The sequence below is a fragment of the Athene noctua genome, chromosome 7, assembly GCF_965140245.1.
Source record: "Athene noctua chromosome 7, bAthNoc1.hap1.1, whole genome shotgun sequence".
Classification (NCBI taxonomy): domain Eukaryota; kingdom Metazoa; phylum Chordata; class Aves; order Strigiformes; family Strigidae; genus Athene; species Athene noctua.
Window position 1 is genome coordinate 23,223,800 of NC_134043.1, and position 72,089 is coordinate 23,295,888.

General features: G+C 36.3%; 2 protein-coding genes across 6 annotated transcripts in view; one reads left to right on the forward strand and one right to left on the reverse strand.

Annotated features, from left to right (window-relative positions):
* Nucleotides 1-7,236: 7,236 nt before the first annotated feature.
* On the forward strand, nt 7,237-37,184 carry DYNC1I2 (dynein cytoplasmic 1 intermediate chain 2). Of its 4 annotated transcripts, none has more exons than XM_074911344.1 (17): nt 7,237-7,626; nt 9,179-9,296; nt 10,802-10,916; nt 14,211-14,355; nt 18,759-18,818; nt 20,049-20,164; nt 29,077-29,166; nt 29,411-29,573; nt 29,661-29,760; nt 30,286-30,411; nt 31,334-31,480; nt 31,827-31,940; nt 32,317-32,450; nt 33,464-33,608; nt 34,449-34,589; nt 35,578-35,703; nt 36,395-37,184. In XM_074911344.1, the coding sequence occupies exons 2-17, from the start codon at nt 9,189-9,191 to the stop codon at nt 36,506-36,508; spliced, it is 1,944 nt and encodes a 647-aa protein (XP_074767445.1). In that variant the 5' UTR covers nt 7,237-7,626; nt 9,179-9,188; the 3' UTR covers nt 36,509-37,184. The 4 variants fall into 4 exon arrangements, with proteins under 4 accessions (XP_074767445.1, XP_074767447.1, XP_074767446.1 ...); XM_074911345.1 differs by having other exon boundaries at nt 7,238-7,626; nt 14,265-14,355; XM_074911346.1 differs by lacking the exon at nt 18,759-18,818.
* A 2,109-nt stretch (nt 37,185-39,293) lies between these two features.
* Nucleotides 39,294-72,089, reverse strand: part of SLC25A12 (solute carrier family 25 member 12) — a 50,009-nt gene continuing 17,213 nt past the window's right edge. For both annotated transcript variants that reach the window (XM_074911349.1, XM_074911348.1), the window contains exons 5-18: nt 68,737-68,876; nt 66,483-66,629; nt 65,328-65,466; nt 63,900-63,993; nt 63,181-63,265; nt 57,504-57,588; nt 56,889-57,047; nt 53,577-53,629; nt 53,310-53,390; nt 44,825-44,965; nt 43,136-43,274; nt 40,699-40,857; nt 40,423-40,513; nt 39,294-39,898 (exon numbers count right to left, since the gene is read on the reverse strand). In XM_074911349.1, coding sequence (XP_074767450.1) covers nt 39,703-39,898; nt 40,423-40,513; nt 40,699-40,857; nt 43,136-43,274; nt 44,825-44,965; nt 53,310-53,390; nt 53,577-53,629; nt 56,889-57,047; nt 57,504-57,588; nt 63,181-63,265; nt 63,900-63,993; nt 65,328-65,466; nt 66,483-66,629; nt 68,737-68,876 — 1,709 coding nt within the window. In that variant the 3' untranslated portion in view covers nt 39,294-39,702. The remainder of the gene's footprint in view (nt 39,899-40,422; nt 40,514-40,698; nt 40,858-43,135; nt 43,275-44,824; nt 44,966-53,309; nt 53,391-53,576; nt 53,630-56,888; nt 57,048-57,503; nt 57,589-63,180; nt 63,266-63,899; nt 63,994-65,327; nt 65,467-66,482; nt 66,630-68,736; nt 68,877-72,089) is intronic.

Genomic DNA, 72,089 nt, shown 5'->3' on the forward strand with positions numbered 1-72,089 from the left:
GTTGATTATGGAACTAGAAGATGGAAGGGCAATTTTTAACTGTCACTTGAATATCTGTGACTGATTTGGAGTTAACCCCTGTAGGACCATGGATAATATTTGTCACCCTTACGTTATACCTATGTCATGAGGGTAACTGTCAGCTTATGAATGTGGCAGGAGGGAAAGCTCAGAAATCATGCAAGTATGATTCAGTTGTTGATTTCTTTATTAGTAAAGAAGTTATGATCTACGCCATGCAGATATGATTTTAACACTCAAAATTATATATGGTGCCTTCCATTCAAAAAGCTTACTTTCAAATATCAATTCACATAGCTTTAGCTGTAAGAAATATTATTATTGAAATAAATATGGTTAACACATTGAGAAACTGAGACTAAGAGAAAATAAAGGTATGTCTGTAACCTAGGAACCAGTGGCAAGAACTAGTGGCGGCAGTGTAGTTTTCCTCCTTTGATATCAAGGTTAAAAATACGTGACTTAAGTGACTTGCTCCCACAATTCCAGAGCAAGGACAAGAGCTGGGAAAATGGTTCCTTTTAAGATGAATTGTTCTGTGTACTAGCCACAAGCTTCTTTCTCTCAGAGAAATTCTACAAAATGCTTATCAGTAAACATAAAAATGATAAACATAAAATTATAAAACCCAATGGATCTGTATTTTTTACTTCACCTTGAACTCTAAATGGCTATTGTAAATTTATCACAACAATTAGTCAGTAACTGTCTGTGGACATATACAATGAATTAAGCAAGCATCTATAGTGGACTTTTTCCTCACTCCTGAAATGCAGTCACCTTTAGGGTAATGAATAGCAAGAAAATATAAAATTCTTTATAGCTACAGCAAAGTGAAAAATAATTTCCCCAATAAATGAGATTACTGCTTAAATATCACATACCTCCACTAACTTTAAAAACAGCTGTAAGTACATTTTGCTCCTACATACATATCTGCAAATATTTGTTGGAGCTTGCTAGCATTACTAGCATACAAAATACTAACAAAAATAATGATGCTTAATTTTTGTCATATTGCTATAAAAAATTAGATTTAATGAGTTAGACCCTCCTTTGCCTATGTAATGCAGAACAAAAACTGCCAAATCATACATGTAGACTCTTTTCAAGAATATCTGAATGTGTTCTATTTCGTGTAAAAATAAATGCAAGTTCCCAGCTATAAACATATATTTAATATTTTATTCTAATTAAATTAAATTTAAATTTTATTAAAATATTTTTCTGCAAGTATAATGTAGTTGAAGAATTGATTTTTTTCAAATTGTTTATTTTTTGCAGAGAAGCAGAGTTTGATTGTAAACTACTAAAGCCACATAAGATTCCAGATTACTGTTTCACAAGAAGGTGTTGCATGAGAAGAATTATATCAGTTGTGGGGTTTTTAGTTCCTGTACTCACAGCACAGGGAATAGACTTTGAAAGAGGAACACAGACTTGGAAAGGACATCCAGAGATCTAGTCCAACCTCCTTTAGCAGAATCAGTGTACTTTAACATATAACAGCTCTCTAATCTCCTGTTCAAAATATCCAGAAAAGATTCCAGTAGCAAATTTAACAAAACAAAAACTCAAACTGCTTTCTCTGAGACAAACACCCTCCTATCTTATAAAACTTTTTGTGACAGAAATGACAGATTTGACTCCACAGAAAACTGAACACTGACAGACATCAAGACCTGTGGTGATGACACCTATGGTTAAAATCATTCATTGGATAAAAATTTGCCAGCAGTAGAGTATCCACTTATGCACATGCATACCAGCAAAATATACCTTATTTGCAGGAAATTGTATACATCTCTCAGTCTTTAAAAAACTGAGAGCAGCAGATGTTCAAATTTCTAACATTATATAATGTGTGTATTTCATTGTCTTATGGCTTTCTTGAGTCTTAAAACCATGTATCATGGGAAAGATGTACCTTTACTTAAGTATATACAAGTTCACACATATATATTCCATTTACAAGCCTTACAGAAGGCCTTTTGCAGTTTTTTCCCTTGTTCTGTCTTAATACAACTGCACTAATGTAATCAAGGGCATTGAATGATGTACCGCTCAAACCTTCACAGACTACTTTTCTTCAAAATGTTTTTTTTTTCTAAACAAACTACTTGCACAGATCAGACTGTTTCACAAGAAAACATAATCCAAAACATTTGTCAAATAGATTAAATAACAGGATATTAATGAGGTCAAATTTTGTTCAAGCAAAGTAGAAAGACCAAATTTATCCTGGTTTTAAAAACTTCAACAGTTTAAGACAATTGGATATGTTTGTCTAGAAAACCAATTTATAAATAAAACAAAGAAAATCCTGTTTGTTTGGAGTATACAGCATTAAACTAACATTAGCCCTGAACAAGCATGTAGATGGTTTTAGCTATCCAAATCATATTTACTAACATTATATGTGGTTTGAATTTAAAACTTTTTTCTATTTTTTTTTCACAGGAATGCACACAAATTTTTCAGATTCTCAGTGACTTATTTTAACATTTTTGAAATGCAACAGAAATCTGAATCAAATTCAAACACGGTTTAGAGGTAACAGTCTTCATTGACAGCCAATCAGATTTTAAAAATACAAGTTTTCTTGCAGAAAAAAAATCTTGCAAGATCCACAGGAAATACTCTTAAAAACATTCCAAATGATACAAGGCTTGAACACCACTGTTGGAACATTAGCTCGTGAACAAGGAGGATGAAGTTCTATCATACTCTGGTGAATATTCAGCCAGAGAAAGGCTGCTTCCAGTTTGGACCAAGCCTCTATAGATTTGTTGGAACATGGAAGACATCCCTGTTATCTTGTCCCTTCTCACTGCATTTGCTCTGCCACTTGTGATATGCTCCAGCAGGGTGTATACTATAAACCAGTAATTGTTACAGGTTTACTACACCATCTCCTTTCTGCTCAGGTGCTTTACGAATATGGCCTGGGAGCTTGGGTTCTGCTAGTAATAAGTACATTTCCAACTGTCTACTTGCAACTTAGGTTAAAAGTAAAGATTTATTTAAGTTAAAAGGAGGAGATATTCTGAGAAAAAATTTATATTAAAACCTGCTGTTTATGTGTTTGCTCTGTAGTTTAATCCCATGTAATTTTTCAGACCTTCTTCCAACACATTAGTAAGTTTCTTATTAAAGACCCAAAAAAGGAACAAATTCCATCTTTACTTACATTGCTGTTAGCAGTAAAATGACTCCATGGCACAAGTCTATTGAACAGAATTGACTGATGCTGTGAGTCAGTGACTCAACTAATTCTCAAAAGAATGTGAAAACATGAAAAACTATCTGTCACAGTTAACAGTTACAGAAGAATAAATATTACTTTGTGGTAAGAATAGAAGACCAGAATGTAGGAATCCTAAATTCTAATCCCTGTGGTTTTATCCCTTTTTAATTCTCTTATTTAATCTGTAAATAATTATGAAGTACTTGATATGGGTAATTATTTAACATTTCTAGAATGAGATAATTTGATGTCACTGGATGCAAAGTGCATTCATTTTTAGTAAAAATTAATATTTTAGTGTGCCTTTGTTCCTATTAATTCTAGTCTAAAATACACTTCAGGATTATATAAGCTACCTCTTTTACTTACATACAGAAAAAGAATTTAATTCTCAATGAAAAGGTAAATAAAGCCCCTGGAAAAAAGTGAACACTTCCTCTCACCTTACTTATCCTATTATCTTTTGGCAAATAACGCTAACATAATACAGACAAAAGCAACTCTGTTATCATCTTAACCAATATTCTAACACAGTCTCTCTTTGATGAATACACAAAACTTCCATAAAGGTTAATGGGAGATAGGTGCACAAACTGAGGGTAGAATATAGCCTGGCATATCTGAAAATAGTTCCTTTTGGCTGATCTCTTGGCAGTTTCCATACTCTCTCTTAAAACCATTAGAACTAGTGCAGGTTTTGGTGCATTACAGGATCCCTTAAGAAGCTCCCATTATCTCCTCTCTTCTTAACCACATAATAGGAAAAAATGAGAGTACCGTACACAGACCACACAGAGGAAGGAGAACTTGCCTTGGAATTTTTCAACTGGTAAACCTATTTTCTATAATGCTTAGTAGTGAATCACTCTTAAGTGCTGGACCATTCACTAGTGTATGTGTTTTGTGCCAAAGGTTACCAGATTGCAAAAGTGTTCTCATCTCAGAAAGGACCCATCATTCACCATCACCTTATTTTGACACAACAGAAGAAAAATACATCCACCTAGCAGAAATAGGAAAGGGGGAAGAAGGACAGAGAGAAACCTAGATTAGCAATGCAGCAAATTTTTTAAATGAAAAGCACAGACGATTAAATGATACTAGAAAAATTACATCTTTACATTATGGGATGAGATCTTCCTGATTATTTCAGTTCTAGCAAGTCTGTAAGATGGACTTTTAACTTCCCTGAAATACGAGAAAAAAAAAAAATAAAGTGGAGCCTTATTGGAGAAAGGTAAGCCAGCGGCCTTTTCCCGGTCTCGGACTGCTAGAGAGGACAGTGCAGCAGGGCAGTTACTTGAGGAGGGAACTACCTTCTCCAGCACAGATCTCTGGCCCATGCTCCAGAGCAAGTCACTGTTCTCCAGCAGTACAATGAGATGACAAAGCAAGGTGAGGGCCAGTTGCCTTTGCTATCTGCCCTTCTTCTGATTCAGGCAGCACACAAGTCTAATGTTTTCCAAAAGACAAGTCTGGATCCCATCTGCAGCAGAGACCTGATTTATCTTTATCATTCTTTTACATGTCTCAAAATTACTTCTCAGTAATACATAAATTCTGTTTTGTGGGCACAATCACTGCTAAAGCTGGTGTTCACATCTTAACCAAGCTGTGTTCATCTTAGACCCAATGCATAGGATGGGTGCATGAAATTCCCTACAAGCTGTTTTCCTGGTCCTAGATACAGAAAGGGTCCACCTCACTATATAACCGCCACATTCTTAGAGATGATTATAAAAATGGGGTTGACTATACCAAAAAATACTGTCACCAAGAAGCTGAGGCTAGATGAAAACACTTGTAAACATCTACAACCAGTATGCTTTCTGAAATCTGTCCTCCCACCATATACCTCATGAGCCTTCCAGCTGATGAAAAATGTATCATTTAAACTACTATTACCTGTGACATCAATCACAAAATCACAAATGTATTTGTATTTGCATTCTGTCAGTATTTGTGTCATTGCTAAACTGACCCAGATAAAGCTACTTGAAAACTATAGCTATCATTGACAAAGAAAAAAGGGGATGTCAGTGTTGCAAAAATTAGCTATTGTAGTTACTGTGTTCTAAAATGAAAGACTAATGTAAAAAATAATAACATGACCTTAGGCAAATACATGCAGGTTCAGGACCAAGAAATAACACATCAGCGTTGAAGATCAATTACCGAAAATCAACTGGCTAAATTCATTACAAATGTGAAATATCTGGCTCCTACATTCATAATTTTAAACATAAACTTGAAAAATATTATTGGAAAGCTTCAAATATGAAATTAATATTTTATGGCCAAACAAGAAGCTTATGTGAAATACAGAAATAAAACACATATTCCTGTTCTCAGGGGCACACATTATTGTGATATTAAAAAATCCTGGCAAATAAATTCAAATAAGACAGCTGTTTGTGGAAGTTCATTACTATCATCTTCATATCTCCATCTCTGAAGAAAAATTCACCCCCTTCTCTTGCACATCATACAATTTTCTTTGACAGTTTCACTTACAGCTTTTCTGAACAGTAACACCCACACTCTTATGAAATGCATGAGGGTTATTCAATGATCAGAAGCCAACTAGACAACAGACAGTTTTTCTAATTTTTCTTAAGGTACAGTAGGAACCCTGACTCACATGCAAGACTACAGAGGAGTAAATAATCAACGCTGATTCTTGCAGCAATTTAAGTTCTCCTGGGAGCTATCCTGGCAAAGTACCAACCAACCTGTTCAGTTTATTATACATAACAGAATTGCAGCCTGACAGAGCTTGACTGCAAATGCAATCTTTTTCCAGTGCTTGTCAGCAGGAGTTCAGAGGATATACTCACCAGACATAAATGTTTGTAGATCCAATGATTTAAAATAAATTATTCCAATTTGTAATAGCAGAAAATTTAACCCTTTCTGAAGCTGATAGTTATTGCCTCTAAAAAAGTCATTTCATATAGTGTTGTGAACACATGCACCGCTTGAACTATGCAAGTTGTCCGTATTAATTCTGATTTGGTAGCCCAGTTTTGGAAGATCATCAGTCTGCAGAATTAAGCACTTCATTGAGATAGTAGTCAGTAGCACTAGCTCTGCAGTTCGGAAGAAGAAGCAGAAAAACTTGATATATGTTTCCACAGGATACAAGTGGCAATATTAATTTAGAATGACTGGGGAACAGCAGTCACTTACTACAGGTCGGTACTTGTATCAAAATGAACTGTGTAACTTCATTCCCACATGATGCTCATTGAGGCAGCTTGGGTTTGGCACAGCTTTACCCCATTCAGCACACACAATCACAGAATCATTCTGGTTGGAAAAGACCCTTGGGATCATCGAGTCCAAGCATCAGCTCTACTCTAGAAAGTTCTCCCCTACACCATATCCCACAACATCTCATCTAAACCACCCTTAAACACATCCAGGGATGGTGACTCCACCACCTCCCTGGGCAGCCTATTCCATGTGGTCTGCTAATGTATAATGATGTCTCATCAACCTGACAACCTAACTCCACTTGCTGACATCCATGCAAAGCCGACTTAGTGTGGGTAATTTTGTCCCAGGCCTGACACCCACAGCAAATAAGGCTTCCATGTATTTTTTCCTCAGGTCACTGAAGCGATCACGGCTACCCGCCAGTCTAGCCTATAACTGCAATCATACAGTGACCGCACCGGGCTGACTCGTTTACTGCTGGCACGGCAGTGCCTAGCGCGGGTCCTGACTCCCCGGGAAGCCAAACCGCCGGAGAAGGCGAAGCCCCGCACAGGCGGGGCCCGGCCGGGGCCTGCTCTCCTCAGGGCCGCCGCTGCCTCGGGGCGGGGCGCCCCGCGAGGCCCTGGCGCGCGGTGCCGCCCGCCTCCCGGGCCCCGCGGCCGCCGCCGGTGTGTGCCGAAAGACTACAGCTCCCATCGTGCAACGCGCGGCCGCGCCACCCCCGTGCCGTCGGGCGCCGGGGACGGGGCCCGCCCAGCGCGGCGCCTTGCATGTTGGGCGTCGTTGTTCTCAAAGCCGCTTCGTCCCCGCTTCCCGGGAGGGGTTCGGCCTCTGAACCAGCCTGTCCCCGCGTCGCCTCGTGCTCCTTCCCTGTGCGAATTCCTTCCAGATCGCTGCCCCCGACGGTGCGAACGAGGGGGGCGTTGGCGGCCGAGCGTACCGCGGGCCCCTGCGAGGCTTCGTGTCCTTCCGCAGTGCCTGCGAGTTCCGGCCATCCCGCAACGCGTTCGGAGCTGGTTTGATCCTGGGCGCCCGCCGTAGCCTGCTGCCTGTCAGCTGCCGGCGCCTTTGTGGAGCGGCGGAAGCGGGGCGGGGCGCTGGGCGAGGGCGGTCGGAGCCGGAGGAGGTCCCGCTGCCAGGTGCGCGAGGGTCCCGCGGCGGCCGCGCTCGACTCGGCGCCGCCGCCTCCCGGCGGGGACCCGCCGCCTTTCGGCCTCGCCCTGTCGAGTGAGGGGCGCGGCAGCGGGGTGGGGCTGGGGGGGTTTGGTAGTGCTGCCTTCTCCTGGGCCTCAGGGTGTGGTAGGGCCCTGTCAGGGCGGGGATGCTGCCAGGCTCCCTCCCCGGCACGACCCGTGTGGGGTCTGGGTGGGAACTGGCGGCAGGCGGCTCGTAGCGCTGTCATCCCGAGGTGGGGCGGGGTGGGCGCTCCGCTCCTCGGGCTGGCTCGGTTTGTGCCGCTTTGCTCTCCTGGCTCGGCATTAGAAAGTTGGGTGGGGGCGGGAAGTCGTGGTGTGGTGACAAAGCGCCTTCCTAATATATTTTAAAGCGACACGGGAATGCCATTTGAAAATGCCGACAGTAGATTTTTTCATTTATTTATTAGCACTTAAATGCTTGCAGGCAACATGGAGGAATACATACATTTACCCCAGTATACATACTACTGAGTATACTGGGGTAGATACATGAGGATTGCATCACTGTGAATCCTTTTGTGTGCTTAGATGTGCTATGCAAACACTTGCAGGTGTTAATTTTGCATTACTGAATAGTTATATTACTTGATGCTTAATCTAATATTTTTGTTATCAAACAGTGTGAAAGCATTTATCGATCCCTCACCTGTTGTAGAACCACTTTTGCACTTTTTTAGTGACTTGGATTTGCTTAAAAACAGTAAAATTGAGCCTTTATTCACTTAGCCCATTCACAGTTTTTTCATACCTGTGTTCTAAATCTCTGTTCTGAATAGGATTTTGTTTTCAACTTTTAATTATTGTAGACATTCTTGTCTGTATTTAGTTATGTAGCAAAACTTTTTGTCTTTAAAAGATCTACCAATTTCTTAGCAGTGTACGAAATGTTTGGGAAAAAATTGATAATGCATGTATTTTACAAGGTTTTTTGACCATCACAAGTTGTACTTACTTTGCCTTGCAGTTTAGAGTAGTCCTATTAAATATTTTAATAAGTCTGTATTTTGAATCCTACAACTGTATGTAGAAGGATAGCTTACATGCTGCTGAGTTATAGCATGCAAATATTTGAACTGTTGAACTCTAAATGATAGATCTTGTGTTGGTACCCTCCTTGCTGTTCCCTGTCTCATGGTTGGCTCTGTAGCTGTGCGGAATCCTATGGCAAGGTCAAATAGCTCTATCTTCAATGCTTAATGTTGCTTTCAAAGCATTTCCTTCAAACAGCATGAGACTACTTTATGAATGGGTGCTGTCTGTTTTAAATCAATCACTTTAGTATTGAGAATGTGTTAAGTGAAAGAAATGTGGCGATAAGAATGTGATTTTTTAAAAAAATTTTTTTTTTTAATTATCATGTTAAGACTTTTCACAGTTCTGGTTTTAGTAAGCTAATGTAGTTCCTTTAATGATAGCTTATTTAAAAGAAAGCTGCTATCTTAAAAACAAAAACAGAAAACCAAAACCAAACAGTGGTATGATTTCTGTTGATCAGTGTTACAGCCATGTCTGACAAAAGTGAACTGAAGGCAGAGTTGGAGCGCAAGAAGCAACGATTAGCTCAAATCAGAGAGGAGAAGAAAAGAAAGGAGGAGGAAAGAAAGAAAAAAGAAGTAAGAAATATTTTTTTTCTATGAAATTTGACTGTTTGCATATGTAACTTGTCCAAAATTAAAGGTAGGTTCACTTAGACATTTGCTACGTGTTACTCAAGGTGCATCTATTTCATGATTGGTTGCTGATGCAAAAGTAGCAGTTCTGTTTTCTGGTAAGAGCAAACACCTTCTGTTTTTTTTTTTTAGATTATCCATATGGTAAATTAGATTTTGATTTTACATTTTTAAGTCCTACACTTGCATAAAGCTTGGATTTCTAAAACTACTTGTGTGCATGGGACATCATTAATCACATCACTGAAGTATTGCACAAAAGCTCTGCTTTGTGAGTTGTTATGGTGTTATTTAGAGAACTCATTTCTGAAGTGCAGTTCGGAGGATGTCCATATGAATTGTCCAACTGTCAGTATTATTATTGTATAAATAATGTGCTACGTTCTTCTGCTTTTTGACTCATCTTTAGCCTGAATTTTAAAATCAGAGTAATGCTCAGGATGTATGTGCTACTTGTATGTCAGACTTAGTTAACAGTCTTCTGGATTTCTCTTTGCTAAAGTATGTGTCAGTGATTTATTCCTATGTTTCTTCTGAATGTAGATTATACCTCATAAATTAAACTTTTGATGGAATGTTTTGGGGTACTTTTTCAAGACTTACCTGTGTTTTGGTTATGATCTTGTAGGTGTTCTAAATTACCATATGACTGAAGACTGGGCAGCTGCCCTGTAATTTTTGTTCTTTTGTGTGTGTGTGAAATCTAGCAGATAATAACACAATTTAATGCTACTTAAATGATCCATAAACTTGAAGTTACTGCAAAGGTTTTTTTAAGACTTCCTATTTTTTTTTTGTGAAACCTGAGGTCTAAAAGAAAGCTTTCTCACTGAACAGCTTTTTGATCTTTTTGTTTTTTAAAAAAAAAGCTTAAAATGCACATATAGACAATCATCACTTTACATCTTACACATATTTTCTTAATTGCTACACAGTTTATCATGTGCTCTATCTAGCCAAGTGTCCTAATACTTTCTTGACCCGAGAGGGGTGTGTCTTCCAGTCATTCTAACTGTATAGGGTTTTCTTTGACAAATTTATTGTAATTTCAAAATCGGAATGAGATGACTGTGTCTTTAAAATACTTTTGTACACAGGTACATGATACATTTTTTTTTTTTCAGTATTTGTATTTTACAGTGCTTAGCATTGTTGTGAAAAAGGTATTCGTGATCTTATGAAGTGCCAGTCATTTTGACAAGTGAGAAGACACTTTTTGCACGTTATATATGTCTTCTAAAGACTGTACCAAAGCTACAAAATTTTATGATTACTGTCTGCTATTTATTTTATCTACAGAAAGGATCATCAGAATTACTAGAGTCAAATATCTAACCTATATGATGATAGGTTTCCGTAGCATAAAAGAATTTAGGACATCTCAAAAAATAAATGGAAGTTTCCAGTACCTGTTAAATGCTGTAAATTAATTATGGAATTATTTTTAGACTGATCAGAAGAAAGAAGTTCTTCCTGTACAAGAAGAATCTGATCTTGAAAAGAAGAGGAGAGAAGCTGAAGCGTTACTACAGAGCATGGGGTTGACACCTGAGTCTCCTGTTGGTAGGAATGTTAACAGTAGTTTGAGATAAATGTGGGGGAGGTGGTTTGGTTTTGGTTTTGGGGAGGGATAGGGTGTTACTTTTTGTTAGGATTGTGGTATTCATATAACTAGCGTGAAAATACTCTGGCTGCTGTTTTTTGGGCTGTACATGTCTGGGTTTTATACTATTTTTGTCCTGCATGATCTCTGTTACAAATGTTAAGCAACGTGCTTCAGTACACATTGCTAGTACTCTTTTGTAAAAGATACATTTTACACTTTGTGGATTATTTGGAGTATTTTAGTTAAAAATATATATATGTCTTTGGGGTTTTTTTGTGTTTTGTTTTTTTTTTCTATTTTTCCTGCACATTATTATCCTGTATTTTTTCCTTTTTTTCATAATGCTAAATTTTAATTTTTATCTTTTTGTGCAAAATTAGCTTGTTTCCTTTCTGCATCTTTACCTCCTAATCTTCCTAATCTCAAATATCTGACTGACTAGCAAGGCTAACTAGAACATTTAACTGTCAGAGACGATAATTAATATCTGTGCCACTCCTGGATGGGTTAGAATATTGGTTGTTGCTTTTTGCCTTTACGTAGCCATATCTCTCTGGAAGACGAAAGTAAGGAGGGTGATAATTCAACTCCACTTTTTGTCTCTAGCTCTGAAGTCTAAGGGGTTTAAAACTTAGTTTTCAGTTTGGCTCAGTGGTGAGGGTCTATTTCAACCGTATTTGCAAATTAATAATGATTTATTATGGATATAGTATATCTGTGACTATAGAGCCACAATAGTTTTTGCATAGTCCTCCAGTGTTCAAAAGTGAACATGAAATAAATAAACACCATTATAGCTACTCCCATTCTGATGGCTACTGCAGTAATTTTTAGTAGTTTGAACTGCTCCCAGAGTTTGAAGACTGCATTTGGGCTACATTAGCACTAGTGTACAGCATTTTATGTAATTGGTTCTTACCTACTATAGATTTTGTTTGGCAGACAAATACTGAACACTTTCTTGTGTGAGGTTTTGCTAAGGCAACTGATGAGACTCTTGCAGAAATTCTTATGGTGGTGGTAGTTGTTTGAATCTGTGAGAGAATCTAAAAATGACTGGATAGTCAGTCCTCAAAGCAAATCATTGCATAGACTTAGACCAGCAGTTTGTGAAAAGCCCTTTAAGGTGCTAGTGTGTAAGAGAGGGGCACACCTCTGTGAGTGTTGTGTTTAATTCCATGGAGCATCTGCTTAACCACAACCTTCAACATACACAGATCCACAGGGAACTCATTCTGTTCCCATTCGAGATACCCGGATCTGATCTGGATCAAGCTAAAATGTCCTATTCACTACCTCGAAGTACCATGCCTGAGGCACAGGCTTGGTCTGCTGTCTGGATAATGGCAAAGTACCATAGTACAATGATTGTGTGCCTGAACTGAAGGTAACTTACAGCTGGCCAGCTTTGTGTGCAGATAGCTCGAGCTTGCTTTGTTGGTGTAGGTGGATAGTTTGAGATTAGACACCTTCATAGAAAATTGTATTAAAAATTCCTAAGGCAATTACTGTCCTGTTAACTGCTAGAGAGAGGTAGCTCTCTCGTGGGAGAAGGGACCCTAACAATGTAAGTATGCTTTTGATCTCTACCATTCTCATTATATAAGAGTCATAAGTTAGTGAACCAAAATATCTTTCAGGAAGGTATTATAGTCTCATCCTCTGTTGGGGTAGGTGGAATTTTGCTTGGTCTTTTCAGAAGACTGCTGGTGTTTAAATAGGTTTCACCTCACGAATGGGAAGACTTTCTTAAAAGCAGTTTGTCCCACACGAGGGCACTGCAGCATCAAAGCTGTCACTGGATGCTTCTGGCCATGCCTACCTGACTGGCTTTTGTAAATGGGAACAAGATATGTTTCTAATATCACCCCTTCCATTCCAACCCTTCCAGGCTGACATTAAAATGTCATTGTTTCTGATAATGCACAAAAATAATGTAGGAATATAAAGGCTTACAGGCATTTACTTTAGGATAAGTTACTCAGTAGATGATGATGATGATGAGTTGAATATATACACACTTTTATGTGTGTGCATATACATCCATATTTCTATAGATATATGTATAAAGTGTCTGTGTTTTGAATTTATGAAGTATAACTCTAGATCTATATAAAAGTCCCTTCTGTAGGAAGAATGAATTTTTAATAAAGTATTCACTGTGATTTTTGTAAATTTAGGGTAGCATTTTTGTCAACCATGGTCGCATCTCTGTTTTGGGATGGGATGGACATTCTTCAGAATTCACAATATACTTGTGATTTCAAGAAATTCTCTAGAAGTGTTTGTTGCAGATCTAAATTCAGAATTCTCTCTTGCCTGACCACTAACAGAGTGGATACGAATTTATTTACATAACTTGTGTTCAGCTGGTTAAAGGTTCTTTTTAAGGGTTGTTGAGTGAATATGTTCTATGAATGTTTTGCATATTGCTGAAAAATGAAACATAGAAGGACCTTCAACACACGCCTTGATTCTTAAGCGTAAACTGAAGTTTCATTAAAAAATGAGTTTCACTATTTCTAAAAAGAAAAGTTGAAAGAAATACTGAAATAGCTTTGTGTTTGTCAGATTGCATGATTCACTATTATGTATCAGTTCCAAAAAACATGTTGCTTTTTAAATGGCAATTGCAATCTTCATCTTCATGCTGAAAATTAACTGACTTTTAAGAAGTTTCAATATAACAGTACTAGACTGTTTGTCCAGTAAAAGGAAAACAAAAATCCCCCAAAACCCAATGCTAGCAACTTCGCTGTAATACACAGGATTTTTGTTGATTTGATTCAAACTAGAACAAAAATAACAGCATGCTGTATGACAAAGCCACTTTTTTTTGTCCACACTTCGGTGATTATATATTTTGAAACAAAAATTAGACACTGCATGTATTTAACTGGTACTTTTAAGAAAAACTGATGTCAAAGCTGTATTAACAACTGTCTTCCTTTTGTTTAAGCAACATGATTTATTGGAAATCACCCTTTCAAAATTAATGCCATCATTTGTCAGAAGTTCAGTTTAAAAATATATTTTCAATTCATTTTCTCTTAAATGTCTTTCCCTCCATGTCTTTTTTTTTGTATGCTCCAGATGCATAAATGCCAAACAACTGCATGAAAGTCCAGCATGAATTGTTAACATTGTCTTTTCCCCTCTCTTTTTACTGTTCATTTTCATCCATGTATTTTTTGTTTGCCATCACTTTTTTTTTAATACTTCATGTTAAATTAATTTGAAAACATCCTAAGCTGTGCAACCTCTGCGAGTAGTAACAGCGGATACCTGTCTGTTTCACTATTTAGTCCCTCCTCCTACCTCCCCGTCTTCCAAATCTGTGAGTACGCCAAGTGAGGCTGGAAGCCAGGACTCTGGTGATGGCGCTGTTGGATCTAGGTATGATGCTTTCCTTGTCATATTCCTTTGCGTAATACTTATATTCTGAACAATTAAGCTTTAGAAGAAATCAAGGTTAATTGCTTGATTGTAGTGTAATATGAGGTTATGGTGTTATTGAATCTGTGAATAGTGACTGTTTTACAGAAGTACTTTATTTTAGAATTTGAAATGGAACTACACTTTCTAATTTGAAATTGCCAGCATTAATGTGGAGTTGTTTAAACTTGCAAGTTTAAAGTAAAATGAGCCTGAATGTCTTGTGGTAATGTTCTTGTAAGCATTAATGTCTCAGGACAATAGAAAACTGGCAAAGTCCAACTTCTGGGCTCTTCCCAGCTTTTTCTAAAGCAAGCTGTGTATGGATGATAGGCAGTTTCTTTTTCCCTCTATTCTAGTTGGTCCAATAAAAGATACTGTCTACAAACTTTGCCTTGTTTCTGTTTTGTTTTTTTTTTTTTCCCCCCCCCCAACTCAGACAGTATTTCTTGTTATTTCACTTTGCAGCCATTGCTGCAACATACCTATATCATTCACACTCTCATTTGGCCAAAACATAGCACCACATTAGTACAGCCACAGTTTTTTTTTCAGTTCCAGAACTTGCCACATCTATTTGACCATTTTTTTGTGCATGGCGGTTTGAGAAATGCTGCTTTAAAGAGAGTTGTATAAATATTTCTGTTAAACTAGGAATCAGAGTGGCAATATATGGGTGCCAAGATGGGAAATGATACTTCCATAGGGTATTTCTACTGTTTTCCATGTACAATCTGCAAATAAGAGCAGTATTTGCCTAATTCATTTTGGTAACATATTTTTTCAGCAAATTAAATTCATGTACTTAAAATTTACTGAGTATGTATTGTGAATGAAGTTTAGTTAAAGTACAGTTACTAAAGCAGTTATCAGTTATATGAGTAGCTGTTTTGGAGAAAGAGTGAATACTTACAGCACTTTGAATAATCTTTTAAAAAGACTGCAGTAATGTCTTCTATGTGTGTGGATTATGCAGGCATAACTATATGCAATCTTAGTCTGAAAGTATTCAAGATTTTAATGACCTAAACAAAGGTTACAAGGTGCCTATTTCTAAGTAGCAACCATTAAGTTAAAACAGGGAATACATCAAGCAGCAGATATGAACCCTATGAACCCAGATTTTTTTTTTAACAGTGCCAGCTGTGATCTTGCACATAACTTATTTGCTATGCAATTGAAATTCACCTGTCATGTTAATAAAGAATTAATATAATTGTTCCTTAACTGAGTAACAAGCAAATTTTAAATTATTTGAAATCTGTGATTATTACTTACTGAATTGTCATTTTATATTTAAATTCACTGTCTAGAAGAAAAAACAAGAATCATACGATCATTAATATTTAAAAAAATATTTTCTTTCTATTCATACATAATTTAAATTTGGTATGAAGCAATATGTATAGGCCACATATCTGTAGTTGCATGCAATGTTGTGTACTGAATTTATCTCCACCTCGTAGGTGTACTGTGTCCTCCGTATGTTCCTCAGACATAGTAACATAATGTTGGATGCATACATTTTCTTACGCAGCCTTGAGAAAATTAGTATACTAAGCCTCCATAGCTTCATGCATTTGCAAACTTTAAACCTAAATCTGTCTTTTGACAATTTCCCAAATGTGGAAGCATAGAAAGATTGTGGTCTTGAAGGTGTGGAGGTATGAAAGTGTAGCTAAATTGAGTCTCCTTGCTTATTCTCTGACCAATGGGTAACATTATTTCCTTCCCCCAGTGAACAGTTGTCTATATCCTATTAGTACAAGTTTGTACAGCATTCCTAATGTACACATACACTTGAACCTGAAAGTTAACGGGAAAAGTTGGACTGTGTGATATCCCTTAGTGTTACATCTATCATTTCACAGGTGACTTTCATATCAATATGAGATGTACTAGGAAGCCTGAGTTGTTCCACTGTGCTTGATAATCTTAAAAAAAATCCTTTCATATTAGTGTATTATTTCAGTTCTTTTTTTTAATTTTGGCCATTTGTTCTCTGGTCATGCTGCAGCTATACTTTACAAAGATGATCTACTTTTAGTTTAGTATTTTCTCCTCTATGATGCTGAATCTTGTCAGTAACTTTACTTATTTAGTAATTAGTAGAGCAGCATTCAGACTGTGTTCCTGCTGTTACTTCCATGTGTCTTGCTTTATTTTCATCAGTACAGAGTTCTGGTTCCCAGTTTGATACTGCTCTTTCTTTCTTTTCCTCACTTAAGAGTATTAATTCAAGACTGGAAATTAATACAGTTGGTTTACTTTTATGTTAGGTAGGTGTTTCATAGAATTACTTTAAATGCAGAAAATACTTTTTGGAGGTATGGAAAGCATTAGGAATATGTCTTGATACAGAGAAGTTCAGGAACATGTGGAAGAATAGGAACTTTGTTCACTGAAGCTTGTAGGTAAATTCATTTAACATAAGGCATAACAAACATCTGGAAAGCAAAACAAACAGTATTTTACATCCTTCTGGTACACATATAGTAGGTGAATTTTATCTTGGAATGTTACCTTTATTTTAAAAGAATATTTCTGAGAAAGATTTAACTGTATATCCTATCCTGCTTGTTGACTTGAGCTATTTTAAAAGGCAGACTATCCCTGGTACCACTGAAACAACTGTTGAAAGTTAAGATTGCTTTGAAAACAGGAAAGTAACCACAGTAAGGGCCAGGTCTTAAGCAGGCACAAAAGTGGGAGCTTTTTAAATTTTTAACCATTTCCCAAAGATCCTCTCAAGTGAGATTGAAAAAATTGAGAAATGTTTGACAAGTATTGTGGTAAGGCAGCATTTGGATCGGTAGGTAAGTCATCCTTTGCAGAAGCAACATATGAAGGTTGGGGGGGTGGTTTGACTTTGCTTTATTTGCCTTTTTTTTTTCCTTTTTTTTTTTTTTTTCTTAATGCATGATTGAACAATATCCATCTTGAAATCTCAGGCACCAAATTAAACTCCAAGCTTAAATCTGTTTGGTCAAGAAAAACAGCAGACACCTAAAGAATAAGTATACTTAAAGTAATTAACTTTATGGTAAAATGGTATTTTTTTCTGGTGCACAAGATATGGAAAGCTTTTAGAGATTTAGGTATTTTAAGATATGGAAAGGTTTTAGAGATATAGGTATTCTGTGGATGCAATAGCAGTTATGTAGAATGATTTGCTAAATATGAAGACAGTGGATTTGTAATTCTTAAGTAAACTAGAAGTAATTATTCTTCTAATCATACCTTCTACAAGAACAAGGTAGTGCATGACACACCCATATTTATGAGTGTTTTTGGCATTGACTGTACATTTTTTGAGATCTTTAGGAATTCTGCACCTGGCTTATAAGAACATTACCATGTATGGGATTGAAATGGAAAATTACCCTTTATTACCTTTATCATAGCAAAATATTACATATTCTTTATATTTTTTTATAAAATATAATTTTTTAAAAAATAGAATAGCATCTACGAACTTCAGGAAAACCATGCATGTTCATGTGTTAATCTCTTATAAGCTTGTTTTAAAATTCTGCCTAAGCCTGATAGCAGGCAGTAGACTAAATGAAAATTTGTGGAGAAGGAATGAAGACTAAAAATGAAGGGAGAGGGAAGATCTATTTCCTCTTTCATATTTTGTCTCATACAAAAGTGACTTGAAATGGCTCTATTCTGTTCGTTATTCCACATTACTTTGAAATGTGTTATTCATATAAAGCCACTGTTTCGAAGAGATTTAAATATCTTAAATGGAGTTGGCTCTAAATTAGATGACACTTATAAGCCCAAGGCAGTGCTTAACCTATAATTACTGCAGTGTCACATCTTGGAAACTCTAGCAGTTGTCTATCCCAGTGGAAATGCATTTTTGCCCCTTTACCAAAAGGCTTATGTGTTGACTCATTTCCTTTACCAGTATGACAGTTTCCTCCACATATTTACTGCTCTGGGCAAGACTGCATTACCTTAACAAATCTGTCTTCATATGACACAAACAAATCTGAACGGATTTTAAAAGGACTTTGAAGTTTTTAATGGTTCTTGCCAGTATTTAAAATATTTTTTTTGCCTCTCATAAAGGCTACGTTTGTTTGCAGTTCTTTAACTTTCAATCTTTAAAATAATTTCTTTTCTAATAGCTCTGAATTCCATGTTTGCTTTTTAACTTTTGTATTTACTGCATGTATTATTGCACTGAATGTTTGCTGAATTTCCCTTAACTGATGTTACATTGCTTAATTTCTTGTGAACAATGAAATAACTGTAAGCTTACTGTAACTCTAGCATTTCATAGTGTGTATTTGCTTCACTAATCTCTGGCCTTTTTTGCTAATGCTGCATGATTGTTCAACCTGGGGTATCAGGACGCTGCATTGGGATACTGATCCATCAGTTCTTCAGCTCCACTCTGATTCCGATCTGGGGTATTGCATAGATTTCTTATATTCCCTCTTTCATGTACTTATGGATAATAAGTATGAGAGCTTATTTCTTCTTTAAGACTTCAAGTTGTTAAGAGACTGTTCTGTAAGTAACAGAAATTCCTTCTCCCTAGACTTAATTCAATTTGCTTGCAATAGGAAATTTTTATAGTATTTAATATACATAAGATGCTTATTTCTGATAGCAAAACTTCCTTATTCATGTTTTTCTTTGAGTCTTTCTTTAGCAAAATGTAAACATTAAAAAGTCATTTCTTTAAAATAAAAAGCTTAGAATAACTATTTAAAAACAGAGTAGCTCCCATCTTTTCTTATAAATATGTTTACGAAAGTTGTAGCTCATTATAAGCACTAACTAAAACCCATATTGTGCTATAAGAATTAGGATTCAGCCCACCAAAACCTTTCAAAAGGGGTCACTCTTTTTCTTTTGCCTTTACCTTTTGAGAGGGGTGGATAATAAGAAACTAAATTTGATATAGGTAAACTGTTGTTGGATCATTACAGTATTGCTACAATGCATACTGAAATTAGCTTTTATAGGAAGTTACAATGACTGAATTAATGTTGTGTGGTTTTTGGAAGTACATTATGCATTGTAGTTTGATACTAGCTATATCTGCATTGATGGGATCTTCCATAAGCTAAAGTCAGAAAGCTCAGAGGTTTTCAGTATCGTATTATGATGTATTATGGATAAATCACTTGTCAGTGTGTTTCAGATTTGACTTGCAGTTCTGCATTCTAAATAGTATCTTGGAGGTAGACAAAAAAGGGCAGCAAAGTTAAAAGGACTAGGAAATGCTTTTTCTTTCAGAATAACTAAGCTGTTTTTTAAACTTTAAAATCCCAGAACCATTGCTGTAGAAATCTGACTCCTGAACAGATCTCTTCACTAAAAATAGGGATATGTCGTATATGTAGCAGTGCCTTAGTCAACCACAAAGACCAAAACTTTAAAGTCATATCCTATAATCCATATATATGTTTGCAAATCTTTCTTTGTGTTGTAGATATATAAATATCTGATGATTTAAAATAATAATTATAGTAAAATATTAGTCATAATCATGTGACTCCTTCATATTTAAATTCCACTGGATTTAAGTTTGACTAAACAGTGCAATGGCATGATGACTTGGGTATTATTCTAGGCAAAATGTGAACTAATTCATAAAGTTAAATATTTTTTCTGATTTCTCTATTATTTAGACGTGGACCTGTTAAACTTGGAATGGCCAAAATTACACAAGTTGACTTTCCTCCTCGAGAAATTGTTACATATACAAAGGAGACGCAAACACCTGTTATGACTCAGCCAAAGGAAGGTGAATGGTTAACTTGTTACTACCTAAAATAAAAACAACTTATTATGATAATGACTGACTGAATTAGAACCAGCACTTGTGATCTTAAAACTTAATAAGGTAGAATGAAGGTTTGTCTGTGAGATAATTGATATAACTATTTTTAAATTCATTTAGGTCTTGCTTAAGAGTGTTACTGTCATTCTGCATCTTGTCTAACATTACTCTTATTACTAATACATAGTATTTACTCACTCCTAGTAAATGTTCAGATTAGACATGAAGCTGCTTAATTAGCTGGCAACTGATAAATAAAAGTGGGCTATATCTTGCTTTAAGAATCCACACACATCTTACTTGAAGGCTTTGTATCCTTACAACAAACTTAGCAAGTAAACACCCCAACTTTTTAAGAATTTAAATTTTTATACCTGGAGCTTATACACTGAGTTTTAAAAGAAGGAACTAATTTCTTTATTAACTCATACAGTTTCTGTTCTTGGCAATTGAGCATATGCTTTCTTTCAGTCATGACTTGTTGGCTTTTCAGAAAATAAATCTTTCTGAAGAAAACATAGTTGGCTAATAAATTTGCTTTTCAGTGTTGAAACACTTTAATTTATCTGCAAATGAAAATACTGATCTTGACCTAGTTCGTATGTAGTTCCACAACAAAGTCTTAGTTGTTTAATATGGCTGACTTTGAGCATGTGTCTTCAATTAGCAATTTTAGCACCTAATTCTACGTTCATAACTTTGCGTTTTTCTGCTCTTTGGTATATGAACTTTTGGGTGTTTATGCAAGACGATAAAAGCACTTCTTAAAACCTGAAGAGAATACTCAACTGAAATCTTATGCTGGTGTCTCCAGAAACTGTATAATTTACCTGAAAGTGTAATACAGATTATGTAAAGTGCAGTATAAGTGATGCAGAGTTGTTGTTGTTGCTCCAGTTTAATCAATATGCTGCTCTTGTCTAGAGTGTGTCTTGAAAGTCACTTTGGCAAGTTTAACTAGATGCAGATGACACTGTGAGTTTAAGTGTGGAAGAAAGGGGAGGGCAAAGAAAGGAAGAAATTGCAACAATACTTAGCGTTGAAAAGTTTCTTCCCTTCTTATTTCTGGATATCCAGTGTAAGGGATAGATGTGTCTGCAGAACACAAACCAGATCTTTCAAACTTCATTATTCAGTGAGCCAGAGTAACAGAGGATATGCTTTTTCTGACTGCATTTCTTTTCCATTCTTCATTTTATCTGTATCCCTGCACAGACCGGTGTTTGGGATTTTCCTGCTTTCATTTCTCCTACGGTCTTACCTTTTCCTTTCTCTAATCTCTTAAGTTTTTTTCCTCCCCTCTGTCAGGTTCATGGTATCTGAAGACTTAGTTCATGGTTTCTGTGCTTGAAGAGTTTACTTCTGCTTGCTGTCAGTAGAAATTGCCTGGGATTGTATGATCTTAGTTTCACAGTCAGTAGATAGGCTGCAGTTGAGGTTTACTGTAGCAAAGCTGGAAAGACGGGTCATCAGTATTTCTGCGTTTATCAGAAAGAGCTCTCAAAACAGGTGTTGTCTCCTGATCTATTCCACTGTAAAAATAATACTGGTTTTTTGAGGGTCATCATTATTATTTTATGTATGTGTACTTCACAAAAGTAACTTACAGATGCTTTGTCATCATTTTGAGTTGGGGATCTCTTTAAGGTCCTAAGACTGCCTAAATACATTCATAAATAAGCTCTGTTCAAAATTTATGCTGACATCTGAAATAGGACATGTTTTTTTAAAAAAAAAAACAAAACACAAAAACACACTGCCTTAAAAAAGGGAGTCACTAGGTGAGAGATTTTGATTATGGGAAGAAAAATTTGAAGTCTAAAACAATTGACAAAAGCAATATGCTGAATTTTCAGAATGCAGTTAGATACATTCCATCTAATTTTAATTTCTCAATGCTTCTTATTTATTCACACTACCTTGAGTTTTTGTGGTTTACTCAGTGAGTATACTGTAAATCAAAAATAATCTTACAAAGTACACTTGAAAGTTGAGCTTGCAACTGAATTTATACATGCTAGTAATCTTCAGTAGTTCCTTTGTACAGCAACAAGTTGCATCTCATCTAGGTTACATCCAGTGTTCACACTCTCTTATAAAATGGACTGAACTTTTCATATCTTCAGATTTTAAAATGCTGCTAGAACTGTGCTTTTGAACAAAGGAAAATAGTAGCAGTTTTATTAGATATGCTGTGCAGTCATTCTGCAGGTTTAGGTCCAATTGTGCTGTAGGTTGAATTGTGCTAACACTGATTTTGAGGAGAAAAAGAAAGAAAAAAAAAAAACAAACAAACATAAAAACCCCACAGTCGTCTTTGTTCTGCTTGTGTGCGCCACAATTGTTATGCAGTTATATTGTAACCTGAATTGGGAAACAATCAAGTTTACAGCTGATCTGTCTGGTGGGACAGATAGGAAGTAGGAAAAAACTAGTTTTAATCCAAAACAGTTCCTAATTGTCACAAAAATATTTATGGCAAGACAAACAAAATGAGAGTTACATGGGGAAGATTTGTGTCCTCAACTTCAAGTTGGCCTTTGGAGATGCCTATTTTGTATTCAGTGTAATAAACAGTTCAATTTAAATAATGAGTATCTTTTACCTGAACAGTTCTGGTTTTAAAATATGAAGGTCGCTTGTCTCAGAAGTTGATAGAAAAGACTATTCAGTAGTTGAGAAATCCAAAACAAGAAAATTCCATAGATAGAAAGGGAGGTAGATTAAGTTTATGTGTTCATGCTTCTGTGTAGTGCAGACATGTAGCACTTTCCTAGATGATATTCAGATATGAAGTAACTCCCCCCCACTATCTTGTAGATGTGAGGCTTCTTGGCTGCAACAGTTCTAAGCCAGTGATCCTCTCTCTTTGTAATGAAAGTATGATCAGTTTGCATGCAGCCCTAGATGCTAGAGTTAGAATATGACCTCAGTGGTAGTGGCACTATAGCTTCTTTGTGCTAAGACAAAAAGTATCGCTGCTGGAATTATGACTCTTCCACATTTATTCACCCCCACTCCTTTGAAGTGTTGTATCCAAAATAGTAGAGAGCCTCGTCTTTCTCTTATACGGTGCCCAGCTCTTAATTTTGAAATGTGCCAGCTTCCTTAGGATGTGTAGACATTGAGTGTGCTAACAGTTCTCACAACTTCCATTATTTTATTGCAGTACTAATATGTTTTTTATTTATGACCTTGAAGTATTTCAGAAACTGCCTGTCTTAGGAGGCTTGATTCTTTTTATAATCTTGTAAAACAGTAAAATCAGGATATCTTCTAGAAATCAGTTTCACTCTGATAAAAGACTGAATCATCTTTAGAGCACTGAGCCATTCACTGTATTCTAAGCAGTAGGGAATATTAAATTTCCCCATTGACTGAAATTAATAAGCATGTTTGTGTAGGAAGATGCCCACATCCAAAGTAGACTTGGTAAATCTGCAATACTTGTTTTATGGGCTTTTCATATGATAGGTATAACCCACAGCTGCTCTTTCCTCCAGGTCCCCCTATATACAAGCAACTAAGGATGTAGACAAAGAGAAACACAGTAAGAAATGGTGTCTGGAGTGGCAGTCTTGGTGCTTTTCAACTTCTTGCTTTGATGAAGTATACATCTTCAGTACTTCCCCCCCCTGAATTTTCAATAGCCGTAGTCTTCTAACTCTACTGTTTCTGTAGCAGTTGTATTTATTATGTAAAAGAGATGAAATGAAATCACAAAATGGTTCATTGTTCTGAGGAACAGAGCAGAAAAAAATGCTCATTTTTTTCCTTGTTCTCTTGGCACCTCCTGTTTCTGTGTTCTGGGGTTTTGTTATTCTGTGATACAGTAAGGATCTTTTTTGTTTAAAGACCAAATAAATTTATTTTGGCTTGATAAGTGTTGTGCCATACTCAGTGCTGTTCTCCCTTAATTCATAAATAATAAGCCTAAATATCTATTTCTCTATGCCATTACTAGACTTCAGTAACTTTTGTCATCATCATAATATGAACATCCTGTGTTTAGGCTGCTCCATTCCCCCAGCATCCTTGTTCTGCCATTCCCTTTTCTACTATCTAAATCCATTTCTCACTTCCCATGATGCTGTGTATAACACTGGTGCCTGCTTCCCTCATTGTCCAATTTTGGTGGACATGTTTTTTAGCTAGTATGGTCAACTGGTTATTAGGGCTGTCATTTAGCCTCTATTTGGCATGCTTTTTCAGGCAGCAGATTTTCAGATCTACTCTCTGAAAATACATTTGAAACTGTGTTCTCCTCATACGCTCATTTCCTTCTAGCAGGCAGCAGAAGCAGTTTCAGCAACAGAGATGTAATTCAGATGTGAACTCTGGTATATGTCTTAATGTTCTGCAGGCTCCATGTTGGCCACCACGCAGAGTACTGTAATCATTGGTGCTACATTTTTTTCTTATCTGTACTTCTTGCTACACTGCTCTCTGTTACACTGTTTGATCTCTTCCTTTGTGATTTGCTAACGTACTGCTCAAATTTGCATGGAAAGAAATTAGTCACCAATACACCAATAAAGATGTGTTATGAGTTCTGGAAGTAGTTAATCCAAAGAAAGATAGGCATATAGGGGAATATGATTCTGCTTAGCTGTCATAGTTAAAGCTTTTTCTGGGCTAATGGGATACTTGTTATTTAGTGCTGCTGTACAATATAGTGCATGTGCAATAACAATTAACTGTAGACAGGATTATTGCATTAGCTCCACTCTTTGAGGAATTACTGTGTGGTAAAGTCTCTAAGACACAGGCTGCTTAAGTCAGAATTGGACAAAAATGCTTAATATTTTCAGAGTAGTAACAATTTGGTGTATAGGATTGGCTTCTTGGATGCTGTTACTGTGAATGTAACATTTTACATTTTAATATTTTAGAAATAATGGACCCTTATATATTCATGTATTATCCTGTACATGCCTTAAATGCACAGTGAAATATAGATGGGAAAACTTGATATGAAGACATTCAGCTTAACAAAAGCCACCCATTTCACAGATGATTTAACTTTGATTAACCTACTCTGCAGCAACAGATTACTCAGACAACTGGAACTTCACTCTATAGTGTTACTGCTAGGTGCAGCCTAATTTACAGCACTGCTTTTCTTTCTGTCTTGCCAAAATACATCACAATTTTTATGTTGACTCAAAGTAAAAATTCAGTGGTTCATTAAACCTGTTTTTAGCATTCATTGACAAGAAATTTGTGGCTATTAAAGTAGTTGCTATTTTTATGCAATCTTTACTGCTCAGTTTGTAACCTTAGCTTCCCTGTTTGCCTGTCAGAAATAACATAGAGTTAAAGCCTTAGCATATTATAATGAATATTCATCAATATGTTGATCTGACATAGAGTCTGCTTTCCTGTCTTAACGGCCCTATGACTCTTCTAAGTCTTAGCAGCCTTTTTTAAAAGGTGAAATTGTATTTGGTATATTGACAGTTGAAGTGGCATAAAATGCCAGTAGGTACAGTCAATAATGAATAAGGAGGATGAAGTTAGGCAGTGCCTTTTTGGGATTTCCAAGTGATGTAGCTGACTTGAAATAAATGCAGTACACCACTGTATAATGGTTCTTGACTTACTAGATGTGGAACTTTTTCGGAAATAATATGTCCAGTCTTTCAGTGTTTGCTGGGTAGTATCTTACTGTTACGCTCATTCCTTGAAAATACCAGCACCTGGCCTGTTATTAAATAAATTCAAGATAAAGGAGAGACAGGAAAAGTAATGGGGGAAAAAAAAAAAATCTTGTATTTGTTTGTCTAACAGCTTCATGCTCCCCTTTTTGATTGTAGACTTCTGCAAGAAAGCATCCTAGTTTAGTTTTGGATAAGAAAGCATCCTAGTTTAGTTTTGGATAAGAAAGCATCCTAGTTTAGTTTTGGATAAGAAAGCATCCTAGTTTAGTTTTGGATAAGAAAGCATCCTAGTTTAGTTTTGGATAAGAAAGCATCCTAGTTTAGTTTTGGATAAGAAAGCATCCTAGTTTAGTTTTGGATAAGAAAGCATCCTAGTTTAGTTTTGGATAAGAAAGCATCCTAGTTTAGTTTTGGATAAGAAAGCATCCTAGTTTAGTTTTGGATAAGAAAGCCAAGAACTTGGGGGGGGGGGGGGGCTTTTTTGTTTTGCATTGGGGTTTTTTTCCTCCAGATCCCATAATGAGAAAGTTTGCATATGACTTTTCTTCAGAGAGGTTTTAGATTTACGTAGTTACAGATAAATCACAGTGAGATGACATGTTCAATTTCAAGTCTGATACTTTGAGAATATTAAAATAAGTGCTGTATCCTGCATTTAAATGCACTAATATCAGCTGGCTGTATGTAGTGAAAGTACTGTGGAGGAATTTAGATCTCTGTATAATATATGCCATTTATGTTTCAAACATTAAAAGGCAAGAGCAATCAACTATATGATCTTTTGAATAAAATATGTAGATTAGAAGGTCACTTAGCACTAAGGGGTTGACCATCTGCATTTGACAAGAATTTGACTCCTGTCACTGAAAATGGTACTTAGAATCAGTGTAGTATGACTAATGGGGGGTTGGGCCGCAATTTCTAATTTGGGACTTTCAAAGCTAGAATAATGTATCCAGGGTGACCCAAAACCAAATTTTTAAATTTGAAGGCATCATTTAAATCCACAAGATTGATTGGCAGGATGAACAAGAAGGGGATTTTTATCCAAGTGGCTGTAATGTGAATATGTCATCCTGTATTTGTTGTTCTCAAAATCATGTGTGTTAACTCATATTGCATTTTTTAATTAATAAGTGTTCACACCTATAGTGATTTGACATTAAGAATTCCATCCCTTAGAATTGCTACAAGTTATACAGTTTTCAGATTACTAGTCCGCTGTACGTGTGAATCCATCTAAAAAGGAGCAGTGTCTTTCTGTTTCTCTGCGTGATTATTTTGCCCAAAAAAGCTTTCATTTTTTTTAAGTAGCACAAAAGCTGTAATTGGCATGCTTTGTAAGGAAGTGTCAATGTGCAAGAGAGTGGAGATCACCAAGAATTCTTTTACGCGTTCTTTCCCCTTTGCACCACCGCCTCCTCAGCAGGGTCACTGAGATCACTAGCTTTTCTTGAAATGGCCATTTTCACTGGCAGGTGCATTATACCCTGTATTTTCAGATTGTTTTTCCATTCTGAATGTTTGGCAGGTTGATTGCTCTGGCTGCATTGACGGAGAAAGGGCTGACAAATGCGGTTGGGCTGGCTGAAAAGACAGTGATTACTGTTTTCCTTTGTGGCTGATTGAGGCCCTTGAAAGGAAAGATTTTAACCTTCACCATTTGGTTCAAAAGTATGAGCATATATTGAAATCATTCATGCCATTTATCCTAGTTCTGTAAACTTGTCAGAACGTAAAAATCGCTCAATTTCAAGTAATGTAGGATTGGCATACGTCATTATCATTTTGATTAAGTTGGAGTTTGTATTATTGTGTGCATTATACAGTGTCATTTAAAGCTTTCTTTCCTGCAGGTACAGTTATATTTTTATTGCCTATACTATGGAGTTAGAAAGATTTTCAGACCTCTTTAAACCTATCACTATGTGTGTGGTTTGGCAGCTGGTATGGCCTACAAGCTGTATTTTGTTTGCAGGGTAAAGGCTTGTCTGTAGACCTCCTGGAGTGCTGGTAATTGCACAGGCTTGCCATTGGGGAAAGACATGATTGGAAGCAGTCAGGCAGAAAAATGTTGTGCCATCCCATTGCCACCTCATAGCAGAGAGACAATCCTAGCAGTGCCATCTGGTTGTTGCTATCTAGTCAGCTGGCCTAGCTGCTGGGACCATGGCTTGGCAGCTGGTTCCCATGCCTTGACCACACTTACTTTTTGTGTGTGTGTGTGCATGCATGTGGACTGGTTTTTTTACTCTTTTTTTTTTTTTTTAGGTAACTTGGAACATGGGTCAGGGAGATGGCTGCAACAAACAAGCCTAGTCCCTGTTGAATACTGTCTCATTACTTGTGATGAGGCATGCAGCAGACTCCTGCTGCCATTCCCTTATAAACAAATGACATAGCTGTTTAACCAATAAAAATAGTCTTTTCAGAAGCTTATCCTAGAAGGTGGATGAAGAAAAAATAGAAAATGCATATTCCACAACACTAAGTAATTCAAAGTTATTTTCTGCTTTACAGTATTCAAAGAATAAATTGTAGAAATGCAGAAAGTGCTGTAAACCTTGTCAGTATACCTGAACATTAACATTTTATGTTATTCATTGCAATTAGGGAAAACACATTTTGCTGTAAAGTTCTCATTGCCAAACATGATACGGATAATGAGACTTGCATTTAGAATGACAGAAAAAATGTAATCTCCCTGCCATTATCTTTAGCAAAATTTGCCTCTCAGAATAGCAACCTGAAAGCTAATGTAAGCCATCTTCATGCCATGCGAAGACCCATTAGACTCTGATGGTTTCAGATCACAAGTAAGCAGCTGCTCTGTAGACTATTTTAGACATTTGATTTTTCTTTATTCTGCAGCATTAATGTGTCAGCATGTTACACAGAACATGCATCCACCACATGGTTTTGTGTGGAATCATAAATGTTTGTAAGAGAGATTTCCACTTCGGATTCTTCTCAATTTCTTATGTGTCTTATTTCAGTTTATAAAACCACATCATTTAGTGCAACTAAAATCCAGGTGTAGACAGTGTTCCAGTGATCTTTTGGTTTGAGATAATGTTATCCTGGGGACTGCATTTTACAAATATAACCATTTTAGACTAAATGATACCATTTTTATCAGCTCATTTGAGATTCGTATGGAATGTTACTGTTCCTCTTTAAAAACATTGATAGTCTCACCATAATGTTTCTCCATAGATGAGGAAGATGAAGATGATGTGGTTGCACCAAAACCATTAGTTGAACCTGAGGAAGAAAAAACATTTAAAAAAGCAGAGGAGGAAGAAGGTACTATTCACCTCATTCTGAATGTGTTGTAAAGAAAGGCACCAATAAATTTTAAATTTCTTTAAGTTGAAATTAATTTGATTTACATTTCAGCTAGCAAAATATAAAATTCAAAAATGTTTTCAAAACCTATGGATGTTAGGAAACAAATTTTCCAACACCGCGATAAATACTCTGTTTTTCTTTCTTGGAAAGCATTGGTGAAATTATGCAGTCCAGGACTGTATGTATACTTCTTTTCCAGCTGCCCCTCATGAACTTACAGAAGAGGAAAAACAACAAATTTTGCATTCTGAAGAATTTTTAAGTTTCTTTGACCATTCCACAAGGATTGTCGAAAGAGCACTTTCTGAGCAAATCAACATTTTCTTTGACTACAGTGGAAGAGACTTAGAAGACAAAGAAGGGTAACATGAATGTTGAACACTGTGCATGTGCAGTATTTGTAATTGAAAATGTGATATAAGATTAATATCTGCTAATTGCCTTTATAGAGAGATTCAAGCAGGAGCAAAACTGTCCTTAAACAGGCAGTTTTTTGATGAACGTTGGTCAAAGCATCGTGTTGTCAGTTGTTTGGACTGGTCATCTCAGGTAAAAAATAATGCTTATGTTAAGCAGTTATCTTTGTAAATTCTTTTAGTTCTGTGCATTTGACCCTTTTGTAAGTTCAGTTGATACAAGCTGTATTTCTAAATGCATTACTTACATTCTTCATAGTTTTCAAAAACTAAACAGAGCTGTTAATCTTCTGTGAAAAGTAGCCAAAGGTTTGTATTATGAAGAAAGGTTTTGGCATACTTGTTCCTGGTTTATGGCCTACTCTGTAGAGGTAACTGTTAGTTTCACTTACAAGTACTGTTTTTTTACATTTAAAAGCAAGTTATGATGAAAACCAGAGCAAGACTCTAATGTGTTAATGCTGTTTTATGAGCATTATAAATTTGAAACAATTAAAGTTTTGACAATTTCTCATATATAACATAAGGTGGCTTTTGGTGTTTGGTGTGGGGTTTTTTTAACCCTATTTTGTTGAGAAAAAACCCAAAGATTCTAGGATTGTCTGGACCTTTAGCTAGTCATCTTGCTTACTTTGAGTCTTTTTCACTTACTGTACAGTACCCAGAATTACTTGTAGCCTCTTATAACAACAATGAGGATGCACCTCATGAGCCTGATGGTGTGGCCCTTGTATGGAATATGAAGTACAAGAAAACTACTCCAGAGTACGTCTTTCACTGTCAGGTATGATTCTGTCTTGGGAGCCTAAAGATTTTACGTTGATGAACTTGGACAAGTAGCTTCTTTATGCTTGTCAACATAATGATTTCATTGGGCTGGCATTCACTTTAACCACATATATTTGCAAACAGATGTTGATAGCTAGAGATTTCAGTTTAGAAACATTCTGTTTTAGAATTTCTGACATAATTCAGAATTCAGTCTTGTTCAAAAACTCATTTTCTTATTTTATTTAAAACCTTGTGTAATGGTTGAACCACAAAGAAGGTTTGTATGTAAGAGGATTGAGTGGGATCATATACTACTAGAGCTTAGTTTACTGAAAAATGAAGATGGCCTGAGGAGATGGAGCAAGGATGAAAACTAGAAATATATGGGTCAAGAAAAAGGCAGATGGAGGTTTTCTGGTAGTTTTCTGAAAGATGAAAACATGCAAATCTCTTCCATTATGCCAAGACTGGGATAGCCGCTTTATTTTCAAAATGCCGTAATTCTGAAAAATTACGTAGTTGGGTTCAAAATTTAATCTCACATTGTCAGATTACTTCAAAACCCAGATCACAAATGTAACTTTATTGTACCAAAACAGATTTGTACATTCTCCTAAGAAAATTACCTGAGAATTTGGCAAAACATTATTAAAATCTTGAGCATTACTGAGCCTTTTCTTGCTAACAAACTATGCTAGGAGGAATACAAATGTATACATATGAAAGAAAAGAGGACTTTAATTTTATTAATACAGATTAAAACTAAAAGACTTGAGGGTTCACAAAGGGTTTGTGAATCCTTAGGAACTGGACAATGATCTAGGCAAAGAACTTACTCTGATATTTGGTCCCATTTTCTTTAGTTTTAGACATAGCATTGTTGAATTATAGGTCTTTGTGTATTTTGCTGTTTTTCTGTTTTTTTTTCCTTTCAGTCAGCAGTGATGTCAGCTACATTTGCAAAATTTCATCCCAATCTGGTGGTTGGTGGCACATACTCAGGCCAAATAGTGCTATGGGATAATCGCAGCAATAAGAGAACCCCAGTGCAGAGAACTCCCCTTTCAGCTGCTGCTCACACGGTAGGGGGTGAAATATCTTCAAGGACTGTTACCTGTTGAGATGTATTTAACCTCTAGGAAGCTCTGTCCAGTGCACTTGATTGATAGTGCCTAAATGTTTATGTCCATATTTTGCCAATGCTATCACTGCACGTGACTTCTCATAAAAGTCACCTGAGTTCTCATAAAAATCAGTGTCAGAAAAACAAGTATCAGTTTTGTAGGGGAGTATTCTTTGTTCTGTACTGTGATCAATCTTTTAAGCTTTGTTAAATGGTAAAGTTGTCTATTTTGCTGTATATTAATTATACCAGATTTGGTTGTTACTTGGAAATTCCTTTTCCTGATAGTATTTTACATTTTTTAGCACCCAGTGTACTGTGTAAATGTTGTTGGGACCCAGAATGCTCATAATTTGATAAGTATCTCAACTGATGGGAAAATATGCTCTTGGAGTCTGGACATGCTTTCCCAACCACAGGTAAGATAACTTTGGATATATGTAGGATCTATTCCAGATTAATATCTTGTAAAAAATTAGTGAATCTAAAAAGCATTAATAAACATTTTCCTAACACGGAGAATTATACTTAAGGTAGCTTTGATTAAAATTTTTGATAAAATATTACCCCACCTGTGGAATCAAATAGTCTGTTGATACTTTCGTGTATTTTTGTTGCACTTATGTTAGCAGTGAACGCAATTTTAACAATAAATAACTTTCTTATTCCTGCCCAATTCTGTACAAGTAAAATAAAATCTAAAAAACCTCCGACTGAGAAATCTAAATGACTTCATAGATGTTAATATTTCAAATTTTTTTTTTTTAAAGTAAGTTGCTGACATTTTCACTACAGGATAGCATGGAGCTGGTTCACAAACAGTCCAAGGCTGTGGCTGTTACCTGCATGTCCTTCCCTATTGGAGATGTCAACAACTTTGTTGTTGGCAGTGAAGAAGGCTCAGTGTACACTGCATGCCGTCATGGCAGGTGAATACAAACTTTAATTTTTCAAAGGAAATAAAAATAGTGAAAGGATGAGTCCCTGCATGCTTTACACTCCTAAAATTTATAGTGCATATTTACTCCTTTGTCTTGAAGGAGTTCAAAATAGCTGTATATGAATTCCAGTGCACACTTTTTCCTGAGCAAGAGCTTCATTAAAACCAGAGAAGTCGGAATATTGAATTGGTACTGCATTGCCTTCAGTGACTAGGAGTTGTTTGTGTTGATGAGGGCAGCACAGGTCACTGCTGGTTTATTCATTTGAATTGTAGCAGAACATTCCAAACTTCGTATCGGTTCTGTAGATAATTGTACAGTAACATCACGCACAAATCTTAAATTGTCTAGCTTTTCTCCTGCTGTTCAATCTATTTTGAAATTGTCTGACTGTATCTTATCAATTGCTTTCTTAAATATAATTGAGTGGCCAGGTTTCATCTCAAATACACATCACCCTTGCTGCACAGCTTTTTAGTTCCAAAATACCCAAAATTGTATCACTTTTGTGTAACATCCTTCCCATCTGTTCCCCCCCTTCTTTTTCATTGCTTCTGATAGGAGGCTATTAGGGATATATTGTTACTGTTTTATGTCTGAGCCCTGTGTCCATAAGGTACATACAACTTCTCTTAAGTCAGTGGGAGTCTTAATGCTTATTCCTGAGGACTGGATTTTGTTCTTCGTATGAATGGAAGTTTTAGCTATTGCTTAGAGAACAATGTAGTTAAATATGTGGACTTGTACCTGCTGAATGAGTCTCTTCTCCCTGTGGTATATTTTGGCACTTAAGGTTAGCAGAAAATAGATGTTGAAGTTAAGGTCTGTATTCAAGCCTCATCTTCTGTGATCTTGTGGTGAAGCCTTTTGCAGTGGGGTAACCTCCATATAAAGCAGCAAAATCTTCTTTTGGCTATATTTAAATTGCATTTCAGTGCTATCTCTGTCTGCAGATGTATGGTTTCCAGATAAATTAACCTTGGTTATATATTCTAAAACAGCAAAGCTGGAATCAGTGAGATGTTTGAAGGACACCAGGGACCAATCACAGGTATCAACTGCCATGCAGCAGTTGGACCTGTAGACTTCTCACATCTTTTTGTCACCTCTTCTTTTGACTGGACAGTAAAGCTTTGGACAACTAAGGTAACTTAAATAGATAGTTCAGTGGTTTTCTTCGTAGTCCTTGACACAAGGTGGTGCTATAATGTAAGCTACTTAAGAAACTTCAGTAAACTGAGGTCAAATCCTGTGAAGCACTCTAGGTTCCCAGCAGCAATCCTGCAAAGAGGAGATGACTGATGAGCAAAACTGTGGTTAACAACATAAAGCTTTGCTTGCAGATTATACATCATTTGTATACTTCTGATCCATTCTGTTCATCCTTTTGCCCTTTGTTATCAGCATCAATTACAATGTAATCAAATGTAAATCATGTTGTAAAATCAGTTACTTCATATTACACATAAGGCAAATGTTTTGCTACAATTTTGTGGAGGACTAAAGGACAGCACCAAAACTGATGTCAGTTAAAACTCCATGAGGATCACAATTGAAATACCTATCATTCCCATTGTCAGCATTACCTTTCTCTGTTACTCTGATAATCTGAGGAATCCAAAGCAGAGGAAGCAGAGTTAGAATCTCCCAGTAACCGTCTGCTGTCACTGATTTATCGTTGGCTTGATTTACAAGATTCTTAATGCATTAAATTTACAATCTCTTACAATATTGGCTTGATACTGATTTGTTTTACAGTATCAGCCAGTAAAAAGGCTGCATGCTTTGGAAAGCATCCCTTTAATAACAGCATTCATTTTTTGCTAGTTTTTGCAGAGACATTTTTTTAAAGTAAGTCAAAATGTGAATCATGTTTTAGTTATTGCTGATAATGCTGTCGAAGTTCTGCATTTTGCTTTACTTGTTAGCTTTATAATTTTGAAGTGCAGGGTTTGGCTGTCACATTGTTATGTTCGCTTTTTTCAGAATAACAAACCTCTCTACTCCTTTGAAGACAACTCAGATTATGTTTATGATGTGATGTGGTCTCCAACTCACCCTGCTTTGTTTGCCTGTGTGGATGGGATGGGCAGGCTTGACCTGTGGAATCTCAACAATGATACTGAGGTGAGACAGTCAGGTTGACAGTCAAATGTTGCTGGAAAAGTGTTTGTATGCTTTGAAAAAAAATGTCAGGAGTTTACCATAGCATTTTGTTTCAGTTTTTTGTTGTTATTCTTAAATGCTCTGTAGTTCCGCTAGTTTTTGTGTAATAGATACCATTCTTTAATTACAGGGTTGTAACTCAAATGACTCCTCATAGTGAACAGCAGTAATTGAATTGCTTTTACCTGTAACAAGAGTGCTGTCGGCGTAACACTGATCCATGTTGTGAAAGTGATTACAGACCTTCCCCAGTATGGCCTTGGCAGCCTATAGCTTAACAGTGGGAACAAACCTGTTACCCACACACCACTGTTGTTCCTATTGCCATTGTAATACTGCAGTGAAATTGTAATTTGTTTCTAAACTTAGAGAATTGAATGTTTTCTGGTGTGAATTATAAACATAATTATAGTATAAATCTTTTCCCAGAGTAAACCTTGTTGGAGGTGGGTGAGAGGAAAAACCTGTCAGATACTCAGTACTTAAATTTCACCTTCTCATAACTGCATATAGAAGAAAGCAGTTCTGTAGGAGCATATCCCAGCCTACAGCTTCAAATTGGAATTACCTGGTTTTAGCCTTTGGACAGGATTCGACCCGCCAAAGCAGCTGATTTCATCCCTGCCCTCTGTCATAACCTTTCTTGAGAACCCAGGGCTCCTCCTTGCTGTCTGACTGAATGCATGCCTATGCCTCCTGTCTCATGACAGGAATGCAGATGTGCTTTTTGATAGAGGGTGTTTGTGCTTTTCCCAGGGGACAGATGATGTGTTGTTCTGGTCATGTGATAGCTTAAGGCCACCGAGAGTCTTTGAGATCAACGTACTCTTCATCAGCTGAAATGTTGGGCACTACTTCTAATTCAACACTTACGGACTAAGTGTGTTCTGTAATCTATAGCTTGTGGAATCCTCATGAATTTTTAGCAATGTGTTTTAAATGGATACAGGTGCCAACTGCAAGCATTACTGTGGAGGGCAATCCTGCTCTGAACCGTGTGAGATGGACGCATTCTGGGAGAGAGATTGCTGTAGGTGATTCAGAGGGACAAATAGTTATATATGACGTGGGAGAGGTATGTATACCATGTATTTTGTGAAGTACATTACAAAACACTTAAGTTTCTTTGGACAACTTTTTTCCCCTGTGATTAGAGGAATAAGGTTACATTTTTATTTCAAATTCATGTTTCCTTTTTCTGTCTATTTCAGGTATTCTAGCATAACTTTTTAGTTTGCTATCTGGCAGCCAATCAAAAAGTAAAAACATTATTGTAAAGCTGGTGAAATAACATGAAAGAATCAATGGTTTTGTTTGTAGAGATTTTATCTTCTTTAACTGTGGCACATGTGAATTCTGACTGTAGCTTGAGAGGTACTGAACAAACAGTTTTGCAGTGAAGCCGTCTTGACTTTGTTCCTACAGGGAAGCTGTTGCTATTGCAAGTATGTGTACTGCAGTAGTACATAACCAATTGATTGGATAAGGATATGGCATTAGTATTCCCCTTTGGAGGTAGTCTCTCAGGTGGAGACATATCATGTGAACCTGTAATTGTATCATTACATACTCAGATACAGGATTCTCAAATTCTGCTTCTTTTACTAGTTAGAGCTTTTGCTGTTCAGACTATTTTAAAAGTTACACTAAATAAAGGTAAGCTTTCCAATCGGAACCTCTTCTGAACATTACTTAAGCATTCTGCTGTTCAGAATGAGCTGGTTTTATTTATCGGTAGGTTTAAATAATGTTCTCTTTGTCAACAGCAAATTGCCGTTCCTCGCAGCGATGAGTGGACTCGATTTGGTCGAACACTGGCAGAAATAAATGCTAACAGAGCTGACGCAGAAGAGGAAGCTGCAACCCGCATACCAGCGTAGATCTTTCACAAGTCTATCACTGCAGCCTATTTTTAAAGATTTGATGCAAATCTTAAAAGTGTTAGCATGCGTCAGTTCAAATAATAGCTTAAGGAAGGAATATATGGATTCAACTATGGACTTTGAAAATGTATTAAGGTCACTAAAAATCAGATCTTGTGTTGTCACTTTTTATATACAAATTGCAAGCACATTCTTGGATTTGTGTAACTTTTTAATACAGTTAACTTTGACTTTGCAAGAAACTTCTTTTGCTGAAACACTAACCTGGTGTAAATTTGCTCTTGGGCTTCTGAAATCTCCAATTTGTAACAGTATCTATTTCTGAAAAGTAAAAGTTTTGTTTCTAAACTAAGCTTTCTACATTATACAGACAAACCTTCAGTAGGTAGTAGATCTCTGAAGCATTCTTTAATTTGACCTCTTCAAATTACCCATGGATATGCATGCATATGTTCAAAGTAAGTTTAATTGTTTATATATAGATAAGTCTCAGGCTCTGGTAGTGGGGTAATATATGTGAATAAAAGTCTGTAGTTACAAACTTATTTGATAATTGGACCTGAATTACTGAAATACATATTTAATAACAAGTTCTTTTGTTTGAATTAGTGCATTAAAAGGTGAGACTGATCCATAAATAAAATATTATGTGAGCATTTGTCAGCTGCCCTGACCCCGAATCTGTGTCCTTTCAGTAGTTTGAGAGTAGAAAGTTCCTGGGACCTGCTGCTTTCATTTTACTATACATGTCACAGACCTATTTTCTATCCCCAACCTCCACTTCCTACCATGGCAATCAGCCAAAAGTAAAAAAGGCTACTGTTGTCAAATTTTTCTTTTCCAAATCATAAGGAAGTAGATTTTTACTTACCTTCTATAGCATGATGATTTACATTCTATTAACTACAGCCTTGCTGCTAATTTTCTATATTAAGTTAAGGAAAGATCTTCTCCTTGCTTTTTAACATTGTTATTGAAACAAAACCTCTCAGTGGCTTGAAACAAAATGCTTAGAATTTCTGTTAAAACATTGAGTTTCCCATCAAGACTGGATTGGGGGTGGTGGGTGGGTGTTGTGTTGGTTGGGGGTTTTTCTGTTTCTCCTTGTCTCAGTTGTGTTACAACTGGCTCAGAGACACAGGCAGCAGTAACAGCAGTTCTGTCTTCAGGTGGTTCTCCTTCAGTGAGTTTGAAAGTGAAATGTATTTAGGTTTCCATTGGTGTTGTCTTGTCAAAAGTGTCCCCCCCCCTTCCAATGCAAGGTTATGCTGTTCAGTTTTACATTTTTCTTGTATGTTTTCTTCAACCTTATGACAGCAGCTATCTGTTCAGTTGAAAAATGTGTGAACTCTATCTAGTATCATATGATTTTTACCCTTCAGGCACAAGAATTCTTAATGAGCAGAATGTTATGTTGTCTTACTGATTTGGGGTTCTTTTAACTGAGATTGTTACCTCTCATTTAATAATACATTTCCTTCAGACTTATATTTCAGAAACCCAGTAGATAATACTTTAAATGGATCATGACAAATTTATAGGTCACATGGCATTAGTTTTATGTAATTTCATCCTTTCAATAATTTTCAACAAAACTATTCTGTATTCATTCCTGCTTGTGTTCTTCCCTCACAGAATAGTTGAGTACAGGTTAAAAATGTTGTAACAGTAATGTTACATTATGTAACCTGATGCTACATACTGCAAATGAACCACCTAGGAGCCACACTGTCCAGTTTTGGAGCTGTAAGAAATACAAATGCTATCTTACACTGTGAAGTCTCCTAAGGCCTTGATCAAACCAGTCAACAAGCTGTGGCTAAGATTAAATGCCAGTGGGTACCTACCATTTTTGTATCTATTTAGAAAAGCGCAAAACAAAATACATAAATATGGGAGAAAGTTCCTGGGAAGCCTGTCTCTGGAAAACAGCACAGAACAGGTAATTCTTTAAACAGAAAAAAACGCCTAATAGACAGGCAGCCTTCTAAGGGTTTTTTTTATATATATACACACATACATATATATATACACACACACACACATATATATGTTGCAGAACAATGATCAAACTCCCTGGCTCGATGTGCTGCAACATCTACCTCACTAAGTATTATTCAGCACCAAAAGATTTTGCATCTTCCCTAGAGGTTAGAACTGAAGGCTGGCTTGTCTGTTTGTAGTGTTCAGTTTTTAAGCAGTCATGTCTTCATAAGCTGACTAAAACTTTTCATATTACCCTGCTGTCACCTGAGCAAGAACCTCAAATCAGTTTATAGTGCTGGGATACACTTTACTCCAGGATGTTTAACCCTGAAAAATAACCCCATGTAAAACTAAACATTGGAGGCTGTCATAATTCAGTATGCAAGGCTGGAAACCCACCCATCTCTCCTCTAGCTGTCTGGGTAGTGTAAGTACTTTTCCTCTAGGATTGCAGAAATCTAGACACCCCTATTTTCTCTGACATTTTTGCATTTAAAAATTATACCAGATAAACTTGTGGCAGACGTTAAGCCAGAAATAGTTAAAGCCTTTCCTCTGTCTTCTCCTTTTACTTAGCGTTCCACTCAAAGTATAAACAATCAGTTTTGCATTTTAATGCACATTGCATTTTAATACCTTTGCTGTAACTAGCAGCAAAATGCATTCCTTCAGAGGCTCTCCCCTACTGTACAATCATTAATGGGTATATCTAATATGTATATGTTAATCTGTAATCTGTGGAGGGAAAAAAATACCACACTGGACAACATTTATAAAAACACAAAAGTGAACTGACTTAAATCTTTTTAAATATTTTATTGTCACGATTGTTACCAAAACGCTTCAAAACATTCTGTACATTTCCAACTATTTTGAGCTGCACTACCCATTATATAAACATCTGATGCCATGATGTCTCTGTACAGAGATGTACAATATGTACAGTAACATTGAATGCAAGCTGTGCAAGGCAAAGTCTAGGCTACAGATTCATGCCACTGGTTAAAACAAGGCATAGAACCACAGCTTCAATCCGTTCCTTGTGTGCAAATAAACAATAAATGCAGGTATATATTAATATTAGAAAGGAGTAATTAGATTTGCAAGCTCAGTTCAGCTAGAACAACATGCAACTGACTTGGAAAAATACAGTACTACTCTTGTGAACTTTTTCCACTGCATCACTTTGTTAGACCAAAACATTTTCAGGATTCAGCTGCTACTTTTGGTTGAGCTGAGGTGATGCCAGGAGATCGAAATTTTGGAAGATACAAACCAAATTTATTTTCTATACCAGCAAACGTAGCTGTAGCAAGTCTGTATCCACCTATGTGCTCAGGGTTAACAGGAGGAAGATCTGAAATTCGAGGTTTTGGGGTAGGTTCTGATCCAGAAGGTTTGCTGTTTGAAGAAAAAAAAAGGAAAAAAAGCCTTTCCTTTATTTGAAGTGGTTTCGTAAGCCTGAATAACTTTACAAAATCTAGATTAAATACTTAAGGCTTTGAGTATGGAAGACTGTTAAAGCTGACCTTAATTCACTTCTGAGTTCAGATCACTACTTAATGGGAAATCAAGGCCAAAAGTGAGTTACATTTTTACTGATAGCTTTGTAAATTCTTTTTAATTTCCAGTGACACAGGAAAAATGGACAATATCTCTTGCTACAATGGAAATACAAATTTTATGTAGTGTATTAAAATAAATATGAAATGGCTCTTTATGTCCTCATCTGTTTAGAAGTAGCGTGCAACTTTTAATTATAAGGATGGGGGATTTTTTTTCTTTTTTTTTTGGCATACTGCAATTTTAAGTACAGGTGCTCAAAGTCACCGAAGTTTAACTGGTCCCATGCATGAAAAAAAGTAAGATTTTTTTTTAACTTGGTAGGTTTTTTGTGCAAGCTAAAAAGCAAATATTTGACTTACAGGCCTCCGAAATCTACATAAAGCCATCTCTGCAGAAGTTCGTAAGTGACCAAAGTAACACCAAACTGGGGTGAAGATCTGAACACACGAGCTGTTAAATATTACAAATCAGTGTCAAACAAAGAAAAATTTCTCATGAGAGAAGCTAAAAATTTTTAACACAGAAGTTTTTCAGAATCAGACCTTGTAAATACTGCTCTAATTTGAGTCCTTAACAAAGCACGTACTAAGTTGCAGATTTGGGGTCAGCTTTATTATTCAGAGCGCACTTCTCACCTGCAGCTCCCTTCCAAAAAGCCGAAGGGCCTTCTTCCCTTAAAATCTTTCCAAAGCAGTCAATAACTCCACTGTATGTTGTCTGACCAGCGCGAGCTGCCACTTGCAGTCTTGTCTTGATGACATCAGCAGGGGTTACCAAAGAAGCAGCAGGCACACCTTTTAGAAGAAAACGACATTTAATTTGCACAAAGAATCTTGTAAAAGATGAAACACTTCTAACTGAAAAATACAACTGAAAACTTTAATATTTTTTGCAAGGATTAGACATTACTAAAAATGCAAGTTCTTACACTTGATGCTAATACAAACTGTTGTGCTTGGTATAGTTAATTTGAGTTTCTTCTAAATTTAAAGGCTACAACTGATAGTAAAGAAAATAATAAATTATCAACAGCAATGCTCTCAACATCTTCTAATAGTCTGTCAGTAGTTTCACAAAGTTAAGAGGCATCTTTAAATTCACACAAATGCTATATATGTAATAATAGATATCCATGACAAAAATTAGTTGTGCAGCCTTATTGTATTTGCTAATACTCTTCAACATATTTTGCAAATTACATAGATGATTTGATTTGGGAACTGGAATCCTACACAGCCATTTGTTAAAGGTGTTAATAAGAAAACTACTACAGCAAGAGGTCTGTGCTGTTGTTTGGACTGTTGTGTAGGTGAATAGATGCTGCTTACTTCAACAGGCAAGCCATAAAAAGACTGAGGACAGTGAAGGTGTTTTACAAGTCTGCTTAGGGCCAACAGCGTGATACTAGCCAACAGTGATGGAAGAACAAATCTCCACTTCCAAGGCACCACTCTCAGCTTTCTAGTCAAAGGAAAGGAGAAAGTTTTCAGAAATGTACTCCACAGTATATAACTGTGTCATCTGAGATATTTCTGAATACTTCTGAATACTGTAAAAATGTCATCCTCTTAAAAAGAGGAACCATCATCTCCTGATTTAGTATTTTGACATTTATTTTGACTTCCAGTAAACATTTACAATTGGTTAATATTTAATTAAAAATTTAACAAGTCACTAATTTTCATAGGTGATCATAAACTCTGAAGTGTCACTGATAATTCAGGAGGTTTTAAAGAAAAACAGAAGCAATGTGGTTAAGCCTACAAGCATACACTAATAGCAACCATATGCAGATTTTCCTTTACAGGCAGATATGTTCAGAATATTCTTGCCTGCTGCGCATGTGTAACAGGAATGGATAGAGCAATCGCACATTTGAAATCTGTAATTCAGAAAGGCAGATTCTTGTACGTGCTATAAAAATAGGCCTCCCATGATTTACACACATTTTTAACGGGGTTCATCATTTAGTATGAGTGACCCAGAAACACTAATCAAATGAAGAGAAGCTGTGAAGTTTGCAATCTAAAGTAAAAACAGTGAGTCTTTATATGAGATACAAGTTAAATAATGATATTTACATGTGCTCCTATGAGTACAGTAAGCTAGCTAATTTTCCATTTCTGGCAGCTCTGCATTACTTGAGAATAAACAGAGCTACAAATCCATAGTTTCCTAGCTAGTCTCTCCCTTCCCTCCAGCACAAGGAACATACCAACTGGCAAAGAGCAGGTGCAGCCAAGCCCTGTATCAAGTCAAATGTGGGAAACGGCTCTTCACACACAGATGGGTCATGACTGATGTATAGTGATTCCTTACGACCGTAACAAGTAATGAAAGGTCTGTTCAGCCCACTGATGTTTCTAAACTGCACAGATTCCAAGACCGAACATTCACAATTGACGGGCTGCAGATACGTGGTTTTCATCCTAGTGATCTAATCTTGGCTGTGCAAAATCTGGCCATCTGTATCCACATTTTTCAATATCCACCACTACAGTTCCTCCATGTAGTATTTTTATACCACTTACTGTTTAGCCAGAATAACTTTTTATCACAGCTGCGTATTCTCATTATAGTAAACATTTTTGAGAAACCTTAAAATATTTTAAATTTCAGAGTATGGTACTTTAATTTCAGCTTCTTTACTAACTAATGCCCTATTTTTAGCAATTACATTTGAACAAAGTTTCTTCTCAGTTATTCGGGAATCCAAAACTAGGTAAGTTATTTTCTTCTTGGCTCTTATGATCTCTCATTTTATGTTCATCAAAGATTCAAATTAGCCTTCAACTCTGAGAGCACAGTAACAAGTAAAACCCCATTGAGACAGACAGATCAAATTTGACTACAAGTTGCTGAGCTGCATTACGCTGTTTATCCACATTATGCAAATGTAATTAGCTCTCATCAAAATTACATCGCCTCCCACTAAGGATAACAGTGATCAAATTTAGATTAAATCAGATACAATGGTACAGTACCCTTCCTTTATATGGGGCTACTGAATGAATATTAAATATTACTAAAAGAAAAAAAGAATTACTTCTAGAAAACATTCTGTGAAATTACCTGCGATGGCTCCAGCTATAAGGAGATTAAGCCCTCCCACATGGCCATTTTCATCAGCAAGCATCAGTTTACTATGAGCATAAACAGGAAAGTAGATTGCAGAAAAGGGAATGTCTCTGAGGAAACATGCTTTGGCACCCTGTCACACAGAAAAGAGACATAATACAAATAAATTCTGTAAATAAGGTTAAAATTGACATCCAGCAAGCAGCCTGAGCCCAGGAAGTACCAACTCTTTTGGCCTCCCAGGTAAATAACGCGGAAAAGAAAATGTCTCACAGAACAGAAGATGTAGGGTTGAACTTGAAAAAAGAATAAAGAACATCTAAAGTAAGTTTCTAGAATGAGGAAGATTCAGGGTTCATGTCTAATTTCAGTAAGCAGTACATGACATCAATCCTGACATCAGTACCCAGGATAAATACCTCTTTATGTCTTGCTGACAACAACCCACAACCATGGCAGGAGCAAGGTAAGTCCTTGCATGCCACTGTTTCCACCAAACACAAAAGCACTACTAAAGAATCTGTGAGGACTGTTGAAAAACACCATCCTTGTCTAAACACCCAACTGGTACGCTCCAAGCCAGCAGCCTCCACACACTGGACCCTCCTGAGGCCAGTCACCCAGCAGGTGTATTAACAGACAGCACACGTTACAAACCCTACATGGCTTAAGCAAAAGACCTGATAAGCTCATTCCTTCACTTATTTTCACACAGATACTTTATGCTCTAAAATGAGTGCTTACAGCTATTCACCAATGATAATGCAATTCTAAAGAACAGAATTTTTAGTAAGCTCAATTGCTTAATTATTGCAAACAGAAATGGTAATTTTGTCCCATGTACCAAATACCTGTGATTTTGAGAAAATAAGGTCATGAATCTCATCTACTGAATTCATACAAAATCTTCAGCTCTAAAAGTATATCTCCACATTTTTATAGTATTATTGCAGGTCTATGGACAAATCACGTAAAACAGTGTTTTCTAAGTGCAGCTACTGTAACTGCTGAATTTACGTATTACCCCTTGCACTGGCAGAAGATACAGGAAGAAATACTCTTCCTTGTTTAAGAAAACTAATAGCTTCTGCTCCATTACATCTGATCTGTAATGATGGTAGTAAGTATACCTGCAGGGAAGGCATCTGTTGACTGGCGTTCTACTGAAGTACAGTACAGTATGGGCTTTTTTTTAGTGGAATTTGTTATTGACAAATCCCACCACTTAACTTCTTAAAAATCTGAATCCTACTAAACTCCACTACGGTTTCACTGCCATCAAATTATTAAGACAAAGAGAATAACCTGCTGCAAAGATAACAATAGAGATAACAGATTCAAAATAAATGTAAGAAAAATACACAGGGAAAGCTAAAGAAACTTTTCACAAAACCCCACCAAATGAAATGATCAGTGCTAGAAACCAGCAGGTCTGCAATACAGGACTCCCTGTAGCTTGGCATAAAAGCCCAAAGGATAGAATGGGAGAGTATTTTTTTGTATCCCACTGCCATTAATATAGAAGTGGGTTTTCTTCAGTTTTCCGCTGTGGGGCTGCCCTGCAGGAAGAGATTGGTTTTAAATTCAAAAGATGTCTTTGTTTTTAACAGGTTTTGTTTCAACAATGTAAAAGTTTAGCATCAAACATAAAATGACAAAGCCACACAAAGCAGAAACACATACCTTATACAGACCAAGAAGGCCTAAATCTTTTATAACAGAAAGGGCACTGACTCTGGGTCCTGTAGTAATTTCTCCTGCTACCTGCAACCGAATTTTTACAATCTCCAGAGGATTAGTGAAGATGACCTGGGAAGCTCCTGCCTGCAAATCCAAAGAAAAAGAAAGAAAATTGCGTTACTGGAGCATGTAGTGACAGGTTGACTTTTGCAAGGTGCTGAGTGCCTTCACTTCTCACTGCATTGGCTGATATTCTCACGTAAAAATATGAGAGATGTTTAATAAAGCACCTGTCTGGAAGTTAAAAGCCCCAAAACAGAAATCATGGGTTTGTACGAATTAAATTTTTACATTTATGTTTATAGTTCACAGAGGTGGATTAATGCAGTTTGTCTCTGCTTTTCTCCTTGACATCACTTTCTGGAAGTCATGACTGTGTTTAAAAGCCTATCAGATATTATACAAAATACTAAATTAAAATAATCATTAGACTTGTGCTACTAGAGCATCAAACACATACAAAGAAGACCTTGTGTTTATTCAATAATAATCCATCACTAATGTGTAGACATGTTATTTGCATTTAGTGGTGATGCTGTTTAAAAGGTAAATTTGCATTTAATGGTGTAATTTAAATTATTAGAAAAGGTGTTTGTAGTTTTGTAGCTGCCTTTAATTGTCTTAAGTGGAAACAAAATATTTAAATACAAAGAGTAACATTTCAAAATATGATATTAGATAGAAACAGGAGTTGTACCTTTCTCTGAGCTGAGCATGACAGATATTACATGCAGGAAATATTCTGATAGCAGTGCTGAAGGACTATCTTGCAAACTTCCTAGCAACAGTGTTACAGAGCTGCTTCAGATTCTGGGCTTTAACCAAAGACTTTCAAAGAACTGTGTTTCCAATTTGACAGATTCAGTCTGACATTCAGTTTCAGAAGCATGTAAACCTCTTTAAACTGACATGTTTAGATTTCTCCCTGGTTTGCTGTAGGTACTACCACTCACTTCTGGAGAAAAGTGTGTGGTTCATCACAAAACAGCTAAATTTTACTGAGCTTTTTTTTTCCCCCTCTTCCCACGCCACCTTTTTTCATTTAAAAATTAAAACCACTTCCTTAAAATTTATGGCATGTAACCACTTGAATACAGCCAACTTTAAAAAGCATCTATTCCACAACCTAGAAGCTCCTCTTAATTCTGATCTATTCCTCCAACCCATCAAATTTTAGTGAAGGAAAAAGATGGAGAACATCTGAAATTAAAGCTTTTTTCCACTTCTAAATTGCCCAGGAAATAAACTCTCTTTGTGATGGGGGTTGTGTGTGTATGTAGCGAAATCAATAGTCTGCTACAACACCTCCTGGACACCATGCGTGGTGTGCTCTGCCAGCTGGTTCAGCACTAAGAAGCACTAATCCTTTCTGCCTATAGCACCATCTTCCTCTCTCCAGCAGCAGGCAGAACAAATTTGAGATTAGCCCCAAAGCATGTCTTAGAAGTTGGTAACTTGAATTATTCTACACTTGAGACGAAAGAGCAATGCAAACTTCAACAGCTCTTACCAAGAGTGACCAAGCGCTTCGGTAGTATCTACGGGATGGGAGGAAGGAAGCACCAAAATCTTCACTGACCAAGCAACCAACACTTCACTGAACCTTCACCGAGCACACTGCCATCCATTTACTGCAAGTCCCATTTATTACTTCACTCAATATTGACATTTAAAACCATCACTGTTACAGCTTTACTAAAACATCTTGACCCAAACAGTAGGAGATCAACCCCTACTTTTGATTAATTATCTCCACTGTAGTAGTTACTGCCTTTAACGCTTCCCACTCATATAATCAGCCTAGGTTTTTAATCTTTGTTTTATTCCCTCACTTCTTCACCTCTCTGAAAGAAAATCAAAGCCTACATTTTTGTGGACATTTGTTGCGACCATCACAAAGATCACTAAAACTCCCAGACCAGCCAAACTGATCCCATCTTCTGTGTTCCTTGGACTTACTGCATTGTGTTTACTCAGTTACCTGACACCACTCATGTCCAAAGCCATTCTTGACACTCTCTTCTCATCTCACCTTTTGCTTACCAGTTCATACACACCTAAGCATGCAAGATGACATGGCTGTCCTGCTAGGCAAAGTCCCAATTTAAATTTTATAAAATACGCATCTGGCAAGTTCTGTTAAACAATAACCATTTTTTTTGTTCATATTGCATTAAACAGCAAATCAATTTCAAATGTTTATAATTTCCCTAAATAATTTTTAAAAATAATTTTTGTAGATAAAACATTAAGCAGAATGCTCTTGCTACATAATACAATGCACCACACAAAAAATTCAAGTAACTTTAAATTTAGACTCTAAGCTAGAAATTCACTCCTTCTAGACAATTACCAGCTACCTGCCTATTAAATATGCATTCTTTGTTTACATATATATGTGAAATTCCACTTTTTATTTTTAACGTTATAAATTAGCACATCCTGCAGAGCAGCCAAAATAACTCTTCCTATTTGCCTAACACCCACCACAGAAACACAAATAGGGCAATTTGTAAACATTTCTATTTTCTATCCTGAATTCAATCTTCCTCCAATTAACATTCTCCTATCCTAGATGCACAACTCCCTACCTTTCTGTTAAAATCAGCAACAGCCCTCTTCTGATACAGAAATGAGAAGACTCTAAACAACACATTTTAATAACTTAGTAGCAATATTAATTATATATACAATGTTACCAATTGTATTACAGTTAATAATTATATATTATGGCAATATTAATAATAAAATATGACTTGGTTATAGGGTTATCAAGCAAAATAAAAGGAAAACCCTAACATATGCTTATATTATCAGTAGAAAAGCATTTGAAAAGCTCTTTAATTACATTAACACTTTGAACATTGAGTATTCAGAGTGTTGACAAACTTCTCAACAGGCAACTTTCTCAAATAGAGCTGTAGCTGTCGAGATACCCAGTTAAATACTCCATATTAGCATTATGTACTTCTGTGCAAGTCTTGACTTTTAATACTATTATACCTGGAGCTAGGCAAACTTTTCCGCACATCAGTGATCTAATTCACATGAAGAGGACCACTGAATTCACTGGAGTTGCATGAATGTGTTGAGTCCTTGGACATGTCACAAGTACAGATAAGACAAGCATTGGCTTTAATACAGAACAATGTAACACAAGTAAACTCACATTTTCATTGTGGTTTTTTTTAAATTAATGCATTTGTTTTTTGTTTGCTTCAGTTTTTCAAGTAAATGGTTGCCTATCTATCTGAGGAAGAAAGTGTGAAGCAGAGTGGGGAGCAGAGAGAAAGCACTCCCCAGAAGAGGGTGCAGAGGAGAATGACACAAAGGATCTTTAAAAAAAAAAAAAAGAAAAACCCAACAAACTGGCAGTGTGCAGGGTCAATACAAATCTCCATGCTTCTGTACAAGTCATTGGCAATCATCATCATTCTCTTTCAAAATATCTTACTTCAGCTGTCAGCTATGCATGCTAAATACACGTGCACATGGATATTACACATACACAGAAGTATATATTGCAGTCCTTGGATTTCTTTTGGAGAAGGTGTGCTAAATCTAGATTTACCCCAAAAAACCTCACACATAAATTACAACAGACACTTTAAAAAAGGTTGACAAATTTGTTTCTGAATGGAGTTTATTCATACACATCAAAAATACCAGTAATAAAAGCTTCTACTTAACCTTAATGTCATGTAAAATAACTCTACAAGGAGTAAATAAAGGAACTAAATCTGACAGCAAAGGTTATGAGAGAAAAGATGTAGTTTGAGATCCCACAGCAAACGCCCCATGACATGCCAAAGGCTGAAGGAAATACACAAATGACCCTGCAACATGAGACCTCTTGCCCTTTCCAATTCCACCCGAGAGGCATATGCTACAAAGGGGGAGAGGCCTATTTCAAGCCCTTCCTTCCTTCCTTTCTGAAGCCACCACATCCTGGACCTCAACTATGTCCCATACAAGCAGCTAAAATAAGATATTACTTAAAACAGTCTAGTTTAAAAAGAACTTGAAATTCTTTCTCAAGGCAAAGCTGTCATTGTTCATGCACCTACAGTAGGTTTACTGTCTCTTTTATGAAAGAATAAATTTCTCCCTAACTTTAAATGTCTGCAGCCGAGATCAAGATAAAGCAGTAAAGTGTAATTCTGCTTCTAACCTTATCTGTTTAAAGTATATGAAAAGAAGTAGAGTATCTTCAAGATTTTGAAGGAAAAGTACTGTCATCTATAATTCTCTATTTTTGTGTTTGTTAAATAAAAACAGTACAATTTTAAATTATTTTTCAAAAAATAAATATTTGATAAATTCCTATTTGCCTGATAAGCCTACAGACACGTTTGTGTGCATGTTTAAATACATGTGAAAATTATTCTTACAAATGCAGCAAAATATTTAGACTAAATGTTACATTTGTTGTTTAATTATATGAGCTTTTAAATCAGCGGTAAGTTTGGACTCCTATGTGCATGTATGTGCAAACACCACACCCCACCCCCCACTCCCCCCCCACCCCATAATCATCAACAGATGCATTGCCTACACCTCCAAGAAGGGTTCTTAGACCCTTTCTGTCTGGCACCCCACAACCTCTTCCTCCCTGCAGCATGAATCAGAAACACCTTTCTGATCAAACAGGATTCATTCACTCAAAATGCTAAGTACCAAGCACACTGCACTGATGGGAAGAATCCATTTTTTCCCTGTGTAACTCATAGGAATTACAGCTTAAAATCACAGCATCCTTGTCTTCTGCAACAGTAGTTACGAATCATTTACACAGCATTAGATGTCTCCTTCAACATCACTTCCCAACTGAGGATGAACAGTTGCCCTACAGCACCTTGCCCTTCACCATGTACTCACATGCGCCATGAGTGTAAGTCCCTTTGAGAAGCACTGTCCGTATCAGGTATGCGCGCTCTGCTTCCCCAGCTGCTGTCGGGATACAGGAAAGCATTGTCGAAGCCTCACTCAGTCCCCCTGCAACTCAAAGCTAATGGTAGCTGAAAACTCCAAAGGCAGGAATGCAGGCTAATCACTGAATTACAATGAAATGTAATTCAATTAATTACAGTAACAGTAGGGAAAGAAATTGTTTGCTCTGAACATGCGTAAGTGCAGATAGTGCTGCTGCTGATTAACGAACCAGCGTACTCTTGGGAAGGTAGGCAGATGGGATATCAGTTTCATCCATCAGGGACCAGAGCCCTTTCATTGACAGGTATGACCTGACCGCTGTAACTGAGCTGCCCCACGTAGCTGTTCTGCAGATTTCAAATACAGCTCCAGCTTGGGAGCAGCTGGGAATATTTGGGTTCTGACAGAGCAGACCCTACACTTCCCAATGACATTTACATTGCCCAGCGGCTAGCAGGTAGGTTTCAAGGAGCACAGGGCACGGCTGCCTGCGGGAGGTCCCTGCCCTGCAGTAAGGAAGGGAAGACAACAGACAGGCAGCTGACCATATAAACAGGCCACTGTATGGGCAGATGTCTTTGTTAATGGCTATGAGAATTAAGACATTTCCTCTTCCTGGGAACGGGAGTTTATTCCATAACCTTACAGGAGCTGAGAATAACTGGAGCCTGAGAAGTAAGATTTTGGCCAAAGAGATCCAGTCTCTTGCAGTTACTGTTTCTGGAGGAGGCACATGCCTGTGGGTAGCCCTTATGCTGTACGGTATAACACTTCCTGCAGACACTCCAGAGCTGAGGATACTGAACAGCCCACACAGGTTCTCTTGAATCACTCTGTCTTAATGTCAAAGGTTTCACCTGTCCTCATGTGTGGGTCTTAGAAGACTGTAACACCATACATAGGCTTTGACATGGCACTGCCATCCAGAGAGGAGAATTTGCTAGGTCTGCTGGAGCCCTTCCCAAGCTGCCTCCACTTCCTCACAAGAATTTTTTTTGTTCCTGGTTGAGGACTGTGGCATGCACAATGTGCTTTTGTACAGCTCACAAGGGTGGGCCTTCAAAGGTCAGGAAGGCCTCTGGTGAAAACGCTACAGAATGCCTGAAAATATGGCTTGCTCATCCACTACCAGTTCCATATCAGAAATGATGAAAAAGTGCATTATTCCTGTTAATCAGGAGGTTCAACACTAAACACAGGCAAGTGATAGTCAGGGATAGTAATAGGTACATCTCTGAGAACACATGCAGGCATAATGCTGTTTCTTCTGATGTTACAAGGTGAAAAGCATGTTTTGAATTTAGCCTATATTTATAGTCCATTATTAGCAAAATACTTAAGTATCAAACAATAAAGAAAAGTCACAAAAAAACCCCAAGTTACCCAAATCCAGATGTCAAAAATAATTTTGGCATATATAAAACCAAGACTCCCACAGTAACCCACCATTTTGTCATGAAAGAGAGCAAAGGAATAGAATAAAGGAAAACCAAAGAAGATAGCATCACCGAAACAGGAAGTCTTGCATGCCCTTACACACAGAAATGGACTAAGCTTACTTGTACTTCCTCAGATGTAGCCGTTGGTTATGTCTCATAATATTTTGTAAAAAAACAGTATACAAGGAACACCAGAAGTGTGAAGATCAACACTATTTCTCAGCAAGTTAACAAAGAAAAGAGCTGTCACAATGAAGATGAGAAGGACTGAGGATGAGAAAGACTAACGCATCAACTTGCTACTGCTTTAGTCAACTGATACTTTCAGACTTTTAGAATAAACTTTATAGGCTTGCTAATAAAGATTCTGGTATTTAGGAAGAAGTGAAATTGCTAAAATGGAAGTAAGCAGCAATACAGACAGAAAAGTCAGATGATCCAAAGGAGGCTACAAAGAAATTAACATTCCTGAGCCTGCTGAACTGTGGCCAACTCCTCTCCTACAAAAGCCAACTTTATTTAAAATTCTCCCAAATTGAGTGAGATAAGTATTGCCTTGAGAAGGGAGATGAGAGTATCAGCTAAAATAGTCAGCTAAAAGAAAAGGTTGTGTTTGGACAGATTACTAATCTGCTCATCTTCACAGAAACATCAACATTTCTGAAAACTTATCTGAAACTCAGATTTCTCCCCAATTTTTGCATGTTCACTACAGTAAGACAATAAAGTTATTTTGAAAAAGGAGTACCTACCAGGAAATGGAAAAGCCTATAATGTAGACTGAATTTATTATTATACGTTTCAGTACAAAAGAATGTAAAATAATAAAACTTTTTATCGATGTTTGATTTTAATTAGGAATTTAACCACAGCGAAAAACACTAATGTATTATATTCACTTCTGTTATAAATGACCTGTATATGCTTTCTGTGTTACTGAGCTTTCCAGAAAAAGGTTAGTCTTTTGCTAGCTATACATCACAGCTGCTTTCTCACATTTCTCAGAAAATAAACTTTGTACACTGACAGGTGAAGACTCAAGCATGTACCAGGCTGCCAAATTCAATCAGGCAGAACTATAAGCAGCCTCCCTTCAGGGCTGCTTCTTTGAATTAAAAGTTTGCAGAGGTCAACAACCTCTTTGCCCCAGGTTTTGTTGTAAGCTGAGGAGGTTTTATACTAGCCTGTCAGCCTACTCAACTGGAAGTTATTAGTGTTCTCCACTATAAAAGAAACCTAACTCAAGCCTTAAACATTTTATAGGGTTAACAACCATTGGGGAACCCATAAATAAAATTAGCCAATGTGCAAAATAAAAAAAAAAATAAAATAAATAAATCTCTCATCAATATCAATTCAAACCACTTACAGATTGCTAAGAGATCCACAGCCCTCAATTTCAACAAAACACAATTTGTTTTTGAACTGTATTTAGATGATGGATGTAGTTAGTGTCTGGAGTAATGCAGCTACATTTTGTACAAAGTCATTTAAACACAAAATTCATTCATACCTATTACCTGAATGATAAGACTACACCATTCATTTTCCTTTTTCACAAACAGAAAAATTACACATATAGCAAAGTTGAAGAGTGTATTTCTTTTCCTTCTTAAAATCTTGAGCAAGAAATAGATTTTCTAAACTGTTCTACCTCCCCACCTCCACCAAAGGAAACTCAAACATGATCTCTATAATCCATTCTCAAGGTCTACCTCTATCTTTCCAAACCAACCATGAACACCGACCCAAGAAGAAGGATGGAAAGGGAGAAAAGGCACACGTTCTTTAGCCTTTTGTGATTAAAACCACTGCCGAAACTGAAAGTTAGAAACTCGGCAAAAGAAGTCATCTGTGCACATAAACCCAACAGAACTCAACTCAGAAGTATGCAAAGCTTTTCAAACACAAAAAGTACTTTTTTTAGTTCTTGTGAGTGGGAGAAAAAAAGAATAGTTCTGTTCAAATTGACAAACTATACCCATTAACCATCATTCCAACTATACTGCACATGACTGAGAATCAATTTTTCTGAGCAATACAAGAAGGATACTTACACAGCCTCCAGCAAGGATCTCTGCAGGGAGTGGAATGGAACCATCTTTCTTAGTAAATTTGTCTCTGACAAAGTCATTAACCTAATAAAGATACAATACATTACACATAATTTTATTTTTCCTACTTATTAACATATATCAAGTATATCTGTAACCATATATATTAGAGTGCTTGTAAGTGGTCATCTTTCACACATTTTAGGAAATAAATCCTGTGTATGTTAACAAACAAAAGGATGCCAGGAAAAACGAAAAAAAGATACGTACAGTTAGCTTAATAGCCTTTTCTGGAGCAACACCTATCAGCTGTGGTAACAAGCCTATAGAAACAAAGACATCATAAGGCAACATTATCTTCCTAATACAGAAACTAGTATTTTATAAGAGCTCTACAGAAATGCCTTTCTGCACATGGGATAGATATCCTTTGAGGTGGATGGCATTTAAGTATGTGATGCTGCTAGAGCACTGTACATTCATATCAATACAATTTTATATTAAGATTTCTGTTGAATATGGTAATGAAGAGGATGACCAGATCTGCCTTCCACAACCAAGTCAAGCTTGATGCTGTTGCTGCACAGAAGGAAAAAAAGGATAAGGACTGAACATACACCTTGGAGATATCTACTACATAAGAGTTCGTTTGACTTTAAGCCCATTAATACCATATTCCCATAAAGCTTGCAATTCCTTTTTAAAATAGGAGAGTAATTGTGACCTATACACATGACCATGACAATTTATCAACTCACTTCTACCTGACTCACTAATGTGAGTTTTCTAAAGGCTCCAGTCAACTAAGGATATAAAGGATTTTCTCTTGTTCAGTCCAACATGGTAGCATGAACTTCTTTAAACACCATTACTATTGAGGATTTTTTATCTCACTAAGAGGAAGCATCAGTGGTCAGAAACTGATTTTGGAAAGGCCCTTACTCCTGGAAAAGAGTTACGATCAAAATGAACTGCCATTTGACAAAAGCACATACAGTTTTCTAGGAACTAATAGGTTTAAGAAAAAAATCAGTAGATGGCAGTCTTAACTTCCTAACATACAAGATTGTAACAGTTATCTGTTATTTTTAAATCCATTTTCCCCACAGTTACTTTGGCATATGTATAGATTATAAAATATAAAAGGTTTACTCTTACTAGAAGTCTTCATTTCCTATTGCTATTCCATGGTTAGGGAATATCAGTTTGTCAAGAGTGTTTGCCAGTTAACTAACAAAAAATCCCATGATAATTATATCAAATATCAGATAACAGCAACAAAATTGTATCGATACAGTTTTCCACTATCCGTTAAGTGAAAAGAATAATGGCTAAAAATTAATTTTAAATGTTCAAAATTACCAAAAGTACTCAGACTGCAGAATTTTTATACTACTTCCTTAAAAGAAAGCTCAGAGCAAACACACCTAAATAGAAAGTACAGCAGTTAATATATGCAGTGTAGTGCTTTCTTCCAACACAGTACTTTCTGTGCGATTTACAGACTTACTATGCTGAGGAAAGGTAGTTATTAAATACAAAGAAATGCTGACAATAACAAAAAGAAATGCTGCCCTCCCAGCCTGAATCTCTGATCTACCATGAAAAGAAAATCCAGCACTGCAGTGCCTACACTTTAAAAACCCAAAACTACCAGACAAAACACCACAAGACAATCCCCCCACTCTTGTTTATGCAGCTGAACTCTCTGGGAACACACATTTGGCGAGAACCTGGGACCGTGCATAGTCGAGTGAGGGACCTTAGAAGATACTTCGTTAGTTCTGAAGTTGGCTGCCAGCATTCAAAAGTTTAAAAAAATATATGCTTTTATTTTAAAATATGAACTTTCCAGTTCTATTTTTTAAACTGCAGTAAACAATTACATTGTACCTTTATATTACAATACAGTTAGGATAATCCAGCTCAGGAATATAAGAACCCAGTAATAGACCCACAGACAACTCCATAAATGTTTCTGTTGTTTAGTTTAATACACTTCCACAAAGCATCTGATTCCATGAGTCCAAGATCTTAGTAAAATGCTGACCATTAACTGTAACATTTTCAAAACAACTACATGGACTTATGCTAAACAATCTTGAAGACAATTATTAAACAGACTATTAAAAAGTTTAACAAACTGACATTCTTTCAAACAAGAACATTTTTTCTCAAGTGTAATTCATTGCTTTTAACTCATCAATGGAATCATCCTTGATTTCAAAGTGTTTGAGAAAGGTTAGTAAACAAAAACAAAAATAACAAATTATTTTTAGAAGTTGCTATGCAAAACCATGTGCCTGGGGGCAGGGCAGGAAGAGAAAGAAAACAGTACTCTAGAATAGCACTACAGAAATAGTCTCATAAATGTAATTCAAGGACTATATGCTTTTGTGAAAGATTCAACAACAAAAAAGGTAAACAATTTACCAGTAAGGCACAATTTATAGAGGTTACAGCTATTTCATTAACATTTTCACTGACATACTCCTCCCTCTACTCACTTGTATAGCAAAATCCTGCACAAAAACCTCTTTAGACAGAATCCACAGATTCTCACATGAAAAAGCTTCTCAGATACTGTCGTTAAAGGACACCATACAGTGTCTTCATTGACAGAACACATTGCAAAGAAGAAAAAAAGGCTGTGAACATCACAGAGTTAAGTGACTTTTTTCCAACTAAAAAAAAAGTGTACCAATTAATAAATAAATACCTTACTGATACTTATGAAAGTTGTGCGCTTCATTGTTGCATGAAATTACAATTAAAAATAAAGAATTAACTAAATATTAATTTCAGAGGACTGGCTAGCATTCACCCTCTATGTAAATCTCTACTGATGCGATAAAAACCCTTTCAGAATCTTCTCTTAAACTAATAGTAGATACAAGATAGCTTTCAGTCTAACTGATAAAGCTGATAAAAAGTTGCTTTTCTTAACCTATATTTTAGAGGAAGTTTTTTCTTTTGTAAGTTACAACTTTTATGAGTTCCACTGTTGATATTTTAAAGTAAAACAGAGCAATATAATACAACAGCGGGATGCAATTAATTGTTCACAGGATAGAATCATAAAACAAATCCCACTACCTGCAAAAGTACGAGGCATAAGATCCAGCATCCAATTTAACAGGTACATTTCAAAATTACTGTCTTTTGTCTCTTAACAAAAAAATATTTGCACCAAAATAGATCTTTATTCCTCAGATGCTAATGTGCTCCTGATGTTTTCCACCAGCAAATTTACAATCCTCAATTGGTGAGATAACAATGATGTCCACAACACTTGCATCACAGAAATTAGGACTTTAAACAACCTAAGCAGCAAGGAACAAATCAGTAACAACAAAAAAAAATGCCCATTTTTTTCCCAGCAATTGTTTACGATGAACAGTGTTCAAGGGAAGGTAAATATTGAGCTCTATGAAACAGAAGCAAAATTGTATATGATATCAAGTTTTCTGGTTTTCCCATAGGAAAACAGCTGTTGAGGTATTAAAAAAAAAAAAAAAAAAAAAAGAAAGAAAAACAACCAGAAAATCCCTCACTTGATTTTTTGGTTTTTTATTCACTTACCTCTGTAAAGACCAAAAAAGCCTTCAAAACGCAAAACCTTTTTGAAGCAGTCAAAGCTGTTTTTATACATCAACTCTCCTACAACTGAACCAGAGGAGCGCTGATTCTGCATACGAGTTTTCACCAGGTCTATGGGATATACTGCAGTAGCACCAACAGCTATAAGGAAGCATTTAGAATATTAGTTCTGCAACATCACTGTTGGTGTAGTATATAATTATGATGATTTCCTACAACATTTATTTAAACACAAGTAATATATAAGCTGCTAAGATCTCTGGTATGTTGGAAGTAAGAAAGGACAATACTGAAAGTCTAGAAAAAAGTCTCAAGGAGGATAGCTTACACTATTACATAAAACAAGGTGTGTAGAACAAAGACAACCAATCTGAATTACCAGTAAGGAAATTGGTTACTGGAGTAGTTTCAGAGGACTGTGGAGGGATACTAAAACAGAAGTGATAAAGCAAGGAAGGGAAGGGCACAACCAGAAGTGGTTCCACCCCACAATTCTTCACGTGTATAACCAAGAAATGCACTGTAGATGGGACCAAGTAGTCTGACAAGACAGTGTTAAACCTGAGCTTGAAAACAGAAACCAGAAATATTACCCACCTCCAGCAATTGAGCCCAAAGTGAACCTGTAAGCTGACTCAGCTACCTGGAGCCAGATAGGCCTGCCTAACTCTCCAAAAGATTGCTGTGCGAGGAAAAGGAAAAAGAAAAAAAAGCTTGAAAATCTGCATGGAAAAACAAAGATACCTGTGAATTGGCTTTTATAACATTACAGAAAGTATCTGATAAAAATCTGTAGCTTTTATGGATCTTTAAGGAATGTTAAGGAGGAAAAAGAAATTACTATATAACTTCCATTACACCTAATGAATGAAGCACATTTTTCAAATACTCCTTTCAGAAAATATTCTTCCTTACACATTCCTAGTATAACCGAAACAGCTATGGTAAAGAAAAAGTAGACAGAAACTCAAACCAACTTTGCTACTTTCCATTAATGTTGCCTTTGAATTTGTAAGGCATGTAACTTCCTTTTGGCTCAAATAAAATTCAGTATCTTGAAAGGAATTCAGTATCTCACAGACATCATCTATCAGCACGGGATATATTTTAAGATTACATATACATTAATACATTGCATAAACATGACATAATGTGCAAAAACCTGCCTTTATTGCCTAATGTTACACTATATGTACACAATGTAGGATAAAAATCTTTAAAATTAAAATGGGATTATTACCTGTAAAAAAAATGAATTCTATTTTACACAGTTTTTCCACAGAAGAAAAAGATAGAACTACCACCATTTCCTTCCACATGACATTTTTCTCCCCCAACAATACAGCTTAACAGAGAAGAACAGAGAAATTCTAGGTAGCACCAAAATTGTAAACTGCACATGTGGACCAGCATAAAAAAAGCATAATATACTGCCTTTACAAGCAAACAGAAGCAATAAATCTGAAGAATGTTCTCACTATTTTCAAAACACTAAAGTTTTCTATCTAAAAAAAAAAAAAAAAAAATCACAATAAAACCAAAATAACCACAAAAATAAATTCTAAAATACAGATCTATTTCTTTTGATTCATAGAAATAAAAGACACATGCAATAATAATAACCCAATAAGGTTTAGAAGCAGGACTAGTTCTTCACTCCAGAAAAATTTTCTCCTAGTTTAGCACACCTGCTTCCTTTGAGCTTTTTTAAGGTTCTTCTTCTTCTTCTAAGCTCCACACAGTTCTCATCAAAATCCAGTCATTACATTCAGACATTAATCTTAATGAATACACCACTGGATGTTAAAAATCAAATTCTTTCTGAAGGAAATGTCACTTTTACATTATTAAATAAGTGTTCATAAAGTTTGCAGTTTACTTGTATGTTCAGATGGATATGTAAATGAATGTAATTAATGCTATAGCTTTCAAATCATGAATATTTATAAACAGAAAATTACTCTATCTGTCATCCCCATAGGATATTCAGCTGCTAGGCTTTAAGAAAATCTTACACAATGAAAAAATTGACAACAAAGTAAACATAGTTGAAAGCAGGCTAATTTCCATTTCCAGCAAATCTACACAAAGTGAGTTTATGTAAAAATTTAGATTTTCCTTAAGAAGGAATTTTAAAATCATATAAAAGTGATTACAGGCTTGTTTTCTTTTTCAGGAACAGCTGGACCTCACTGGGATGATAGTCTCTCTTCCACGAAGGGATGTATTTCATTTTGTCAATACAGTTAAATAATGTAATATAAGGTTCACTTAGGATAAGGTCTAGTAAAAGATTGTTCCTTGTAAATCAAAGAAAATGAAATTACTTTGCTTTCTGCTGTCCTGTCTTAACAGAGAATGTAGAATAGGATGAAAAGATAATGTATTACTCCAAGAGTGTGAAAAGAATATATTCTGTTCTAGTGATGAGTGAAACTTTTATCAGTGAGCTCATTTTATAACAGTGCCAAGCTACAAAGGTAATTCTGAAGTGTAAAATAAAGTCAGTATTTTGTCTACTCAGAAAAGTGAGTACCATAAAGACACTGATTAAAACCAAAGTTGGCAGTTAGGAATGTAATCACAAAACTTCATCAAAAATATTTCTTAGTAGTCTAGATAAACACTGTATACTTATTTCTGCATCAATCAATTCCATCATTCTCTTTTTCAGGAATCCATAGGAAGACTGCTACCACTGAAGTAGATTTTGGACACTTTCATTGGCTCAGATATGTCTAATTGTCTAAGGAACAACAGAGTGGTAACCTTAAGAACAGACCAGACACTGTGTTTCAGATCAATTTGTTTGAAAGAGCTGAATTATTATATCCACCTGTAATAACAGTAACCAAAATACACTCAAAAAAGTGCCATATATGGAAGACTTGCTGTATTCCATACAGGACAAGTTTTCAACCATAGCAGTTGAACTAATTCAAGATTTTCCTGTCATTTGTACATATCCTAGATTTTGTAGTGGATATAACTACTTAAAGGAACCTTTTTGCAATACGCATAAAAAATGAGCTGAGAAATAAAAGGCTTTATAAATGCAAGCTTTCATTTTCAGATAGACTCCTGGGACCCCTCATCCACTGGCAAATACAGGACATCCATGTGACAAACAAGGCATAGGCAACTTTGTCACCCTGCTGTCACTTTAGCTCAGACCACCCTACAGCAATACTACCTGTCACTGGCATCACCAGGGCAGAGAATGAATTTCACTTTATGAGAGACAGTGTAGCTTGGAATGGCTGACAAAGGTATTGCTGCCAGCTGCATGTCCTCCTGCCCCAACAGCCCAGATGGCTGAGCTAGTTGGAAATCAGTTGCTGAATCACTGCAATTCAGGAGTAGCATTTGAACACAGCTCATCACCAGCGTCAGAATGCCATAAATGCTGAGCTGCAAGATGTGGCCGTTCAGTGGTTGATTCCTAAGAAGCTCAGCTGTCTGCGTACCAAGCGAGGTGTGGGCAGCTGGGAGCAGAACCCAGCCCAAGCCAGGCTATGCCCACTTGGGAATCAGAGCCCTTGGATTTCTTGATAGGTATCCCAGAAACTCTTATACAGACTGAAAGAGAGAATTAGAGTTGTTTAGACACTGTAAGAAAACGGGAACCTTCAGGATGAAAAATTTGTGTATCTACTGAGTACACAATGATGTATTTAGTCAGAACTATGGGATATGCTCATTCAAGATATTAAGAATTAGATATCCTACTTCCCTTTGTATATTACAGAGGAAAAGAGGACGTGAAAACAACCCTGAAGCAAGATGAGCTGGTGGTTCAGAAGAACACTCCTGTATTTCCTTGAAAAGCTTACTTGAGAATGTACAGCTCTGTTTGGAATTGCAATTTCTCATTAAGTTCTAACAGTAAAAAGAAATAAAAGATTGCACATAAGAAACTTTTAAGATCAGATCCTATTATTTTTTGTTTTGCATAATAAACACCAATGTGCAACTGGCCTCTGTATTTTATGATTATGCAACCGTGTAGTTCACCATGTAACTATGTCTGCCTTTCTGAATCTGCTGTGTAACCATTTCAAGGATCTTGAGTGCATTACTATTTTTAGATTATTAACAGTTAATTCCCCCTGAATTACTCTCATGAGAGACGTCACCTACAACATGCTTCAGAAAAAAGGATTTCCCTAGAATATGAATGGAATAGAATAGAGTATTTCTATTAGCAGCACAGCAGATGCCCCATTATGTTGCAAGCTTCAATATCGGCAGTAATTCAGATTCAACCTTAGATGAAGTTGTGAATTTAATTCACGATTTAACTAGCGTTAGACAGATCTGCTCGCAGAAGAAAACTTCTCAGATTATATGCTGGATCAAAAATATAAGGAAGATAAAAATGAATCTAGATTTTTGGGGGGTTAAGACAAACTTGAAATCTATACTCCTGAAAGTGAGCGGTATAGTACCCAGTAACTGTAGTGTAAAAGTCTAAACATAAGCTAAACACCTGCATAAGGTTTGGTCCTAAATCTTCAGTTCTTAACAGTTGTAAAAAGAGCCATCGAAATAAGAAACTATTTATAATCAAAATCCTACTGCACAGCCTGGGACTCTTATGCTGTACTAGACATGTTTATGTTTAATAAGAAAACCATGATAAAAGCAAAGCTAGCAAACATGAATGTAAAGGTCTGGTGAAATAGAGGATTAACATTCCACTCCAATCTTTTTCATCTTCCAATTCTACCCTTTTCATCAGTCCCAATAAATGTGAATTCCCCTTCTACCATCAGATAACCAACATGTACAGTAAAATTTGACAATCATTTTAGATAAATGGTTAAGCCAATCATTTAATCCAATTTTTCGAAAAACCACGTTGTTTTACTATCTGTATTGGGTTTGCATGGCAAGGTTTTGGTAGTGAGGGAACTACTGGGGTGCCTTCTGTCAGAAGCTTAGAAGCTTCCCCTGTGTGATGGAGCTAATGCCAGCTGGCTCCAAATTGGACCCACTGCTGGCCAAGGCCGAGCCCATCAGCGATGGCGGTAGTGCCTCTGTGATAATGTATTTAGGAAGGGGAAAAAAAAACCTGTGCAACTGTAGCCGGACAGAGGAGCAAGAATCTGTGAGAGGAACAACTCTGCAGACACCAAGGTCACTGAAAAAGGAGGGGCAGGAGGTGCTCCAGGTGCCAGAGCAGAGGTTCCCCTGCAGCTGTGGAGCAGCCCACGGTGAGGCAGCTGTGCCCTGCACCCATGGAGGGTGACAGTGGAGCAGAGACCCACCTGCAGCCCCTGGGGGACCCCAGGCCAGAGCAAGCGGATGACTGAAGGAGGCTGTGACCCCGTGGGAAGCCCGCGCTGGAGCAGGCTCCTGGCAGGAGCTGTGGCCCCATGGAGAGAGGAACTCATGATGGAGCAGGACTTGTCACCCCACAGGGCACCCATGACGGAGCAGTCTGTTCCTGAAGGACTACACCCTGTGGGAGGGACCCTCGCTAGAGCAGTTTGTAAAGAACTGCAGCCCGTGGGAAGCACTCACACTGGAGAAGTTCATGGAGGAATCTCCCATGGGAGGGACCCTCACACTAGATCAGGGAAGAGTCCTTCCTATGAAGAGGGAAGGAGCAGCAGAGACAACGTGCGATGAACTGACAGCAACCCCCATTCCCCATCCCTGTGCACTGCTGAGAACTCGAGAGTAAAATTAAGCCCAGAAAGAAGGGAGGGTGTTTTAAGATTTCGTTTTCATTTTCTCATTATCCTACTCTGATTTTGATTAGTAATAAATTAAACTGATTTCCCCAAGCCAAGTCTGTTTTGCCCATGACAGTAATTACTGAGTGATCTCCCTGCCCTTATCTTGATCCACAAGCCTTTTGTCATATTTCCTCTACCCTGTCCAGCTGAGGAGGGGAGTGCATAGAGTAGCTTTGGTGGGCACCTAGTGTCCAACCAGGGTCAACTCAGCACACTACCCAAAAATAATTTTATAATTACAAAGTTAGATTATTTAGTGAAGTGAAAGGACTTTTCAGGAATGAATAAATATATTCACAGTAAGGAATCCAGATATCTATACGTGCTCATATCTAAACAGGTCATCCTTCAATATGACATCTAGTATCTTGTTTAGACACATACTCAGTCTGCTCCATTTCTATCCTTATAGCAATACACACAGGATGTTTCACTTGTTAGGAATCTGTTTAAAGTGTATTTTCTTCTTTTTCATATGCAAGTATATGTAAACATTCACTTAGCTTCAACAATTTTATTCTTCTACTTACCTGCCTCTGGAGTTCTGCCAAGCTGTAAGGTAACGCACCTTCAGCCAGTGGTGCTATTCTCTCAATATCTGCCAAAGTCAAGCGCCTTTACACAAGGCAGAGAAAAGCAAATTACTGTTAGATAAAACATCAAACATATTCAGTACAGTATTCTTGGCCACACCACACAGAATACATCCTGAGTTTTAAAAAAAACACCTGTCATATCTGAATGCACATCTCAGAAGTTTGCTAAACTGCAATAAAGAATGCTTGGAGTTAGAAGAGCATTCTCTTTTTGCAGCTCACAAGCCAAGATAAAGGCAGCCTGGATTATTCAAAAGCCAGTTTTTGATTACTAGCAATAAGAGATATAATACACAAATTAAACTATGCCTAGATATTCCTACCAAAGATTTTACATGTGTTAAAGACCCATGCAAAACATAATCAATACTTAAAGTTAGTAATACCAATGTACTGTAGTCTTTTGGAACTACTGTAATGTGTTTTGCTATTTTATATGTATACCTATAATATGACAATTGATAATTGTGCTTGATATACACAATTCACTTACAAAACCCATGCATACACCAAGGTCAGTTTATATTGAATAAATTACTGTATGAAATACAGCAGAACACAAAACTTCTTAGAATTAAATTAAAATTACTAGTTTTCACACAGAAAACAGCAAAGTAATTATTGTCTAATTATAAAATTAATTATTATGTTACCCAGTAACACTGTATAAATCTGCAAGTTGGTAAAGAATATCTATTTCCAGTGGTGTGACTTGTCCAAAGTGGATTGCAGAGTGGGTAAATTCCTCTGGATTTAAAAGGGGAACAGAAATAAAGCAATTGGGTTATTTGTCAAATTTCCTCTTTAAATGCTCACAAATAATTTTAGTATCATAAAAATGAAATCTATCACCAAGAAGAAAAAGCCATAATGCAAAGGGAAAAGATATCTTTAGGAGAACATCTATCTTGAAACAGGCTTTTGCAACACAGAGCAAGTCTGATTCCACAACTGTGATTTAGGTAAGAATTCAAAGTCAACAAAAATCCTCTTATTAGGAAGCTTAATTAAACCACACCCTCAATTTGTGATTCTTGTTTCTGAAGTTCTGCAAAACAGAACAGAATAATGGTTCATTATTCACAGCTTTAAGGGCAACTGACTCATCTATTGCCATCATGTTCAGATTTCTTTCTCTGCTAGCTCTGAATAACCCCAAGTTTAGGTATTCATCCAGCCAAATTACATGACATGTTCATGACATAACTGGTAAACTACAGTAATCAAGTCTGAGCAGGTAACACACAGTAGCTTTTTTCACAACACGAGCAAGGTGTGTTTATGCATTTGCACCAAGAAAACATTGCTAGGCAATTTTTTAGCACAATTTGGAGGATGAGGACAGGCATTTTATGCTTTCTTTTAGGGATGAAAGGTATGCAGAGCATATGAACAAAAAAGAAGGAAAAAAAAAAAAAAAAAAAGGAAAGAGCTTGGAATGCTTTTTACCACATAGGCTTGGCTGGTCGTATCCACACGGGTAATAAAACCAGTGGTAAAATCTGTCATAAAATGACTACAAAAGCAGTCTGCTCACGCCTGTGGCAAGACTGAAATAAGGCAACCTTTCACATGCACAGGGATTAGCTATGTCCTAACAGACAAAAACTTTATATAAAACCACTCAGGCAAGTAAGCACTAAGAAGTTATAAATTATTGCCGTTTTACAGAAAAGATTTAATCATGGATAAAGTAACTAGAGCTAAAAAACATGGACATTACTGATTATGGATTTTTAAAAATCCATTCTATCACATTTCCTAGGTACTTTCTATCTCTAAGCAATCCTGCATCCCTTTCAAGGAGTGGTAAAATCCTCAATAATGTATTCTCTTGCAGTTATCCATTCAAACTAATAAGGCCAACATAGCTCCTGCCAGAGTCCCAATTCTTCTCCTTAATGAGCTAGCTGAAAATCCTTACTAACATGTAAGGATGAAAATCATGCTTTAAACACTTTCACAGTAGCCCTAACTTTGCATACTACTGCAGCTTCTGACTTGCCTTAACCCGTATGCAACACCACATTACAAACTGGACAGAACTAAAAAGTTAATAAAATGTAGGAAATATACTTTACCTTTTGTGACTTCAACATCTTTTCTTGTACCTGCTATATTACTGTATATCTTCCTAACAAGATCCATGTTATTCAAAAGGGCATTAAATGCATTGAAATAGGAGAAGCTGACCTGATGTGAAACAGTTCCACCAGCTACCTTTAAAAATTAAATGAATGCAGTTAAGTGCCTTAAGCCCTTCTATGACATCTTATTACAAATTACAGAAACATCCATTTGGGCAAGTGAGGAAAGAATTAAAGCTATCTTTCTATTCCTGTGATTTTAAGGTACTTTTAATAGAAACATGAGGGGATAATTATTAGACAGGATACTACTTTTTGGTAAAAACTGAAGATTAGGAAACGATCAAGAAATAATCATATAAATAGATTATTATTCAGTTTATCTGATACATTAAATATGTCACTGAGTATTTTTCTAATACTCTATTTCTAATAGAGAAATGCATCTAAATGCTACTTTAGATAAAGACACTAACTGACTTCTTGCATCACATACAGCAGTGACCATTTATTTCAAAGTCTAAAGTTAGTAGGTACTATGAATTTTAGGGAAGATAGTATGCCTTATTAGTTAGGCAAAGCAAGTTTTATAGGTAAAATAGTAAGATAAAGTAATAACTTTATCTTTCATGTAACTTTCTTATATACTTTTTTATACTATATACTTTTAGTTTATAACTTTTATGTCATTACTTTACCTAAAGATCTTGCCAGACTATCACAGCTGTAACCATTCTACCTCTAGAATCTACATACTAGTTTTCTAAATTCTGATCTGGAATGTAAGAGCATATAAAATGTAAGAAGTCTCCGCCTTTTGAGATCTGTCATACATTCAAATATAAAAATTAGATTATTTTGTCCTAAATGAGTGTTCTTTTTGTGCAAAGTACAGTTTGCCCTGCTTTAGTGGAAAGTACAGTAGACAAACTGTTTCCAATGGCACTTTAAGCATGTAAAGCAGACTGCCAAACTTTTCCACTGCTGCTGCCATGTCTCACGCTGCCCACTCTGTTATGAAGGTGATAATCTTTAGCACCAAGGCAGTGATAAACAGGTAGGAGAAGACAAAGTGGGAGAGAAGCAGTAACATCTTAAAACATTACAGCTATTAAACGCTGAATTCAAGGCACTTTTCTTTACACTTACTGAAACTAAATTTTCTTTCACAAATGGAGTTAGCATATGTGAGCGAAGGGTAACCGTGATGTCACTGAAGTCCAGCCCAGTTATCATACCACTTTTATTTTTGTCCTTCAACGCAAAGGCTTGTCTTGCATGTTCAGACTGAAGCTCCTAGAATGTTCAGAAATAGCAGATTAGAAGCAAATTCTGTAACTCACTGTTCACAAAACTCTCACTAATCTCATATTCTTAGAGCATGCCTTAATATGTCTGTGCATATAGACTACACCAGAACTGCAGTTTAAAGACCAATTTAACTAAAACAAGAAGTCTGCATACTGATTCTATCCACAGATTCATTTCCCTGTCAAAAAACAGCCTCAATTCAACTGTAAGGAAATATGCATGTTCACTAAATAAACTTCACATACCCATGTCCTGTTTGCTACCTATTCCTTTATGAAATACTTAACTGCTAGAGAAACTTCTGATACTGATCTTGAAGACTCAAAGTGAGCTGATCTCTTACACATCCAAGATGAAACATGACTGGGCTATTATAAACTAACTCATTGAAAAGTACTTGGAAATAAACAGGACGACAGTGAAAATTATATAATATAGATTTAGACTGCCCCCAACAGCTACCTCCCATAATGTCAGAAATGGTCACTCATTTCAGGCAATTTAAAACTCCTATATAATCTGTAAAAACCTTCATATAAAACACGCTGCAGTAACCTAACCTCAAAATAATAATGATGGTTGTAAATTCTATGTCCAGAAAAAGTTGTTTCCTTCTATTCAAGCAAACAATAAAGCTCATTCAGCTGTCATTTAGACCTCTAGAAACAGCTAAAATAATAACCGTGTTCTGACAGATAATAAGAGGGCAAACTATGTCGTTTGTATCACCTTTACAGTAATTTCTCAAGTCTTATAACCTCGAGATCAAGGTTTTCTAGATCACAGTGCAACAAGCCTGCTCTGAGCTAAGTCCCAAACCTCACAAGATGCTGTCAGACCAAGTAAGAAAAACAACTTGATGTAAAATAGGGACGACAATATTCAACTTGTGTACATACTGAAATTACCACAGTCCATACTACCCTCCCCTACTAAGGCATTTTATTATAGGATGGCAGTAAGAGGTTACTGTGTCTTAACACAACAGTATCTTGGAACAATAAAAATAAAAACAGAACAGATATTTATTATTTTGCTCTGGGTTTTCAACATAAAAATTTTTCTCACTAGCAATCTGACTTTTTCTCTGCACTAGTGTCCCAAATTCATGCCTAGGATCACTTAAAATATGCAGTATCAAACACAGGATAGTTTATTCCTTGAAAGTAACATCAAGTTATACTGCAGCCTTGAAAGACTGTGCCAAACACCAGTATCTTAATTTACAATATAGACTTCAGATCCTATCTAGTTAGACATTCTTTTCTAGAATCTGTTCTAGATCTATTTTTATCCTGGACAATAATTACAAATGATATCAAAGCACATCTATCACTCCCTACTTTTAAGAAGAATGTCCAAAAGTACTTTGTACTAAAGGTCAGCTCTGGAAGTGCATAATCTATTTTTCTTCAAGTCTACTGGTATCATGAGCTGATCACTGCATGTTAATTTATGGAATCCAGTGTAATTACCTACAATTCTGCAAAATCCTTTCTCATTAATTATAACGTATATCTCCTACTTTCCTCTTCCATCCTTTATAACAGTGCAAAGTCCAGCTCTAGTAGTGAGATCCTTTAAAGCCTGATCCCTAGAGGGTGCTTCAGCAAGATCTCAGGAAAGCAGATTTGCCTCCTGTGAAGTTGGCTGCATTTAAGACCAAACTCCCAATATATGTGTGGTAGCATGTGTTACAGTGAGAGAAAAAAAAAAAAAAAAAAAAAAGGTAAGGATTAGGATAATTAAGGATGCAAGCTTTCTCTGGTAGAGGTTAGTTTTGCTATTAAATTCCTATGACAGAAAAAGTAGACTTTCAATCCAGTTTAACAACAATCAGTAAAACGGTTAATTTCAAAAACAGTGTATTTAGTCCCATTCTTTTATAGGATGGTATTCAACTTAAAGCACAATGAGTACACACTCCTTACAGAACTGGTATGGAGAAATAACAGTTTATCATAACTGTCAGGATTAGTAATGATAATGATTATCAGTACTAGAATAAGATCATAATTTATAATGGTATTAGTTTATTATTAGAAGTGAAAATGAATTTCAGCTCTACTTCGGAAGGAGGTTAATAACTGACCTGAAGAAACTGAGTGAACTCTGAATAGTTAAGATGCTTCTTCCTGTTATGTCCAAAATGCAGTCGAATGAACTCACAGTCCCAGTTGAAGGGGATTTGAAGATGAGTAATAGTTTGCTCAAATATTTCTTTGACATTTGCTTTGGGAGAGGGAAAAACAACAAGTGAGCTTTGGGGTACAGTAAATCTACAAACATTCCAGGAAGGGTACAAACAAATGATGTTTTAAGCAGCTGTTTAAGAAGTGGTTTAGTTTGTTAAGAATAATTGCTAACCAACCCTTTATAGACCTGTATAAGAACACATCTGCGACACAACGTGATACTTTTTGTATTACTGCATAAAACCTAGGAGTGAGTGTTTTATTTAGTTTTAATTAAGAAGCAATTTTACTCATACATGACAAATAAAAGCTATTTTGCATTCTGATATAAAAATCAATAATGGTTCTCCATCTCTGCTAGGAGTCAAATTAAGCCCTTTATCAAGAGCACGAATACCTGCATTACAATCTCATGTAATATTTGTCGTACTAAATATGGTTTGATTGAAACTCGATTATTACAATCACACTGTCTGAATATGTCTATTGAAGATAGCTATAAGAAATGGCATCTAAAACATATCATTAACTCAGCAGAAAGCACCTTATTAAAAGCTTTTGATAAGGCCTTAGTACAGAAATCAAATCCTATAAAACGTAATTGGCAGTCTCAGTTATTAAAATGTTTTAAGATAACCAAAGATAGAGATGTCCTCTTTTAAATGAAGTAAGGAAAAAACTGTCATTTCAGAATATGGAATTCTCCATATGTATACTGTACAACAGAAATCTCAATGCCAAATGTATTATCTGAATTCAGTCAAAAACTTAATCCGAAAAAAAAAAGCATGCTTTATTCATATATAGCACTGACGTGCTGAAAAACAAGCCTGCTCTTTGTGTAGATTATCCAACCACATAAACAGTACATCTAGACATCTATCCATACCACATGAACACTTCTCAAAATCTACCTCAACGTATCTCTATTTGGTGTTATCAGCTAACTTAGAACCTCCTAACAAACAAATGTGGCATGTGGCACATAGCTTAAATTTAAAACAAAGTACAAAATATTTTAGGTGAGAACACACCATGTTTAAATACTTCTGCTAAAATACAAAATGCAATTAGAGTAACTTCCTTATCGTTTGGTAACTCCGTCAAGAAGTATTTACTTGGAGTAAGTGTGTTGCTTTCTCTATGCTAAAGGACTACTCGATTCATTCATCGTTTCAAATCTATAGTGATTCTACTAGCTCTAGATCATATCTAGGCAAATCACTGTATAGTTTTATCTTTTCAGTGAGGAAAGGAAGGGGAACGTTTGGAACAAATCTCTCAGAATAGGGACACACACAAGTAGGATTCCTTGGCTAGATCACCTGCTTCACAGTTTGGGATTACATATCCAAAGGGCGAATAAGTGATTTAAATGTAATTTAGCCCTTACTTACAGGTCAAACATATAGTAAAAAACCTGCAATTTAAACCATAGTTTCCACTTCAAGGTAGGCTAATGGAGTTGTTCAGGTAAACAAGAAACTTTAAAAGTACCCGATTTGTAATTGTCCACTCATACCTATTTACCAGTATCAATGTGCAAGGTGAAGGTTAAAAAAAAAAAAAAAAAAAAAAAAAGAGATAAAGCACCCAATACATAGTGCTAAACTATTTTACTTTGCCCATCTTCCTTTGAAAGTTTTGTCTGTAGTAGATTTGTTCATCATTGCTAGAGATCAAGGAACCAGGAGATGTAAATATAAATCCTCCACATACCACTGAGTCACTGCAGCTTCTGACCAAGCTATCTAGAGTCTGCATGTACTACAAACAAAACAGATCACGTCAGCTCACTATTGAGCCTGAAAAATGGCACTGAACTGAGAACAGAACAGAAGATGGGCCTGCTTAATTGGACCTATTGGCTTGGCTACTTGTGACTGCTTACACATCTGTAAAACTGACTTCTAATATACATTGAGTTCTCCTAATAAAAACTTATGAAATAATATGCTGAAGCACCCAGAAAATTTAAATTGTATTTTCAATTGTTTGCAATGATTGCTTCTTTTTAACATTAGAGAAAGGTTAAAAAAAGTCTTTTTGTTGTAAGAAAAAATTCATACTTGCTCATATAGACAGATCTTCCAATTATTTTTAATGAGTCTTAACCCCTGGTATTTTTGTAACTCTCATTTAAGCATTTAATTGTATACTACTTAAACAACCAAAAATTGTTTTCTTGCGTTATTGATTTTTTTCTTCTTAAAAAACATTTACAACTAGTTGTCAACACAAGTCAAGATTCTTCAGCACATAAAAATAATACTAGTAAATAAATTAATAAATTTATATTCAATAGTTGAGTGTATTGGTACTTAGAATTCCTGTAGTGGAATTAAAAAAAATGGTATCCAGATTAGCCTGTTGCTTTTCTGAAAACTGAGGTGCCTTATCCATTTTTCTTCCACAGATAATCACTCACAATCAGTAATGTATATTGCATGTATGCATGTATTACTGTAGTCTGGGTTTAAGGATATGTTGTTGTATCTAATGCTTAATTAATTCCATGTTGGCTTTGTTTATGAAACATTTGGGGTACAGGTGCAAAACCGTGTACCTGTTGTGAGTAACTGACAGAGTTAAAACCACCAAAACTCTAAATACTATTTTCCAAAGCCATTGGGGATTCTCAGACATCTCTATCTGAGCACTAAAATTTACAACTTCTATCCAAGTGTAGTGATACTTTCTTCACAATATTTCAAGAATACCTTTTTAATCCAATTTTGTTGACTATTCTCTTTTATTAAAGAAAATAGCCATCACCACAACCAACAACTCGTGTGACGAGAAGCAGCAGACAATCACATTTCAGAAATTATACATAACGTGATCATCACCTACACTTTCACCACTTTGAATTACGATCAAATGTCTCCTTTCTAATTTTTTTTTTTTTTTTCCCACAGCAGAAGCAAAGCACTGACAACAAAGAAAACAGTTAACATTAAGGTACAGATGCTGGGTTTTTTTCTTCTTTTTTTTTTTACCTCCCTCAGTCAAAACCCAGTAATACTTCTAAATTAAGATAAACTACACGTACTTCAAATTTCCAACAGAGCTATTCTGCAGGGGGCAAACAGCAAATTATTTTTAAACCCTTTCATTTTAGTATGACATTTTACAGAATGCATTCATTGTCCCTGTCAATACATGTTGCTCATTTACTAATGTCTTCTCCTACTCTTTGCTCACCTTTCCGCAGTGGAATTCTTTCCTACTGAGCTGATAACTTTCTTTC

Excerpts from the sequence above, each read along its gene's own strand:
- DYNC1I2 (XM_074911344.1), top strand. The coding sequence starts at position 9,189 with ATGTCTGACAAAAGTGAACTGAAGGCAGAGTTGGAGCGCAAGAAGCAA. Across the intron at positions 34,590-35,577 it reads ATCTCAACAATGATACTGAG|GTGCCAACTGCAAGCATTAC; the intron begins GTGAGACAGTCA and ends AAATGGATACAG. Across the intron at positions 35,704-36,394 it reads TTATATATGACGTGGGAGAG|CAAATTGCCGTTCCTCGCAG; the intron begins GTATGTATACCA and ends CTTTGTCAACAG.